The following is a 68,677-nucleotide window of genomic DNA, read 5'->3' on the forward strand; positions in this document are numbered from 1 at the left end:
GAGGGGACTTGGCCAGAGTTCGAGTGTAAGGCTCAGCAGGACGTTCGACCTTACCTCGGCAGGGAGACCAAGCTTCATAAGCCTAGTAGGAGTCAGGCGAGTGGACTTGGCCAGAGTTCGAGTGTAAGGCTCAGCAGGACGTTCGACCTTACCTCGGCAAGGAGACCAAGCTTCCTAAGCCTCGTGGGAGAGTCAGGCAAGGGGACTGGTTTGGAGTTCGAGAGTAAGGCTCAGCAGGACGTTCGACCTTACCTCGGCAGGGAGACCAAGCTTCCAAAGCCCTGTAGGAGTCAAGCAAGGGGACTTGGCTGGAGTTCGAGTGTAAGGCTCAGCAGGACGTTCGACCTTACCTCGGCAGGGAGTCCAACCTTCCTAAGCCTAGTAGGATTCAGGCGATGGGATTTGGCCGAAGTTCAAGTGTAAGGCTCGGTAGGACGTTCGACCTTACCTCGGCAGGGATACCAAGCTTCCTATGCCTAGTAGGAGTCAGGCGAGGGGACTTGGCCTGAGTTCGAGTGTAAGGCACGGCAGGACGTTTGACTATGCTTCGGCCGGGAGACCAAGCTTCCTAAGCCTAGTAGGAGTCTGGCGAGGGTACTTGGCCGGAGTTCGAGTGAAAGGCTTGGCAGGACGTTCGTCCTTTCCTCGGCAGGGAGACCAAGCTTCCTAAGCCTAGTAGGTGTCAGGCGATCAGACTTGGCCGGAGTTTTAGTGGAAGTCTCGGCAGGACGTTCGACTATACCTCGGCAGGGAGACCAAGCTTCCTAAGCCTAGTAGGAGTCAGGCGAGTGGACTTGGACAGAGTTCGAGTGTAAGGCTCCGCAGGACGTTCGACCTTACCTCAGCAGGGAGACCAAGCTTCCTAAGCCTAGTAGGATTCAGGCGATGGGATTTGCCCGAAGTTCGAGTGTAAGTCTCGGCAGGACATTCGACCTTTCCTCGGCAGGGATGCCAAGCTTCCTAAGCCTAGTAGGTCTCGGGCGAGGGGACATGGAAGGAGTTCGAGTGTAAGGCTCAGCAGGACGTTCGACCTTACCTCGGCAGGGAGACCAAGCTTCCAAAGCCTTGTAGGAGTCAAGCAAGGGGACTTGGCTGGAGTTCGAGTGCAAGGCTCAGCAGGACGTTCGACCTTACCTCGTCAGGGACACCAAGCTTTTAAAGCCTAGTAAGAGTCAGGCGAGGGGACTTGGGTGGAATTCGAGTGTAAGGCTCGGCAAGACTTTCGACCTTACCTCGGCAGCGAGACCAAGCTTCCTAAGCCTAGTAGGTCTCGGGCGAGGGGACATGGAAGGAGTTCGAGTGTAAGGCTCTGCAGGACGTTCGACCTTACCTCGGCAGGGAGTCCAACCTTCCTAAGCCTAGTAGGATTCAGGCGATGGGATTTGGCCGAAGTTCAAGTGTAAGGCTCGGTAGGACGTTCGACCTTACCTCGGCAGGGATACCAAGCTTCCTAAGCCTAGTAGGAGTCAGGCGAGGGGACTTGTCCTGAGTTCGAGTGTAAGGCACGGCAGGACGTTTGACTATGCTTCGGCCGGGAGACCAAGCTTCCTAAGCGTAGTAGGAGTCTGGCGAGGGTACTTGGCCGGAGTTCGAGTGAAAGGCTTGGCAGGACGTTCGTCCTTTCCTCGGCAGGGAGACCAAGCTTCCTAAGCCTAGTAGGTGTCAGGCGATCTGACATGGCCGGAGTTTTAGTGGAAGGCTCGGCAGGACATTCGACTATACCTCGGCAGGGAGACCAAGCTTCCTAAGCCTAGTAGGAGTCAGGCGAGTGGACTTGGACAGAGTTCGAGTGTAAGGCTCCGCAGGACATTCGACCTTTCCTCGGCAGGGAGACCAAGCTTCCTAAGCCTAGTAGGTCTCGGGCGAGGGGACATGGAAGGAGTTTGAGTGTAAGGCTCCGCAGGACATTCGACCTTACCTCGGCAGGGAGACCAAGCTTCCTAAGCCTTGTAGGTCTCGGGCGAGGGGACTTGACCCGAGTTCGAATGTAAGGCTCGGCAGGACGTTCGTCCTTACCTCGGCAGGGAGACCAAGCTTCCTATGCCTAGTAGGTGTCAGGCGATCGGACTTGGCCGGAGTTTGAGTGTAAGGCACGGCAGGACGTTTGACTATGCTTCGGCAGGGAGACCAAGCTTCCTAAGCCTAGTAGGAGTCTGGCGAGGGTACTTGGCCGGAGTTCGAGTGAAAGGCTCGGCAGGACGTTCGTCCTTTCCTCAGCAGGGAGACCAAGCTTCCTAAGCCTAGTAGGAGTCAGGCGAGGGGTCTTGGCTAGAGTTCGAGTGTAAGGCTCACCAGGACGTTCGACCTTACCTCGGCAGGGAGACCAAGCTTCCTAAGCCTAGTAGGAGTCAGGCGAGTGGACTTGGACAGAGTTCGAGTGTAAGGCTCGGCAGGACGTTCGACTTTACCTCGGCAGGGAGACCAAGCTTCCTAAGCCTAGTAGGTCTCGGGCGAGGGGAAATGGAAGGAGTTCGAGTGTTGGGCTTAGCAGGACGTTCGACCTTACCTCGACAGGGAGACCAAGCTTCCTAAGCCTAGTAGGAGTCAGGCGAGGGGACTTGGCCGGAGTTCGAGTGAAAGGCTCGGCAGGACGTTCGTCCTTTCCTCAGCAGGGAGACCAAGCTTCCTAAGCCTAGTAGGAGTCAGGCGAGGGGTCTTGGCTAGAGTTCGAGTGTAAGGCTCACCAGGACGTTCGACCTTACCTCGGCAGGGAGACCAAGCTTCCTAAGCCTAGTAGGAGTCAGGCGAGTGGACTTGGACAGAGTTCGAGTGTAAGGCTCGGCAGGACGTTCGACTTTACCTCGGCAGGGAGACCAAGCTTCTTAAGCCTAGTAGGTCTCGGGCGAGGGGACATGGAAGGAGTTCGAGTGTTGGGCTTAGCAGGACGTTCGACCTTACCTCGACAGGGAGACCAAGCTTCCTAAGCCTAGTAGGAGTCAGGCGAGGGGACTTGGCCGAAGTTCGAGTGTAAGGCTCGGCAGGACGTTCGACCTTACCTCGGCAGGGAGTCCAATCTTCCCAAGCCTTATAGGATTCAGGCGAGGGGACTTGGCCGAAGTTCGAGTGTAAGGCTCGGCAGGACGTTCGACCTTACCTTGGCAGGGAGTCCAATCTTCCTACGCCTTATAGGATTCAGGCGATGGGATTTGGCCGAAGTTTGAGTGTAAGGCTCGGCAGGACGTTCGACCTTACCTCGGCAGGGAGACCAAGCTTCCTAAGCCTAGTAGGAGTCAGGCGAGGGGACTTGGCCAGAGTTCGAGTGTAAGGCTCGGTAGGACGTTCGTCCTTACCGCGGCAGGGAGACCAAGCTTCCTAAGCCTAGTAGGTCTCGGGCGAGGGGACATGGAAGGAGTTCGAGTGTTGGGCTTAGCAGGACGTTCGACCTTACCTCGACAGGGAGACCAAGCTTCCTAAGCCTAGTAGGAGTCAGGCGAGGGGACTTGGCCGAAGTTCGAGTGTAAGGCTCGGCAGGACGTTCGACCTTACCTCGGCAGGGAGTCCAATCTTCCCAAGCCTTATAGGATTCAGGCGAGGGGATTTGCCCGAAGTTCGAGTGTAAGTCTCGGCAGGACATTCGACCTTTCCTCGGCAGGGATGCCAAGCTTCCTAAGCCTAGTAGGTCTCGGGCGAGGGGACATGGAAGGAGTTCGAGTGTAAGGCTCAGCAGGACGTTCGACCTTACCTCGGCAGGGAGACCAAGCTTCCAAAGCCTTGTAGGAGTCAAGCAAGGGGACTTGGCTGGAGTTCGAGTGCAAGGCTCAGCAGGACGTTCGACCTTACCTCGTCAGGGACACCAAGCTTTTAAAGCCTAGTAAGAGTCAGGCGAGGGGACTTGGGTGGAATTCGAGTGTAAGGCTCGGCAAGACTTTCGACCTTACCTCGGCAGCGAGACCAAGCTTCCTAAGCCTAGTAGGTCTCGGGCGAGGGGACATGGAAGGAGTTCGAGTGTAAGGCTCTGCAGGACGTTCGACCTTACCTCGGCAGGGAGTCCAACCTTCCTAAGCCTAGTAGGATTCAGGCGATGGGATTTGGCCGAAGTTCAAGTGTAAGGCTCGGTAGGACGTTCAACCTTACCTCGGCAGGGATACCAAGCTTCCTAAGCCTAGTAGGAGTCAGGCGAGGGGACTTGTCCTGAGTTCGAGTGTAAGGCACGGCAGGACGTTTGACTATGCTTCGGCCGGGAGACCAAGCTTCCTAAGCCTAGTAGGAGTCTGGCGAGGGTACTTGGCCGGAGTTCGAGTGAAAGGCTTGGCAGGACGTTCGTCCTTTCCTCGGCAGGGAGACCAAGCTTCCTAAGCCTAGTAGGTGTCAGGCGATCTGACATGGCCGGAGTTTTAGTGGAAGGCTCGGCAGGACGTTCGACCTTACCTCGGCAAGGAGACCAAGCTTCCTAAGCCTCGTGGGAGAGTCAGGCAAGGGGACTGGTTTGGAGTTCGAGAGTAAGGCTCAGCAGGACGTTCGACCTTACCTCGGCAGGGAGACCAAGCTTCCAAAGCCCTGTAGGAGTCAAGCAAGGGGACTTGGCTGGAGTTCGAGTGTAAGGCTCAGCAGGACGTTCGACCTTACCTCGGCAGGGAGTCCAACCTTCCTAAGCCTAGTAGGATTCAGGCGATGGGATTTGGCCGAAGTTCAAGTGTAAGGCTCGGTAGGACGTTCGACCTTACCTCGGCAGGGATACCAAGCTTCCTATGCCTAGTAGGAGTCAGGCGAGGGGACTTGGCCTGAGTTCGAGTGTAAGGCACGGCAGGACGTTTGACTATGCTGCGGCCGGGAGACCAAGCTTCCTAAGCCTAGTAGGAGTCTGGCGAGGGTACTTGGCCGGAGTTCGAGTGAAAGGCTTGGCAGGACGTTCGTCCTTTCCTCGGCAGGGAGACCAAGCTTCCTAAGCCTAGTAGGTGTCAGGCGATCAGACTTGGCCGGAGTTTTAGTGGAAGGCTCGGCAGGACGTTCGACTATACCTCGGCAGGGAGACCAAGCTTCCTAAGCCTAGTAGGAGTCAGGCGAGTGGACTTGGACAGAGTTCGAGTGTAACGCTCGGCAGGACATTCGACCTTTCCTCGGCAGGGATGCCAAGCTTCCTAAGCCTAGTAGGTCTCGGGCGAGGGGACATGGAAGGAGTTCGAGTGTAGGGCTTAGCAGGACGTTCGACCTTACCTCGGCAGGGATACCAAGCTTCCTAAGCCTAGTAGGAGTCAGGCGAGGGGACTTGGCCAGAGTTCGAGTGTAAGGCTCGGTAGGACGTTCGACCTTACCTCGGCAGGGATACCAAGCTTCCTAAGCCTAGTAGGAGTCAGGCGAGGGGACTTGGCCAGAGTTCGAGTGTAAGGCTCAGTAGGACGTTTGACCTTACCTCGGCAGGGATACCAAGCTTCCTAAGCCTAGTAGGAGTCAGGCGAGGGGACTTGGCCAGAGTTCGAGTGTAAGGCTCAGCAGGACGTTCGACCTTACCTCGGCAGGGAGACCAAGGTTCCTAAGCCTAGTAGGAGTCAGGCGAGGGGACTTGGCCAGAGTTCGAGTGTAAGGCTCAGCAGGACGTTCGACCTTACCTCGGCAAGGAGACCAAGCTTCCTAAGCCTCGTGGGAGAGTCAGGCGAGGGGACTGGTTTGGAGTTCGAGAGTAAGGCTCAGCAGGACGTTCGACCTTACCTCGACAGGGAGACCAAGCTTCCAAAGCCCTGTAGGAGTCAAGCAAGGGGACTTGGCTGGAGTTCGAGTGTAAGGCTCAGCAGGACGTTCGACCTTACCTCGTCAGGGACACCAAGCTTTTAAAGCCTAGTAAGAGTCAGGCGAGGGGACTTGTCCTGAGTTCGAGTGTAAGGCACGGCAGGACGTTTGACTATGCTTCGGCCGGGAGACCAAGCTTCCTAAGCCTAGTAGGAGTCTGGCGAGGGTACTTGGCCGGAGTTCGAGTGAAAGGCTCGGCAGGACGTTCGTCCTTTCCTCAGCAGGGAGACCAAGCTTCCTAAGCCTAGTAGGAGATAGGCGAGGGGTCTTGGCTAGAGTTCGAGTGTAAGGCTCACCAGGACGTTCGACCTTACCTCGGCAGGGAGACCAAGCTTCCTAAGCCTAGTAGGAGTCAGGCGAGTGGACTTGGACAGAGTTTGAGTGTAAGGCTCGGCAGGACGTTCGACTTTACCTCGGCAGGGAGACCAAGCTTCCTAAGCCTAGTAGGTCTCGGGCGAGGGGACATGGAAGGAGTTCGAGTGTTGGGCTTAGCAGGACGTTCGACCTTACCTCGACAGGGATACCAAGCTTCCTAAGCCTAGTAGGAGTCAGGCGAGGGGACTTGGCCGAATTTCGAGTGTAAGGCTCGGCAGGACGTTCGACCTTACCTCGGCAGGGAGTCCAATCTTCCCAAGCCTTATAGGATTCAGGCGAGGGGACTTGGCCGAAGTTCGAGTGTAAGGCTCGGCAGGACGTTCGACCTTACCTTGGCAGGGAGTCCAATCTTCCTACGCCTTATAGGATTCAGGCGATGGGATTTGGCCGAAGTTTGAGTGTAAGGCTCGGCAGGACGTTCGACCTTACCTCGGCAGGGAGACCAAGCTTCCTAAGCCTAGTAGGAGTCAGGCAGAGGGACTTGGCCAGAGTTCGAGTGTAAGGCTCGGTAGGACGTTCGTCCTTACCGCGGCAGGGAGACCAAGCTTCCTAAGCCTAGTAGGAGTCAGGCGAGTGGACATGGCCAGAGTTCGAGTGTAAGGCTCAGCAGGACGTTCGACCTTACCTCAGCAGGGAGACCAAGCTTCCTAAGCCTAGTAGGATTCAGGCGATGGGATTTGCCCGAAGTTCGAGTGTAAGTCTCGGCAGGACATTCGACCTTTCCTCGGCAGGGATGCCAAGCTTCCTAAGCCTAGTAGGTCTCGGGCGAGGGGACATGGAAGGAGTTCGAGTGTAGGGCTTAGCAGGACGTTCGACCTTACCTCGGCAGGGATACCAAGCTTCCTAAGCCTAGTAGGAGTCAGGCGAGGGGACTTGGCCAGAGTTCGAGTGTAAGGCTCGGTAGGACGTTCGACCTTACCTCGGCAGGGATACCAAGCTTCCTAAGCCTAGAAGGAGTCAGGCGAGGGGACTTGGCCAGAGTTCGAGTGTAAGGCTCGGTAGGACGTTCGACCTTACCTCGGCAGGGATACCAAACTTCCTAAGCCTAGTAGGAGTCAGGCGAGGGGACTTGGCCAGAGTTCGAGTGTAAGGCTCAGCAGGACGTTCGACCTTACCTCGGCAGGGAGACCAAGCTTCATAAGCCTAGTAGGATTCAGGCGAGTGGACTTGGCCAGAGTTCGAGTGTAAGGCTCAGCAGGACGTTCGACCTTACCTCGGCAAGGAGACCAAGCTTCCTAAGCCTCGTGGGAGAGTCAGGCAAGGGGACTGGTTTGGAGTTCGAGAGTAAGGCTCAGCAGGACGTTCGACCTTACCTCGGCAGGGAGACCAAGCTTCCAAAGCCCTGTAGGAGTCAAGCAAGGGGACTTGGCTGGAGTTCGAGTGTAAGGCTCAGCAGGACGTTTGACTATGCTTCGGCCGGGAGACCAAGCTTCCTAAGCCTAGTAGGAGTCTGGCGAGGGTACTTGGCCGGAGTTCGAGTGAAAGGCTTGGCAGGACGTTCGTCCTTTCCTCGGCAGGGAGACCAAGCTTCCTAAGCCTAGTAGGTGTCAGGCGATCAGACTTGGCCGGAGTTTTAGTGGAAGGCTCGGCAGGACGTTCGACTATACCTCGGCAGGGAGACCAAGCTTCCTAAGCCTAGTAGGAGTCAGGCGAGTGGACTTGGACAGAGTTCGAGTGTAAGGCTCCGCAGGACGTTCGACCTTACCTCAGCAGGGAGACCAAGCTTCCTAAGCCTAGTAGGATTCAGGCGATGGGATTTGCCCGAAGTTCGAGTGTAAGTCTCGGCAGGACATTCGACCTTTCCTCGGCAGGGATGCCAAGCTTCCTAAGCCTAGTAGGTCTCGGGCGAGGGGACATGGAAGGAGTTCGAGTGTAAGGCTCAGCAGGACGTTCGACCTTACCTCGGCAGGGAGACCAAGCTTCCAAAGCCTTCTAGGAGTCAAGCAAGGGGACTTGGCTGGAGTTCGAGTGCAAGGCTCAGCAGGACGTTCGACCTTACCTCGTCAGGGACACCAAGCTTTTAAAGCCTAGTAAGAGTCAGGCGAGGGGACTTGGGTGGAATTCGAGTGTAAGGCTCGGCAAGACTTTCGACCTTACCTCGGCAGCGAGACCAAGCTTCCTAAGCCTAGTAGGTCTCGGGCGAGGGGACATGGAAGGAGTTCGAGTGTAAGGCTCTGCAGGACGTTCGACCTTACCTCGGCAGGGAGTCCAACCTTCCTAAGCCTAGTAGGATTCAGGCGATGGGATTTGGCCGAAGTTCAAGTGTAAGGCTCGGTAGGACGTTCGACCTTACCTCGGCAGGGATACCAAGCTTCCTAAGCCTAGTAGGAGTCAGGCGAGGGGACTTGTCCTGAGTTCGAGTGTAAGGCACGGCAGGACGTTTGACTATGCTTCGGCCGGGAGACCAAGCTTCCTAAGCCTAGTAGGAGTCTGGCGAGGGTACTTGGCCGGAGTTCGAGTGAAAGGCTTGGCAGGACGTTCGTCCTTTCCTCGGCAGGGAGACCAAGCTTCCTAAGCCTAGTAGGTGTCAGGCGATCTGACATGGCCGGAGTTTTAGTGGAAGGCTCGGCAGGACATTCGACTATACCTCGGCAGGGAGACCAAGCTTCCTAAGCCTAGTAGGAGTCAGGCGAGTGGACTTGGACAGAGTTCGAGTGTAAGGCTCCGCAGGACATTCGACCTTTCCTCGGCAGGGAGACCAAGCTTCCTAAGCCTAGTAGGTCTCGGGCGAGGGGACATGGAAGGATTTCGAGTGTAAGGCTCCGCAGGACATTCGACCTTACCTCGGCAGGGAGACCAAGCTTCCTAAGCCTTGTAGGTCTCGGGCGAGGGGACTTGACCCGAGTTCGAATGTAAGGCTCGGCAGGACGTTCGTCCTTACCTCGGCAGGGAGACCAAGCTTCCTATGCCTAGTAGGTGTCAGGCGATCGGACTTGGCCGGAGTTTGAGTGTAAGGCACGGCAGGACGTTTGACTATGCTTCGGCAGGGAGACCAAGCTTCCTAAGCCTAGTAGGAGTCTGGCGAGGGTACTTGGCCGGAGTTCGAGTGAAAGGCTCGGCAGGACGTTCGTCCTTTCCTCAGCAGGGAGACCAAGCTTCCTAAGCCTAGTAGGAGTCAGGCGAGGGGTCTTGGCTAGAGTTCGAGTGTAAGGCTCACCAGGACGTTCGACCTTACCTCGGCAGGGAGACCAAGCTTCCTAAGCCTAGTAGGAGTCAGGCGAGTGGACTTGGACAGAGTTCGAGTGTAAGGCTCGGCAGGACGTTCGACTTTACCTCGGCAGGGAGACCAAGCTTCCTAAGCCTAGTAGGTCTCGGGCGAGGGGACATGGAAGGAGTTCGAGTGTTGGGCTTAGCAGGACGTTCGACCTTACCTCGGCAGGGAGTCCAATCTTCCCAAGCCTTATAGGATTCAGGCGAGGGGACTTGGCCGAAGTTCGAGTGTAAGGCTCGGCAGGACGTTCGACCTTACCTTGGCAGGGAGTCCAATCTTCCTACGCCTTATAGGATTCAGGCGATGGGATTTGGCCGAAGTTTGAGTGTAAGGCTCGGCAGGACGTTCGACCTTACCTCGGCAGGGAGACCAAGCTTCCTAAGCCTAGTAGGAGTCAGGCGAGGGGACTTGGCCAGAGTTCGAGTGTAAGGCTCGGTAGGACGTTCGTCCTTACCGCGGCAGGGAGACCAAGCTTCCTAAGCCTAGTAGGAGTCAGGCGAGTGGACATGGCCAGAGTTCGAGTGTAAGGCTCAGCAGGACGTTCGACCTTACCTCAGCAGGGAGACCAAGCTTCCTAAGCCTAGTAGGATTCAGGCGATGGGATTTGCCCGAAGTTCGAGTGTAAGTCTCGGCAGGACATTCGACCTTTCCTCGGCAGGGATGCCAAGCTTCCTAAGCCTAGTAGGTCTCGGGCGAGGGGACATGGAAGGAGTTCGAGTGTAGGGCTTAGCAGGACGTTCGACCTTACCTCGGCAGGGATACCAAGCTTCCTAAGCCTAGTAGGAGTCAGGCGAGGGGACTTGGCCAGAGTTCGAGTGTAAGGCTCGGTAGGACGTTCGACCTTACCTCGGCAGGGATACCAAGCTTCCTAAGCCTAGAAGGAGTCAGGCGAGGGGACTTGGCCAGAGTTCGAGTGTAAGGCTCGGTAGGACGTTCGACCTTACCTCGGCAGGGATACCAAACTTCCTAAGCCTAGTAGGAGTCAGGCGAGGGGACTTGGCCAGAGTTCGAGTGTAAGGCTCAGCAGGACGTTCGACCTTACCTCGGCAGGGAGACCAAGCTTCATAAGCCTAGTAGGAGTCAGGCGAGTGGACTTGGCCAGAGTTCGAGTGTAAGGCTCAGCAGGACGTTCGACCTTACCTCGGCAAGGAGACCAAGCTTCCTAAGCCTCGTGGGAGAGTCAGGCAAGGGGACTGGTTTGGAGTTCGAGAGTAAGGCTCAGCAGGACGTTCGACCTTACCTCGGCAGGGAGACCAAGCTTCCAAAGCCCTGTAGGAGTCAAGCAAGGGGACTTGGCTGGAGTTCGAGTGTAAGGCTCAGCAGGACGTTCGACCTTACCTCGGCAGGGAGTCCAACCTTCCTAAGCCTAGTAGGATTCAGGCGATGGGATTTGGCCGAAGTTCAAGTGTAAGGCTCGGTAGGACGTTCGACCTTACCTCGGCAGGGATACCAAGCTTCCTATGCCTAGTAGGAGTCAGGCGAGTGGACTTGGCCTGAGTTCGAGTGTAAGGCACGGCAGGACGTTTGACTATGCTTCGGCCGGGAGACCAAGCTTCCTAAGCCTAGTAGGAGTCTGGCGAGGGTACTTGGCCGGAGTTCGTGTGAAAGGCTCGGCAGGACGTTCGTCCTTTCCTCGGCAGGGAGACCAAGCTTCCTAAGCCTAGTAGGTGTCAGGCGATCAGACTTGGCCGGAGTTTTAGTGGAAGGCTCGGCAGGACGTTCGACTATACCTCGGCAGGGAGACCAAGCTTCCTAAGCCTAGTAGGAGTCAGGCGATGGGATTTGCCCGAAGTTCGAGTGTAAGTCTCGGCAGGACATTCGACCTTTCCTCGGCAGGGATGCCAAGCTTCCTAAGCCTAGTAGGTCTCGGGCGAGGGGACATGGAAGGAGTTCGAGTGTAAGGCTCAGCAGGACGTTCGACCTTACCTCGGCAGGGAGACCAAGCTTCCAAAGCCTTCTAGGAGTCAAGCAAGGGGACTTGGCTGGAGTTCGAGTGCAAGGCTCAGCAGGACGTTCGACCTTACCTCGTCAGGGACACCAAGCTTTTAAAGCCTAGTAAGAGTCAGGCGAGGGGACTTGGGTGGAATTCGAGTGTAAGGCTCGGCAAGACTTTCGACCTTACCTCGGCAGCGAGACCAAGCTTCCTAAGCCTAGTAGGTCTCGGGCGAGGGGACATGGAAGGAGTTCGAGTGTAAGGCTCTGCAGGACGTTCGACCTTACCTCGGCAGGGAGTCCAACCTTCCTAAGCCTAGTAGGATTCAGGCGATGGGATTTGGCCGAAGTTCAAGTGTAAGGCTCGGTAGGACGTTCGACCTTACCTCGGCAGGGATACCAAGCTTCCTAAGCCTAGTAGGAGTCAGGCGAGGGGACTTGTCCTGAGTTCGAGTGTAAGGCACGGCAGGACGTTTGACTATGCTTCGGCCGGGAGACCAAGCTTCCTAAGCCTAGTAGGAGTCTGGCGAGGGTACTTGGCCGGAGTTCGAGTGAAAGGCTTGGCAGGACGTTCGTCCTTTCCTCGGCAGGGAGACCAAGCTTCCTAAGCCTAGTAGGTGTCAGGCGATCTGACATGGCCGGAGTTTTAGTGGAAGGCTCGGCAGGACATTCGACTATACCTCGGCAGGGAGACCAAGCTTCCTAAGCCTAGTAGGAGTCAGGCGAGTGGACTTGGACAGAGTTCGAGTGTAAGGCTCCGCAGGACATTCGACCTTTCCTCGGCAGGGAGACCAAGCTTCCTAAGCCTAGTAGGTCTCGGGCGAGGGGACATGGAAGGATTTCGAGTGTAAGGCTCCGCAGGACATTCGACCTTACCTCGGCAGGGAGACCAAGCTTCCTAAGCCTTGTAGGTCTCGGGCGAGGGGACTTGACCCGAGTTCGAATGTAAGGCTCGGCAGGACGTTCGTCCTTACCTCGGCAGGGAGACCAAGCTTCCTATGCCTAGTAGGTGTCAGGCGATCGGACTTGGCCGGAGTTTGAGTGTAAGGCACGGCAGGACGTTTGACTATGCTTCGGCAGGGAGACCAAGCTTCCTAAGCCTAGTAGGAGTCTGGCGAGGGTACTTGGCCGGAGTTCGAGTGAAAGGCTCGGCAGGACGTTCGTCCTTTCCTCAGCAGGGAGACCAAGCTTCCTAAGCCTAGTAGGAGTCAGGCGAGGGGTCTTGGCTAGAGTTCGAGTGTAAGGCTCACCAGGACGTTCGACCTTACCTCGGCAGGGAGACCAAGCTTCCTAAGCCTAGTAGGAGTCAGGCGAGTGGACTTGGACAGAGTTCGAGTGTAAGGCTCGGCAGGACGTTCGACTTTACCTCGGCAGGGAGACCAAGCTTCCTAAGCCTAGTAGGTCTCGGGCGAGGGGACATGGAAGGAGTTCGAGTGTTGGGCTTAGCAGGACGTTCGACCTTACCTCGGCAGGGAGTCCAATCTTCCCAAGCCTTATAGGATTCAGGCGAGGGGACTTGGCCGAAGTTCGAGTGTAAGGCTCGGCAGGACGTTCGACCTTACCTTGGCAGGGAGTCCAATCTTCCTACGCCTTATAGGATTCAGGCGATGGGATTTGGCCGAAGTTTGAGTGTAAGGCTCGGCAGGACGTTCGACCTTACCTCGGCAGGGAGACCAAGCTTCCTAAGCCTAGTAGGAGTCAGGCGAGGGGACTTGGCCAGAGTTCGAGTGTAAGGCTCGGTAGGACGTTCGTCCTTACCGCGGCAGGGAGACCAAGCTTCCTAAGCCTAGTAGGAGTCAGGCGAGTGGACATGGCCAGAGTTCGAGTGTAAGGCTCAGCAGGACGTTCGACCTTACCTCAGCAGGGAGACCAAGCTTCCTAAGCCTAGTAGGATTCAGGCGATGGGATTTGCCCGAAGTTCGAGTGTAAGTCTCGGCAGGACATTCGACCTTTCCTCGGCAGGGATGCCAAGCTTCCTAAGCCTAGTAGGTCTCGGGCGAGGGGACATGGAAGGAGTTCGAGTGTAGGGCTTAGCAGGACGTTCGACCTTACCTCGGCAGGGATACCAAGCTTCCTAAGCCTAGTAGGAGTCAGGCGAGGGGACTTGGCCAGAGTTCGAGTGTAAGGCTCGGTAGGACGTTCGACCTTACCTCGGCAGGGATACCAAGCTTCCTAAGCCTAGAAGGAGTCAGGCGAGGGGACTTGGCCAGAGTTCGAGTGTAAGGCTCGGTAGGACGTTCGACCTTACCTCGGCAGGGATACCAAACTTCCTAAGCCTAGTAGGAGTCAGGCGAGGGGACTTGGCCAGAGTTCGAGTGTAAGGCTCAGCAGGACGTTCGACCTTACCTCGGCAGGGAGTCCAACCTTCCTAAGCCTAGTAGGATTCAGGCGATGGGATTTGGCCGAAGTTCAAGTGTAAGGCTCGGTAGGACGTTCGACCTTACCTCGGCAGGGATACCAAGCTTCCTATGCCTAGTAGGAGTCAGGCGAGTGGACTTGGCCTGAGTTCGAGTGTAAGGCACGGCAGGACGTTTGACTATGCTTCGGCCGGGAGACCAAGCTTCCTAAGCCTAGTAGGAGTCTGGCGAGGGTACTTGGCCGGAGTTCGTGTGAAAGGCTCGGCAGGACGTTCGTCCTTTCCTCGGCAGGGAGACCAAGCTTCCTAAGCCTAGTAGGTGTCAGGCGATCAGACTTGGCCGGAGTTTTAGTGGAAGGCTCGGCAGGACGTTCGACTATACCTCGGCAGGGAGACCAAGCTTCCTAAGCCTAGTAGGAGTCAGGCGATGGGATTTGCCCGAAGTTCGAGTGTAAGTCTCGGCAGGACATTCGACCTTTCCTCGGCAGGGATGCCAAGCTTCCTAAGCCTAGTAGGTCTCGGGCGAGGGGACATGGAAGGAGTTCGAGTGTAAGGCTCAGCAGGACGTTCGACCTTACCTCGGCAGGGAGACCAAGCTTCCAAAGCCTTGTAGGAGTCAAGCAAGGGGACTTGGCTGGAGTTCGAGTGCAAGGCTCAGCAGGACGTTCGACCTTACCTCGTCAGGGTCACCAAGCTTTTAAAGCCTAGTAAGAGTCAGGCGAGGGGACTTGGGTGGAATTCGAGTGTAAGGCTCGGCAAGACTTTCGACCTTACCTCGGCAGCGAGACCAAGCTTCCTAAGCCTAGTAGGTCTCGGGCGAGGGGACATGGAAGGAGTTCGAGTGTAAGGCTCTGCAGGACGTTCGACCTTACCTCGGCAGGGAGTCCAACCTTCCTAAGCCTAGTAGGATTCAGGCGATGGGATTTGGCCGAAGTTCAAGTGTAAGGCTCGGTAGGACGTTCGACCTTACCTCGGCAGGGATACCAAGCTTCCTAAGCCTAGTAGGAGTCAGGCGAGGGGACTTGTCCTGAGTTCGAGTGTAAGGCACGGCAGGACGTTTGACTATGCTTCGGCCGGGAGACCAAGCTTCCTAAGCCTAGTAGGAGTCTGGCGAGGGTACTTGGCCGGAGTTCGAGTGAAAGGCTTGGCAGGACGTTCGTCCTTTCCTCGGCAGGGAGACCAAGCTTCCTAAGCCTAGTAGGTGTCAGGCGATCTGACATGGCCGGAGTTTTAGTGGAAGGCTCGGCAGGACATTCGACTATACCTCGGCAGGGAGACCAAGCTTCCTAAGCCTAGTAGGAGTCAGGCGAGTGGACTTGGACAGAGTTCGAGTGTAAGGCTCCGCAGGACATTCGACCTTTCCTCGGCAGGGAGACCAAGCTTCCTAAGCCTAGTAGGTCTCGGGCGAGGGGACATGGAAGGAGTTTGAGTGTAAGGCTCCGCAGGACATTCGACCTTACCTCGGCAGGGAGACCAAGCTTCCTAAGCCTTGTAGGTCTCGGGCGAGGGGACTTGACCCGAGTTCGAATGTAAGGCTCGGCAGGACGTTCGTCCTTACCTCGGCAGGGAGACCAAGCTTCCTATGCCTAGTAGGTGTCAGGCGATCGGACTTGGCCGGAGTTTGAGTGTAAGGCACGGCAGGACGTTTGACTATGCTTCGGCAGGGAGACCAAGCTTCCTAAGCCTAGTAGGAGTCTGGCGAGGGTACTTGGCCGGAGTTCGAGTGAAAGGCTCGGCAGGACGTTCGTCCTTTCCTCAGCAGGGAGACCAAGCTTCCTAAGCCTAGTAGGAGTCAGGCGAGGGGTCTTGGCTAGAGTTCGAGTGTAAGGCTCACCAGGACGTTCGACCTTACCTCGGCAGGGAGACCAAGCTTCCTAAGCCTAGTAGGAGTCAGGCGAGTGGACTTGGACAGAGTTCGAGTGTAAGGCTCCGCAGGACGTTCGACTTTACCTCGGCAGGGAGACCAAGCTTCCTAAGCCTAGTAGGTCTCGGGCGAGGGGACATGGAAGGAGTTCGAGTGTTGGGCTTAGCAGGACGTTCGACCTTACCTCGACAGGGAGACCAAGCTTCCTAAGCCTAGTAGGAGTCAGGCGAGGGGACTTGGCCGAAGTTCGAGTGTAAGGCTCGGCAGGACGTTCGACCTTACCTCGGCAGGGAGTCCAATCTTCCCAAGCCTTATAGGATTCAGGCGAGGGGACTTGGCCGAAGTTCGAGTGTAAGGCTCGGCAGGACGTTCGACCTTACCTTGGCAGGGAGACCAAGCTTCCTAAGCCTTGTAGGTCTCGGGCGAGGGGACTTGGCCTGAGTTCGATTGTAAGGCTCGGCAGGACGTTCGACCTTACCTCGGCAGGGAGTCCAATCTTCCTACGCCTTATAGGATTCAGGCGATGGGATTTGGCCGAAGTTTGAGTGTAAGGCTCGGCAGGACGTTCGACCTTACCTCGGCAGGGAGACCAAGCTTCCTAAGCCTAGTAGGAGTCAGGCGAGGGGACTTGGCCAGAGTTCGAGTGTAAGGCTCGGTAGGACGTTCGTCCTTACCGCGGCAGGGAGACCAAGCTTCCTAAGCCTAGTAGGAGTCAGGCGAGTGGACATGGCCAGAGTTCGAGTGTAAGGCTCAGCAGGACGTTCGACCTTACCTCAGCAGGGAGACCAAGCTTCCTAAGCCTAGTAGGATTCAGGCGATGGGATTTGCCCGAAGTTCGAGTGTAAGTCTCGGCAGGACATTCGACCTTTCCTCGGCAGGGATGCCAAGCTTCCTAAGCCTAGTAGGTCTCGGGCGAGGGGACATGGAAGGAGTTCGAGTGTAGGGCTTAGCAGGACGTTCGACCTTACCTCGGCAGGGATACCAAGCTTCCTAAGCCTAGTAGGAGTCAGGCGAGGGGACTTGGCCAGAGTTCGAGTGTAAGGCTCGGTAGGACGTTCGACCTTACCTCGGCAGGGATACCAAGCTTCCTAAGCCTAGAAGGAGTCAGGCGAGGGGACTTGGCCAGAGTTCGAGTGTAAGGCTCGGTAGGACGTTCGACCTTACCTCGGCAGGGATACCAAACTTCCTAAGCCTAGTAGGAGTCAGGCGAGGGGACTTGGCCAGAGTTCGAGTGTAAGGCTCAGCAGGACGTTCGACCTTACCTCGGCAGGGAGACCAAGGTTCCTAAGCCTAGTAGGAGTCAGGCGAGGGGACTTGGCCAGAGTTCGAGTGTAAGGCTCAGCAGGACGTTCGACCTTACCTCGGCAAGGAGACCAAGCTTCCTAAGCCTCGTGGGAGAGTCAGGCAAGGGGACTGGTTTGGAGTTCGAGAGTAAGGCTCAGCAGGACGTTCGACCTTACCTCGGCAGGGAGACCAAGCTTCCAAAGCCCTGTAGGAGTCAAGCAAGGGGACTTGGCTGGAGTTCGAGTGTAAGGCTCAGCAGGACGTTCGACCTTACCTCGGCAGGGAGTCCAACCTTCCTAAGCCTAGTAGGATTCAGGCGATGGGATTTGGCCGAAGTTCAAGTGTAAGGCTCGGTAGGACGTTCGACCTTACCTCGGCAGGGATACCAAGCTTCCTATGCCTAGTAGGAGTCAGGCGAGGGGACTTGGCCTGAGTTCGAGTGTAAGGCACGGCAGGACGTTTGACTATGCTGCGGCCGGGAGACCAAGCTTCCTAAGCCTAGTAGGAGTCTGGCGAGGGTACTTGGCCGGAGTTCGAGTGAAAGGCTTGGCAGGACGTTCGTCCTTTCCTCGGCAGGGAGACCAAGCTTCCTAAGCCTAGTAGGTGTCAGGCGATCAGACTTGGCCGGAGTTTTAGTGGAAGGCTCGGCAGGACGTTCGACTATACCTCGGCAGGGAGACCAAGCTTCCTAAGCCTAGTAGGAGTCAGGCGAGTGGACTTGGACAGAGTTCGAGTGTAACGCTCGGCAGGACATTCGACCTTTCCTCGGCAGGGATGCCAAGCTTCCTAAGCCTAGTAGGTCTCGGGCGAGGGGACATGGAAGGAGTTCGAGTGTAGGGCTTAGCAGGACGTTCGACCTTACCTCGGCAGGGATACCAAGCTTCCTAAGCCTAGTAGGAGTCAGGCGAGGGGACTTGGCCAGAGTTCGAGTGTAAGGCTCGGTAGGACGTTCGACCTTACCTCGGCAGGGATACCAAGCTTCCTAAGCCTAGTAGGAGTCAGGCGAGGGGACTTGGCCAGAGTTCGAGTGTAAGGCTCAGTAGGACGTTCGACCTTACCTCGGCAGGGATACCAAGCTTCCTAAGCCTAGTAGGAGTCAGGCGAGGGGACTTGGCCAGAGTTCGAGTGTAAGGCTCAGCAGGACGTTCGTCCTTTCCTCGGCAGGGAGACCAAGCTTCCTAAGCCTAGTAGGTGTCAGGCGATCTGACATGGCCGGAGTTTTAGTGGAAGGCTCGGCAGGACATTCAACTATACCTCGGCAGGGAGACCAAGCTTCCTAAGCCTAGTAGGAGTCAGGCGAGTGGACTTGGACAGAGTTCGAGTGTAAGGCTCCGCAGGACATTCGACCTTTCCTCGGCAGGGAGACCAAGCTTCCTAAGCCTAGTAGGTCTCGGGCGAGGGGACATGGAAGGAGTTTGAGTGTAAGGCTCAGCAGGACGTTCGACCTTACCTCAGCAGGGAGACCAAGCTTCCTAAGCCTAGTAGGATTCAGGCGATGGGATTTGCCCGAAGTTCGAGTGTAAGGCTCGGCAGGACGTTCGTCCTTACCTCAGCAGGGAGACCAAGCTTCCTATGCCTAGTAGGTGTCAGGCGATCGGACTTGGCCGGAGTTTGAGTGTAAGGCACGGCAGGACGTTTGACTATGCTTCGGCAGGGAGACCAAGCTTCCTAAGCCTAGTAGGAGTCTGGCGAGGGTACTTGGCCGGAGTTCGAGTGAAAGGCTCGGCAGGACGTTCGTCCTTTCCTCAGCAGGGAGACCAAGCTTCCTAAGCCTAGTAGGAGATAGGCGAGGGGTCTTGGCTAGAGTTCGAGTGTAAGGCTCACCAGGACGTTCGACCTTACCTCGGCAGGGAGACCAAGCTTCCTAAGCCTAGTAGGAGTCAGGCGAGTGGACTTGGACAGAGTTCGAGTGTAAGGCTCGGCAGGACGTTCGACTTTACCTCGGCAGGGAGACCAAGCTTCCTAAGCCTAGTAGGTCTCGGGCGAGGGGACATGGAAGGAGTTCGAGTGTTGGGCTTAGCAGGACGTTCGACCTTACCTCGACAGGGAGACCAAGCTTCCTAAGCCTAGTAGGAGTCAGGCGAGGGGACTTGGCCGAAGTTCGAGTGTAAGGCTCGGCAGGACGTTCGACCTTACCTCGGCAGGGAGTCCAATCTTCCCAAGCCTTATAGGATTCAGGCGAGGGGACTTGGCCGAAGTTCGAGTGTAAGGCTCGGCAGGACGTTCGACCTTACCTTGGCAGGGAGTCCAATCTTCCTACGCCTTATAGGATTCAGGCGATGGGATTTGGCCGAAGTTTGAGTGTAAGGCTCGGCAGGACGTTCGACCTTACCTCGGCAGGGAGACCAAGCTTCCTAAGCCTAGTAGGAGTCAGGCGAGGGGACTTGGCCAGAGTTCGAGTGTAAGGCTCGGTAGGACGTTCGTCCTTACCGCGGCAGGGAGACCAAGCTTCCTAAGCCTAGTAGGAGTCAGGCGAGTGGACATGGCCAGAGTTCGAGTGTAAGGCTCAGCAGGACGTTCGACCTTACCTCAGCAGGGAGACCAAGCTTCCTAAGCCTAGTAGGATTCAGGCGATGGGATTTGCCCGAAGTTCGAGTGTAAGTCTCGGCAGGACATTCGACCTTTCCTCGGCAGGGATGCCAAGCTTCCTAAGCCTAGTAGGTCTCGGGCGAGGGGACATGGAAGGAGTTCGAGTGTAGGGCTTAGCAGGACGTTCGACCTTACCTCGGCAGGGATACCAAGCTTCCTAAGCCTAGTAGGAGTCAGGCGAGGGGACTTGGCCAGAGTTCGAGTGTAAGGCTCGGTAGGACGTTCGACCTTACCTCGGCAGGGAGTCCAACCTTCCTAAGCCTAGTAGGATTCAGGCGATGGGATTTGGCCAAAGTTCAAGTGTAAGGCTCGGTAGGACGTTCGACCTTACCTCGGCAGGGATACCAAGCTTCCTATGCCTAGTAGGAGTCAGGCGAGGGGACTTGGCCTGAGTTCGAGTGTAAGGCACGGCAGGACGTTTGACTATGCTTCGGCCGGGAGACCAAGCTTCCTAAGCCTAGTAGGAGTCTGGCGAGGGTACTTGGCCGGAGTTCGAGTGAAAGGCTTGGCAGGACGTTCGTCCTTTCCTCGGCAGGGAGACCAAGCTTCCTAAGCCTAGTAGGTGTCAGGCGATCAGACTTGGCCGGAGTTTTAGTGGAAGGCTCGGCAGGACGTTCGACTATACCTCGGCAGGGAGACCAAGCTTCCTAAGCCTAGTAGGAGTCAGGCGAGTGGACTTGGCTGGAGTTCGAGTGTAAGGCTCAGCAGGACGTTCGACCTTACCTCAGCAGGGAGACCAAACTTCCTAAGCCTAGTAGGATTCAGGCGATGGGATTTGCCCGAAGTTCGAGTGTAAGTCTCGGCAGGACATTCGACCTTTCCTCGGCAGGGATGCCAAGCTTCCTAAGCCTAGTAGGTCTCGAGCGAGGGGACATGGAAGGAGTTCGAGTGTAAGGCTCAGCAGGACGTTCGACTTTACCTCGGCAGGGAGACCAAGCTTCCAAAGCCTTGTAGGAGTCAAGCAAGGGGACTTGGCTGGAGTTCGAGTGCAAGGCTCAGCAGGACGTTCGACCTTACCTCGTCAGGGACACCAAGCTTTTAAAGCCTAGTAAGAGTCAGGCGAGGGGACTTGGGTGGAATTCGAGTTTAAGGCTCGGCAAGACTTTCGACCTTACCTCGTCAGCGAGACCAAGCTTCCTAAGCCTAGTAGGTCTCGGGCGAGGGGACATGGAAGGAGTTCGAGTGTAAGGCTCTGCAGGACGTTCGACCTTACCTCGGCAGGGAGTCCAACCTTCCTAAGCCTAGTAGGATTCAGGCGATGGGATTTGGCCGAAGTTCAAGTGTAAGGCTCGGTAGGACGTTCGACCTTACCTCGGCAGGGATACCAAGCTTCCTAAGCCTAGTAGGAGTCAGGCGAGGGGACTTGTCCTGAGTTCGAGTGTAAGGCACGGCAGGACGTTTGACTATGCTTCGGCCGGGAGACCAAGCTTCCTAAGCCTAGTAGGAGTCTGGCGAGGGGACTTGGCCTGAGTTCGAGTGTAAGGCTCGGCAGGACGTTCGACCTTACCTCGGCAGGGAGTCCAATCTTCCTAAGCCTTATAGGATTCAGGCGATGGGATTTGGCCGAAGTTTGAGTGTAAGGCTCGGCAGGACGTTCGACCTTACCTCGGCAGGGAGACCAAGCTTCCTAAGCCTAGTAGGAGTCAGGCGAGGGGACTTGGCCAGAGTTCGAGTGTAAGGCTCGGTAGGACGTTCGACCTTACCTCGGCAGGGAGACCAAGCTTCCTAAGCCTAGTAGGATTCAGGCGATGGGATTTGGCCGAAGTTCAAGTGTAAGGCTCGGTAGGACGTTCGACCTTACCTCGGCAGGGATACCAAGCTTCCTAAGCCTAGTAGGAGTCAGGCGAGGGGACTTGTCCTGAGTTCGAGTGTAAGGCACGGCAGGACGTTTGACTATGCTTCGGCCGGGATACCAAGCTTCCTAAGCCTAGTAGGAGTCTGGCGAGGGTACTTGGCCGGAGTTCGAGTGAAAGGCTTGGCAGGACGTTCGTCCTTTCCTCGGCAGGGAGACCAAGCTTCCTAAGCCTAGTAGGTGTCAGGCGATCTGACATGGCCGGAGTTTTAGTGGAAGGCTCGGCAGGACGTTCGACCTTACCTCGGCAGGGAGTCCAATCTTCCTAAGCCTTATAGGATTCAGGCGATGGGATTTGGCCGAAGTTTGAGTGTAAGGCTCGGCAGGACGTTCGACCTTACCTCGGCAGGGAGACCAAGCTTCCTAAGCCTAGTAGGAGTCAGGCGAGGGGACTTGGCCAGAGTTCGAGTGTAAGGCTCGGTAGGACGTTCGACCTTACCTCGGCAGGGAGACCAAGCTTCCTAAGCCTAGTAGGAGTCAGGCGAGTGGACATGGCCAGAGTTCGAGTGTAAGGCTCAGCAGGACGTTCGACCTTACCTCAGCAGGGAGACCAAGCTTCCTAAGCCTAGTAGGATTCAGGCGATGGGATTTGCCCGAAGTTCGAGTGTAAGTCTCGGCAGGACATTCGACCTTTCCTCGGCAGGGATGCCAAGCTTCCTAAGCCTAGTAGGTCTCGGGCGAGGGGACATGGAAGGAGTTCGAGTGTAGGGCTTAGCAGGACGTTCGACCTTACCTCGGCAGGGATACCAAGCTTCCTAAGCCTAGTAGGAGTCAGGCGAGGGGACTTGGCCAGAGTTCGAGTGTAAGGCTCGGTAGGACGTTCGACCTTACCTCGGCAGGGATACCAAGCTTCCTAAGCCTAGTAGGAGTCAGGCGAGGGGACTTGGCCGGAGTTTGAGTGTAAGGCACGGCAGGACGTTTGACTATGCTTCGGCAGGGAGACCAAGCTTCCTAAGCCTAGTAGGAGTCTGGCGAGGGTACTTGGCCGGAGTTCGAGTGAAAGGCTCGGCAGGACGTTCGTCCTTTCCTCAGCAGGGAGACCAAGGTTCCTAAGCCTAGTAGGAGTCAGGCGAGGGGACTTGGCCAGAGTTCGAGTGTAAGGCTCAGCAGGACGTTCGACCTTACCTCGGCAAGGAGACCAAGCTTCCTAAGCCTCGTGGGAGAGTCAGGCGAGGGGACTGGTTTGGAGTTCGAGTGTAAGGCTCAGCAGGACGTTCGACCTTACCTCGGCAGGGAGACCAAGCTTCCAAAGCCTTGTAGGAGTCAAGCAAGGGGACTTGGCTGGAGTTCGAGTGCAAGGCTCAGCAGGACGTTCGACCTTACCTCGTCAGGGACACCAAGCTTTTAAAGCCTAGTAAGAGTCAGGCGAGGGGACTTGGGTGGAATTCGAGTGTAAGGCTCGGCAAGACTTTCGACCTTACCTCGGCAGCGAGACCAAGCTTCCTAAGCCTAGTAGGTCTCGGGCGAGGGGACATGGAAGGAGTTCGAGTGTAAGGCTCTGCAGGACGTTCGACCTTACCTCGGCAGGGAGTCCAACCTTCCTAAGCCTAGTAGGATTCAGGCGATGGGATTTGGCCGAAGTTCAAGTGTAAGGCTCGGTAGGACGTTCGACCTTACCTCGGCAGGGATACCAAGCTTCCTAAGCCTAGTAGGAGTCAGGCGAGGGGACTTGTCCTGAGTTCGAGTGTAAGGCACGGCAGGACGTTTGACTATGCTTCGGCCGGGAGACCAAGCTTCCTAAGCCTAGTAGGAGTCTGGCGAGGGTACTTGGCCGGAGTTCGAGTGAAAGGCTTGGCAGGACGTTCGTCCTTTCCTCGGCAGGGAGACCAAGCTTCCTAAGCCTAGTAGGTGTCAGGCGATCTGACATGGCCGGAGTTTTAGTGGAAGGCTCGGCAGGACATTCGACTATACCTCGGCAGGGAGACCAAGCTTCCTAAGCCTAGTAGGAGTCAGGCGAGTGGACTAGGACAGAGTTCGAGTGTAAGGCTCCGCAGGACATTCGACCTTTCCTCGGCAGGGAGACCAAGCTTCCTAAGCCTAGTAGGTCTCGGGCGAGGGGACATGGAAGGAGTTTGAGTGTAAGGCTCCGCAGGACATTCGACCTTACCTCGGCAGGGAGACCAAGCTTCCTAAGCCTTGTAGGTCTCGGGCGAGGGGACTTGACCCGAGTTCGAATGTAAGGCTCGGCAGGACGTTCGTCCTTACCTCGGCAGGGAGACCAAGCTTCCTATGCCTAGTAGGTGTCAGGCGATCGGACTTGGCCGGAGTTTGAGTGTAAGGCACGGCAGGACGTTTGACTATGCTTCGGCAGGGAGACCAAGCTTCCTAAGCCTAGTAGGAGTCTGGCGAGGGTACTTGGCCGGAGTTCGAGTGAAAGGCTCGGCAGGACGTTCGTCCTTTCCTCAGCAGGGAGACCAAGCTTCCTAAGCCTAGTAGGAGTCAGGCGAGGGGTCTTGGCTAGAGTTCGAGTGTAAGGCTCACCAGGACGTTCGACCTTACCTCGGCAGGGAGACCAAGCTTCCTAAGCCTAGTAGGTCTCGGGCGAGGGGACATGGAAGGAGTTCGAGTGTTGGGCTTAGCAGGACGTTCGACCTTACCTCGACAGGGAGACCAAGCTTCCTAAGCCTAGTAGGAGTCAGGCGAGGGGACTTGGCCGAAGTTCGAGTGTAAGGCTCGGCAGGACGTTCGACCTTACCTCGGCAGGGAGTCCAATCTTCCCAAGCCTTATAGGATTCAGGCGAGGGGACTTGGCCGAAGTTCGAGTGTAAGGCTCGGCAGGACGTTCGACCTTACCTTGGCAGGGAGACCAAGCTTCCTAAGCCTTGTAGGTCTCGGGCGAGGGGACTTGGCCTGAGTTCGATTGTAAGGCTCGGCAGGACGTTCGACCTTACCTCGGCAGGGAGTCCAATCTTCCTACGCCTTATAGGATTCAGGCGATGGGATTTGGCCGAAGTTTGAGTGTAAGGCTCGGCAGGACGTTCGACCTTACCTCGGCAGGGAGACCAAGCTTCCTAAGCCTAGTAGGAGTCAGGCGAGGGGACTTGGCCAGAGTTCGAGTGTAAGGCTCGGTAGGACGTTCGTCCTTACCGCGGCAGGGAGACCAAGCTTCCTAAGCCTAGTAGGAGTCAGGCGAGTGGACATGGCCAGAGTTCGAGTGTAAGGCTCAGCAGGACGTTCGACCTTACCTCAGCAGGGAGACCAAGCTTCCTAAGCCTAGTAGGATTCAGGCGATGGGATTTGCCCGAAGTTCGAGTGTAAGTCTCGGCAGGACATTCGACCTTTCCTCGGCAGGGATGCCAAGCTTCCTAAGCCTAGTAGGTCTCGGGCGAGGGGACATGGAAGGAGTTCGAGTGTAGGGCTTAGCAGGACGTTCGACCTTACCTCGGCAGGGATACCAAGCTTCCTAAGCCTAGTAGGAGTCAGGCGAGGGGACTTGGCCAGAGTTCGAGTGTAAGGCTCGGTAGGACGTTCGACCTTACCTCGGCAGGGATACCAAGCTTCCTAAGCCTAGAAGGAGTCAGGCGAGGGGACTTGGCCAGAGTTCGAGTGTAAGGCTCGGTAGGACGTTCGACCTTACCTCGGCAGGGATACCAAACTTCCTAAGCCTAGTAGGAGTCAGGCGAGGGGTCTTGGCCAGAGTTCGAGTGTAAGGCTCAGCAGGACGTTCGACCTTACCTCGGCAGGGAGACCAAGATTCCTAAGCCTAGTAGGAGTCAGGCGAGGGGACTTGGCCAGAGTTCGAGTGTAAGGCTCAGCAGGACGTTCGACCTTACCTCGGCAAGGAGACCAAGCTTCCTAAGCCTCGTGGGAGAGTCAGGCAAGGGGACTGGTTTGGAGTTCGAGAGTAAGGCTCAGCAGGACGTTCGACCTTACCTCGGCAGGGAGACCAAGCTTCCAAAGCCCTGTAGGAGTCAAGCAAGGGGACTTGGCTGGAGTTCGAGTGTAAGGCTCAGCAGGACGTTCGACCTTACCTCGGCAGGGAGTCCAACCTTCCTAAGCCTAGTAGGATTCAGGCGATGGGATTTGGCCGAAGTTCAAGTGTAAGGCTCGGTAGGACGTTCGACCTTACCTCGGCAGGGATACCAAGCTTCCTATGCCTAGTAGGAGTCAGGCGAGGGGACTTGGCCTGAGTTCGAGTGTAAGGCACGGCAGGACGTTTGACTAAGCTGCGGCCGGGAGACCAAGCTTCCTAAGCCTAGTAGGAGTCTGGCGAGGGTACTTGGCCGGAGTTCGAGTGAAAGGCTTGGCAGGACGTTTGTCCTTTCCTCGGCAGGGAGACCAAGCTTCCTAAGCCTAGTAGGTGTCAGGCGATCAGACTTGGCCGGAGTTTTAGTGGAAGGCTCGGCAGGACGTTCGACTATACCTCGGCAGGGAGACCAAGCTTCCTAAGCCTAGTAGGAGTCAGGCGAGTGGACTTGGACAGAGTTCGAGTGTAACGCTCGGCAGGACATTCGACCTTTCCTCGGCAGGGATGCCAAGCTTCCTAAGCCTAGTAGGTCTCGGGCGAGGGGACATGGAAGGAGTTCGAGTGTAGGGCTTAGCAGGACGTTCGACCTTACCTCGGCAGGGATACCAAGCTTCCTAAGCCTAGTAGGAGTCAGGCGAGGGGACTTGGCCAGAGTTCGAGTGTAAGGCTCGGTAGGACGTTCGACCTTACCTCGGCAGGGATACCAAGCTTCCTAAGCCTAGTAGGAGTCAGGCGAGGGGACTTGGCCAGAGTTCGAGTGTAAGGCTCAGTAGGACGTTCGACCTTACCTCGGCAGGGATACCAAGCTTCCTAAGCCTAGTAGGAGTCAGGCGAGGGGACTTGGCCAGAGTTCGAGTGTAAGGCTCAGCAGGACGTTCGACCTTACCTCGGCAGGGAGACCAAGGTTCCTAAGCCTAGTAGGAGTCAGGCGAGGGGACTTGGCCAGAGTTCGAGTGTAAGGCTCAGCAGGACGTTCGACCTTACCTCGGCAAGGAGACCAAGCTTCCTAAGCCTCGTGGGAGAGTCAGGCGAGGGGACTGGTTTGGAGTTCGAGAGTAAGGCTCAGCAGGACGTTCGACCTTACCTCAACAGGGAGACCAAGCTTCCAAAGCCCTGTAGGAGTCAAGCAAGGGGACTTGGCTGGAGTTCGAGTGTAAGGCTCAGCAGGACGTTCGACCTTACCTCGGCAGGGAGACCAAGCTTCCTAAGCCTAGTAGGTGTCAGGCGATCTGACATGGCCGGAGTTTTAGTGGAAGGCTCGGCAGGACATTCGACTATACCTCGGCAGGGAGACCAAGCTTCCTAAGCCTAGTAGGAGTCAGGCGAGTGGACTTGGACAGAGTTCGAGTGTAAGGCTCCGCAGGACATTCGACCTTTCCTCGGCAGGGAGACCAAGCTTCCTAAGCCTAGTAGGTCTCGGGCGAGGGGACATGGAAGGAGTTTGAGTGTAAGGCTCCGCAGGACATTCGACCTTACCTCGGCAGGGAGACCAAGCTTCCTAAGCCTTGTAGGTCTCGGGCGAGGGGACTTGACCCGAGTTCGAATGTAAGGCTCGGCAGGACGTTCGTCCTTACCTCGGCAGGGAGACCAAGCTTCCTATGCCTAGTAGGTGTCAGGCGATCGGACTTGGCCGGAGTTTGAGTGTAAGGCACGGCAGGACGTTTGACTATGCTTCGGCAGGGAGACCAAGCTTCCTAAGCCTAGTAGGAGTCAGGCGAGGGGTCTTGGCTAGAGTTCGAGTGTAAGGCTCACCAGGACGTTCGACCTTACCTCGGCAGGGAGACCAAGCTTCCTAAGCCTAGTAGGTCTCGGGCGAGGGGACATGGAAGGAGTTCGAGTGTTGGGCTTAGCAGGACGTTCGACCTTACCTCGACAGGGAGACCAAGCTTCCTAAGCCTAGTAGGAGTCAGGCGAGGGGACTTGGCCGAAGTTCGAGTGTAAGGCTCGGCAGGACGTTCGACCTTACCTCGGCAGGGAGTCCAATCTTCCCAAGCCTTATAGGATTCAGGCGAGGGGACTTGGCCGAAGTTCGAGTGTAAGGCTCGGCAGGACGTTCGACCTTACCTTGGCAGGGAGACCAAGCTTCCTAAGCCTTGTAGGTCTCGGGCGAGGGGACTTGGCCTGAGTTCGATTGTAAGGCTCGGCAGGACGTTCGACCTTACCTCGGCAGGGAGTCCAATCTTCCTACGCCTTATAGGATTCAGGCGATGGGATTTGGCCGAAGTTTGAGTGTAATACTCGGCAGGACGTTCGACCTTACCTCGGCAGGGAGACCAAGCTTCCTAAGCCTAGTAGGAGTCAGGCGAGGGGACTTGGCCAGAGTTCGAGTGTAAGGCTCGGTAGGACGTTCGTCCTTACCGCGGCAGGGAGACCAAGCTTCCTAAGCCTAGTAGGAGTCAGGCGAGTGGACATGGCCAGAGTTCGAGTGTAAGGCTCAGCAGGACGTTCGACCTTACCTCAGCAGGGAGACCAAGCTTCCTAAGCCTAGTAGGATTCAGGCGATGGGATTTGCCCGAAGTTCGAGTGTAAGTCTCGGCAGGACATTCGACCTTTCCTCGGCAGGGATGCCAAGCTTCCTAAGCCTAGTAGGTCTCGGGCGAGGGGACATGGAAGGAGTTCGAGTGTAGGGCTTAGCAGGACGTTCGACCTTACCTCGGCAGGGATACCAAGCTTCCTAAGCCTAGTAGGAGTCAGGCGAGGGGACTTGGCCAGAGTTCGAGTGTAAGGCTCGGTAGGACGTTCGACCTTACCTCGGCAGGGATACCAAGCTTCCTAAGCCTAGAAGGAGTCAGGCGAGGGGACTTGGCCAGAGTTCGAGTGTAAGGCTCGGTAGGACGTTCGACCTTACCTCGGCAGGGATACCAAACTTCCTAAGCCTAGTAGGAGTCAGGCGAGGGGTCTTGGCCAGAGTTCGAGTGTAAGGCTCAGCAGGACGTTCGACCTTACCTCGGCAGGGAGACCAAGATTCCTAAGCCTAGTAGGAGTCAGGCGAGGGGACTTGGCCAGAGTTCGAGTGTAAGGCTCAGCAGGACGTTCGACCTTACCTCGGCAAGGAGACCAAGCTTCCTAAGCCTCGTCGGAGAGTCAGGCAAGGGGACTGGTTTGGAGTTCGAGAGTAAGGCTCAGCAGGACGTTCGACCTTACCTCGGCAGGGATGCCAAGCTTCCTAAGCCTAGTAGGTCTCGGGCGAGGGGACATGGAAGGAGTTCGAGTGTAGGGCTTAGCAGGACGTTCGACCTTACCTCGGCAGGGATACCAAGCTTCCTAAGCCTAGTAGGAGTCAGGCGAGGGGACTTGGCCAGAGTTCGAGTGTAAGGCTCGGTAGGACGTTCGACCTTACCTCGGCAGGGATACCAAGCTTCCTAAGCCTAGTAGGAGTCAGGCGAGGGGACTTGGCCAGAGTTCGAGTGTAAGGCTCAGTAGGACGTTCGACCTTACCTCGGCAGGGATACCAAGCTTCCTAAGCCTAGTAGGAGTCAGGCGAGGGGACTTGGCCAGAGTTCGAGTGTAAGGCTCAGCAGGACGTTCGACCTTACCTCGGCAGGGAGACCAAGGTTCCTAAGCCTAGTAGGAGTCAGGCGAGGGGACTTGGCCAGAGTTCGAGTGTAAGGCTCAGCAGGACGTTCGACCTTACCTCGGCAAGGAGACCAAGCTTCCTAAGCCTCGTGGGAGAGTCAGGCGAGGGGACTGGTTTGGAGTTCGAGAGTAAGGCTCAGCAGGACGTTCGACCTTACCTCAACAGGGAGACCAAGCTTCCAAAGCCCTGTAGGAGTCAAGCAAGGGGACTTGGCTGGAGTTCGAGTGTAAGGCTCAGCAGGACGTTCGACCTTACCTCGGCAGGGAGACCAAGCTTCCTAAGCCTAGTAGGTGTCAGGCGATCTGACATGGCCGGAGTTTTAGTGGAAGGCTCGGCAGGACATTCGACTATACCTCGGCAGGGAGACCAAGCTTCCTAAGCCTAGTAGGAGTCAGGCGAGTGGACTTGGACAGAGTTCGAGTGTAAGGCTCCGCAGGACATTCGACCTTTCCTCGGCAGGGAGACCAAGCTTCCTAAGCCTAGTAGGTCTCGGGCGAGGGGACATGGAAGGAGTTTGAGTGTAAGGCTCCGCAGGACATTCGACCTTACCTCGGCAGGGAGACCAAGCTTCCTAAGCCTTGTAGGTCTCGGGCGAGGGGACTTGACCCGAGTTCGAATGTAAGGCTCGGCAGGACGTTCGTCCTTACCTCGGCAGGGAGACCAAGCTTCCTATGCCTAGTAGGTGTCAGGCGATCGGACTTGGCCGGAGTTTGAGTGTAAGGCACGGCAGGACGTTTGACTATGCTTCGGCAGGGAGACCAAGCTTCCTAAGCCTAGTAGGAGTCTGGCGAGGGTACTTGGCCGGAGTTCGAGTGAAAGGCTCGGCAGGACGTTCGTCCTTTCCTCAGCAGGGAGACCAAGCTTCCTAAGCCTAGTAGGAGTCAGGCGAGGGGTCTTGGCTAGAGTTCGAGTGTAAGGCTCACCAGGACGTTTGACCTTACCTCGGCAGGGAGACCAAGCTTCCTAAGCCTAGTAGGTCTCGGGCGAGGGGACATGGAAGGAGTTCGAGTGTTGGGCTTAGCAGGACGTTCGACCTTACCTCGACAGGGAGACCAAGCTTCCTAAGCCTAGTAGGAGTCAGGCGAGGGGACTTGGCCGAAGTTCGAGTGTAAGGCTCGGCAGGACGTTCGACCTTACCTCGGCAGGGAGTCCAATCTTCCCAAGCCTTATAGGATTCAGGCGAGGGGACTTGGCCGAAGTTCGAGTGTAAGGCTCGGCAGGACGTTCGACCTTACCTTGGCAGGGAGACCAAGCTTCCTAAGCCTTGTAGGTCTCGGGCGAGGGGACTTGGCCTGAGTTCGATTGTAAGGCTCGGCAGGACGTTCGACCTTACCTCGGCAGGGAGTCCAATCTTCCTACGCCTTATAGGATTCAGGCGATGGGATTTGGCCGAAGTTTGAGTGTAAGGCTCGGCAGGACGTTCGACCTTACCTCGGCAGGGAGACCAAGCTTCCTAAGCCTAGTAGGAGTCAGGCGAGGGGACTTGGCCAGAGTTCGAGTGTAAGGCTCGGTAGGACGTTCGTCCTTACCGCGGCAGGGAGACCAAGCTTCCTAAGCCTAGTAGGAGTCAGGCGAGTGGACATGGCCAGAGTTCGAGTGTAAGGCTCAGCAGGACGTTCGACCTTACCTCAGCAGGGAGACCAAGCTTCCTAAGCCTAGTAGGATTCAGGCGATGGGATTTGCCCGAAGTTCGAGTGTAAGTCTCGGCAGGACATTCGACCTTTCCTCGGCAGGGATGCCAAGCTTCCTAAGCCTAGTAGGTCTCGGGCGAGGGGACATGGAAGGAGTTCGAGTGTAGGGCTTAGCAGGACGTTCGACCTTACCTCGGCAGGGATACCAAGCTTCCTAAGCCTAGTAGGAGTCAGGCGAGGGGACTTGGCCAGAGTTCGAGTGTAAGGCTCGGTAGGACGTTCGACCTTACCTCGGCAGGGATACCAAGCTTCCTAAGCCTAGAAGGAGTCAGGCGAGGGGACTTGGCCAGAGTTCGAGTGTAAGGCTCAGCAGGACGTTCGACCTTACCTCGGCAGGGAGACCAAGATTCCTAAGCCTAGTAGGAGTCAGGCGAGGGGACTTGGCCAGAGTTCGAGTGTAAGGCTCAGCAGGACGTTCGACCTTACCTCGGCAAGGAGACCAAGCTTCCTAAGCCTCGTGGGAGAGTCAGGCAAGGGGACTGGTTTGGAGTTCGAGAGTAAGGCTCAGCAGGACGTTCGACCTTACCTCGGCAGGGAGACCAAGCTTCCAAAGCCCTGTAGGAGTCAAGCAAGGGGACTTGGCTGGAGTTCGAGTGTAAGGCTCAGCAGGACGTTCGACCTTACCTCGGCAGGGAGTCCAACCTTCCTAAGCCTAGTAGGATTCAGGCGATGGGATTTGGCCGAAGTTCAAGTGTAAGGCTCGGTAGGACGTTCGACCTTACCTCGGCAGGGATACCAAGCTTCCTATGCCTAGTAGGAGTCAGGCGAGGGGACTTGGCCTGAGTTCGAGTGTAAGGCACGGCAGGACGTTTGACTAAGCTGCGGCCGGGAGACCAAGCTTCCTACGCCTAGTAGGAGTCTGGCGAGGGTACTTGGCCGGAGTTCGAGTGAAAGGCTTGGCAGGACGTTCGTCCTTTCCTCGGCAGGGAGACCAAGCTTCCTAAGCCTAGTAGGTGTCAGGCGATCAGACTTGGCCGGAGTTTTAGTGGAAGGCTCGGCAGGACGTTCGACTATACCTCGGCAGGGAGACCAAGCTTCCTAAGCCTAGTAGGAGTCAGGCGAGTGGACTTGGACAGAGTTCGAGTGTAACGCTCGGCAGGACATTCGACCTTTCCTCGGCAGGGATGCCAAGCTTCCTAAGCCTAGTAGGTCTCGGGCGAGGGGACATGGAAGGAGTTCGAGTGTAGGGCTTAGCAGGACGTTCGACCTTACCTCGGCAGGGATACCAAGCTTCCTAAGCCTAGTAGGAGTCAGGCGAGGGGACTTGGCCAGAGTTCGAGTGTAAGGCTCGGTAGGACGTTCGACCTTACCTCGGCAGGGATACCAAGCTTCCTAAGCCTAGTAGGAGTCAGGCGAGGGGACTTGGCCAGAGTTCGAGTGTAAGGCTCAGTAGGACGTTCGACCTTACCTCGGCAGGGATACCAAGCTTCCTAAGCCTAGTAGGAGTCAGGCGAGGGGACTTGGCCAGAGTTCGAGTGTAAGGCTCAGCAGGACGTTCGACCTTACCTCGGCAGGGAGACCAAGGTTCCTAAGCCTAGTAGGAGTCAGGCGAGGGGACTTGCCCAGAGTTCGAGTGTAAGGCTCAGCAGGACGTTCGACCTTACCTCGGCAAGGAGACCAAGCTTCCTAAGCCTCGTGGGAGAGTCAGGCGAGGGGACTGGTTTGGAGTTCGAGAGTAAGGCTCAGCAGGACGTTCGACCTTACCTCAACAGGGAGACCAAGCTTCCAAAGCCCTGTAGGAGTCAAGCAAGGGGACTTGGCTGGAGTTCGAGTGTAAGGCTCAGCAGGACGTTCGACCTTACCTCGGCAGGGAGACCAAGCTTCCTAAGCCTAGTAGGAGTCAGGCGAGGGGACATGGCCAGAGTTTGAGTGTAAGGCACGGCAGGACGTTTGACTATGCTTCGGCAGGGAGACCAAGCTTCCTAAGCCTAGTAGGAGTCTGGCGAGGGTACTTGGCCGGAGTTCGAGTGAAAGGCTCGGCAGGACGTTGGTCCTTTCCTCGGCAGGGAGACCAAGCTTCCTAAGCCTAGTAGGAGTCAGGCGAGGGGTCTTGGCTAGAGTTCGAGTGTAAGGCTCGGTAGGACGTTCGACCTTACCTCGGCAGGGAGACCAAGCTTCCTAAGCCTAGTAGGAGTCAGGCGAGTGGACTTGGACAGAGTTCGAGTGTAAGGCTCGGCAGGACGTTCGACCTTACCTCGGCAGGGATACCAAGCTTCCTAAGCCTAGTAGGAGTCAGGCGAGGGGACTTGGCCAGAGTTCGAGTGTAAGGCTCAGTAGGACGTTCGACCTTACCTCGTCAGGGACACCAAGCTTTTAAAGCCTAGTAAGAGTCAGGCGAGGGGACTTGTCCTGAGTTCGAGTGTAAGGCACGGCAGGACGTTTGACTATGCTTCGGCCGGGAGACCAAGCTTCCTAAGCCTAGTAGGAGTCTGGCGAGGGTACTTGGCCGGAGTTCGAGTGAAAGGCTTGGCAGGACGTTCGTCCTTTCCTCGGCAGGGAGACCAAGCTTCCTAAGCCTAGAAGGTGTCAGGCGATCTGACATGGCCGGAGTTTTAGTGGAAGGCTCGGCAGGACATTCGACTATACCTCGGCAGGGAGACCAAGCTTCCTAAGCCTAGTAGGAGTCAGGCGAGTGGACTTGGACAGAGTTCGAGTGTAACGCTCGGCAGGACATTCGACCTTTCCTCGGCAGGGATGCCAAGCTTCCTAAGCCTAGTAGGTCTCGGGCGAGGGGACATGGAAGGAGTTCGAGTGTAGGGCTTAGCAGGACGTTCGACCTTACCTCGGCAGGGATACCAAGCTTCCTAAGCCTAGTAGGAGTCAGGCGAGGGGACTTGGCCAGAGTTCGAGTGTAAGGCTCGGTAGGACGTTCGACCTTACCTCGGCAGGGATACCAAGCTTCCTAAGCCTAGTAGGAGTCAGGCGAGGGGACTTGGCCAGAGTTCGAGTGTAAGGCTCAGTAGGACGTTCGACCTTACCTCGGCAGGGATACCAAGCTTCCTAAGCCTAGTAGGAGTCAGGCGAGGGGACTTGGCCAGAGTTCGAGTGTAAGGCTCAGCAGGACGTTCGACCTTACCTCGGCAGGGAGACCAAGGTTCCTAAGCCTAGTAGGAGTCAGGCGAGGGGACTTGGCCAGAGTTCGAGTGTAAGGCTCAGCAGGACGTTCGACCTTACCTCGGCAAGGAGACCAAGCTTCCTAAGCCTCGTGGGAGAGTCAGGCGAGGGGACTGGTTTGGAGTTCGAGAGTAAGGCTCAGCAGGACGTTCGACCTTACCTCAACAGGGAGACCAAGCTTCCAAAGCCCTGTAGGAGTCAAGCAAGGGGACTTGGCTGGAGTTCGAGTGTAAGGCTCAGCAGGACGTTCGACCTTACCTCGGCAGGGAGACCAAGCTTCCTAAGCCTAGTAGGAGTCAGGCGAGGGGACATGGCCAGAGTTTGAGTGTAAGGCACGGCAGGACGTTTGACTATGCTTCGGCAGGGAGACCAAGCTTCCTAAGCCTAGTAGGAGTCTGGCGAGGGTACTTGGCCGGAGTTCGAGTGAAAGGCTCGGCAGGACGTTGGTCCTTTCCTCGGCAGGGAGACCAAGCTTCCTAAGCCTAGTAGGAGTCAGGCGAGGGGTCTTGGCTAGAGTTCGAGTGTAAGGCTCGGTAGGACGTTCGACCTTACCTCGGCAGGGAGACCAAGCTTCCTAAGCCTAGTAGGAGTCAGGCGAGTGGACTTGGACAGAGTTCGAGTGTAAGGCTCGGCAGGACGTTCGACCTTACCTCGGCAGGGATACCAAGCTTCCTAAGCCTAGTAGGAGTCAGGCGAGGGGACATGGAAGGAGTTTGAGTGTAAGGCTCAGCAGGACGTTCGACCTTACCTCAGCAGGGAGACCAAGCTTCCTAAGCCTAGTAGGATTCAGGCGATGGGATTTGCCCGAAGTTCGAGTGTAAGGCTCGGCAGGACGTTCGTCCTTACCTCGGCAGGGAGACCAAGCTTCCTATGCCTAGTAGGTGTCAGGCGATCGGACTTGGCCGGAGTTTGAGTGTAAGGCACGGCAGGACGTTTGACTATGCTTCGGCAGGGAGACCAAGCTTCCTAAGCCTAGTAGGAGTCTGGCGAGGGTACTTGGCCGGAGTTCGAGTGAAAGGCTCGGCAGGACGTTCGTCCTTTCCTCAGCAGGGAGACCAAGCTTCCTAAGCCTAGTAGGAGATAGGCGAGGGGTCTTGGCTAGAGTTCGAGTGTAAGGCTCACCAGGACGTTCGACCTTACCTCGGCAGGGAGACCAAGCTTCCTAAGCCTAGTAGGAGTCAGGCGAGTGGACTTGGACAGAGTTCGAGTGTAAGGCTCGGCAGGACGTTCGACTTTACCTCGGCAGGGAGACCAAGCTTCCTAAGCCTAGTAGGTCTCGGGCGAGGGGACATGGAAGGAGTTCGAGTGTTGGGCTTAGCAGGACGTTCGACCTTACCTCGACAGGGAGACCAAGCTTCCTAAGCCTAGTAGGAGTCAGGCGAGGGGACTTGGCCGAAGTTCGAGTGTAAGGCTCGGCAGGACGTTCGACCTTACCTCGGCAGGGAGTCCAATCTTCCCAAGCCTTATAGGATTCAGGCGAGGGGACTTGGCCGAAGTTCGAGTGTAAGGCTCGGCAGGACGTTCGACCTTACCTTGGCAGGGAGTCCAATCTTCCTACGCCTTATAGGATTCAGGCGATGGGATTTGGCCGAAGTTTGAGTGTAAGGCTCGGCAGGACGTTCGACCTTACCTCGGCAGGGAGACCAAGCTTCCTAAGCCTAGTAGGAGTCAGGCGAGGGGACTTGGCCAGAGTTCGAGTGTAAGGCTCGGTAGGACGTTCGTCCTTACCGCGGCAGGGAGACCAAGCTTCCTAAGCCTAGTAGGAGTCAGGCGAGTGGACATGGCCAGAGTTCGAGTGTAAGGCTCAGCAGGACGTTCGACCTTACCTCAGCAGGGAGACCAAGCTTCCTAAGCCTAGTAGGATTCAGGCGATGGGATTTGCCCGAAGTTCGAGTGTAAGTCTCGGCAGGACATTCGACCTTTCCTCGGCAGGGATGCCAAGCTTCCTAAGCCTAGTAGGTCTCGGGCGAGGGGACATGGAAGGAGTTCGAGTGTAGGGCTTAGCAGGACGTTCGACCTTACCTCGGCAGGGATACCAAGCATCCTAAGCCTAGTAGGAGTCAGGCGAGGGGACTTGGCCAGAGTTCGAGTGTAAGGCTCGGTAGGACGTTCGACCTTACCTCGGCAGGGATACCAAGCTTCCTAAGCCTAGAAGGAGTCAGGCGAGGGGACTTGGCCAGAGTTCGAGTGTAAGGCTCGGTAGGACGTTCGACCTTACCTCGGCAGGGATACCAAACTTCCTAAGCCTAGTAGGAGTCAGGCGAGGGGACTTGGCCAGAGTTCGAGTGTAAGGCTCAGCAGGACGTTCGACCTTACCTCGGCAGGGAGACCAAGCTTCATAAGCCTAGTAGGAGTCAGGCGAGTGGACTTGGCCAGAGTTCGAGTGTAAGGCTCAGCAGGACGTTCGACCTTACCTCGGCAAGGAGACCAAGCTTCCTAAGCCTCGTGGGAGAGTCAGGCAAGGGGACTGGTTTGGAGTTCGAGAGTAAGGCTCAGCAGGACGTTCGACCTTACCTCGGCAGGGAGACCAAGCTTCCAAAGCCCTGTAGGAGTCAAGCAAGGGGACTTGGCTGGAGTTCGAGTGTAAGGCTCAGCAGGACGTTCGACCTTACCTCGGCAGGGAGTCCAACCTTCCTAAGCCTAGTAGGATTCAGGCGATGGGATTTGGCCGAAGTTCAAGTGTAAGGCTCGGTAGGACGTTCGACCTTACCTCGGCAGGGATACCAAGCTTCCTATGCCTAGTAGGAGTCAGGCGAGGGGACTTGGCCTGAGTTCGAGTGTAAGGCACGGCAGGACGTTTGACTATGCTTCGGCCGGGAGACCAAGCTTCCTAAGCCTAGTAGGAGTCTGGCGAGGGTACTTGGCCGGAGTTCGAGTGAAAGGCTTGGCAGGACGTTCGTCCTTTCCTCGGCAGGGAGACCAAGCTTCCTAAGCCTAGTAGGTGTCAGGCGATCAGACTTGGCCGGAGTTTTAGTGGAAGGCTCGGCAGGACGTTCGACTATACCTCGGCAGGGAGACCAAGCTTCCTAAGCCTAGTAGGATTCAGGCGATGGGATTTGCCCGAAGTTCGAGTGTAAGTCTCGGCAGGACATTCGACCTTACCTCGGCAGCGAGACCAAGCTTCCTAAGCCTAGTAGGTCTCGGGCGAGGGGACATGGAAGGATTTCGAGTGTAAGGCTCTGCAGGACGTTCGACCTTACCTCGGCAGGGAGTCCAACCTTCCTAAGCCTAGTAGGATTCAGGCGATGGGATTTGGCCGAAGTTCAAGTGTAAGGCTCGGTAGGACGTTCGACCTTACCTCGGCAGGGATACCAAGCTTCCTAAGCCTAGTAGGAGTCAGGCGAGGGGACTTGTCCTGAGTTCGAGTGTAAGGCACGGCAGGACGTTTGACTATGCTTCGGCCGGGAGACCAAGCTTCCTAAGCCTAGTAGGAGTCTGGCGAGGATACTTGGCCGGAGTTCGAGTGAAAGGCTTGGCAGGACGTTCGTCCTTTCCTCGGCAGGGAGACCAAGCTTCCTAAGCCTAGTAGGTGTCAGGCGATCTGACATGGCCGGAGTTTTAGTGGAAGGCTCGGCAGGACATTCGACTATACCTCGGCAGGGAGACCAAGCTTCCTAAGCCTAGTAGGAGTCAGGCGAGTGGACTTGGACAGAGTTCGAGTGTAAGGCTCCGCAGGACATTCGACCTTTCCTCGGCAGGGAGACCAAGCTTCCTAAGCCTAGTAGGTCTCGGGCGAGGGGACATGGAAGGAGTTTGAGTGTAAGGCTCCGCAGGACATTCGACCTTACCTCGGCAGGGAGACCAAGCTTCCTAAGCCTTGTAGGTCTCGGGCGAGGGGACTTGACCCGAGTTCGAATGTAAGGCTCGGCAGGACGTTCGTCCTTACCTCGGCAGGGAGACCAAGCTTCCTATGCCTAGTAGGTGTCAGGCGATCGGACTTGGCCGGAGTTTGAGTGTAAGGCACGGCAGGACGTTTGACTATGCTTCGGCAGGGAGACCAAGCTTCCTAAGCCTAGTAGGAGTCTGGCGAGGGTACTTGGCCGGAGTTCGAGTGAAAGGCTCGGCAGGACGTTCGTCCTTTCCTCAGCAGGGAGACCAAGCTTCCTAAGCCTAGTAGGAGTCAGGCGAGGGGTCTTGGCTAGAGTTCGAGTGTAAGGCTCACCAGGACGTTCGACCTTACCTCGGCAGGGAGACCAAGCTTCCTAAGCCTAGTAGGAGTCAGGCGAGTGGACTTGGACAGAGTTCGAGTGTAAGGCTCGGCAGGACGTTCGACTTTACCTCGGCAGGGAGACCAAGCTTCCTAAGCCTAGTAGGTCTCGGGCGAGGGGACATGGAAGGAGTTCGAGTGTTGGGCTTAGTAGGACGTTCGACCTTACCTCGACAGGGAGACCAAGCTTCCTAAGCCTAGTAGGAGTCAAGCGAGGGGACTTGGCCGAAGTTCGAGTGTAAGGCTCGGCAGGACGTTCGACCTTACCTCGGCAGGGAGTCCAATCTTCCCAAGCCTTATAGGATTCAGGCGAGGGGACTTGGCCGAAGTTCGAGTGTAAGGCTCGGCAGGACGTTCGACCTTACCTTGGCAGGGAGTCCAATCTTCCTACGCCTTATAGGATTCAGGCGATGGGATTTGGCCGAAGTTTGAGTGTAAGGCTCGGCAGGACGTTCGACCTTACCTCGGCAGGGAGACCAAGCTTCCTAAGCCTAGTAGGAGTCAGGCGAGGGGACTTGGCCAGAGTTCGAGTGTAAGGCTCGGTAGGACGTTCGTCCTTACCGCGGCAGGGAGACCAAGCTTCCTAAGCCTAGTAGGAGTCAGGCGAGTGGACATGGCCAGAGTTCGAGTGTAAGGCTCAGCAGGACGTTCGACCTTACCTCAGCAGGGAGACCAAGCTTCCTAAGCCTAGTAGGATTCAGGCGATGGGATTTGCCCGAAGTTCGAGTGTAAGTCTCGGCAGGACATTCGACCTTTCCTCGGCAGGGATGCCAAGCTTCCTAAGCCTAGTAGGTCTCGGGCGAGGGGACATGGAAGGAGTTCGAGTGTAGGGCTTAGCAGGACGTTCGACCTTACCTCGGCAGGGATACCAAGCTTCCTAAGCCTAGTAGGAGTCAGGCGAGGGGACTTGGCCAGAGTTCGAGTGTAAGGCTCGGTAGGACGTTCGACCTTACCTCGGCAGGGATACCAAGCTTCCTAAGCCTAGAAGGAGTCAGGCGAGGGGACTTGGCCAGAGTTCGAGTGTAAGGCTCGGTAGGACGTTCGACCTTACCTCGGCAGGGATACCAAACTTCCTAAGCCTAGTAGGAGTCAGGCGAGGGGACTTGGCCAGAGTTCGAGTGTAAGGCTCAGCAGGACGTTCGACCTTACCTCGGCAGGGAGACCAAGCTTCATAAGCCTAGTAGGAGTCAGGCGAGTGGACTTGGCCAGAGTTCGAGTGTAAGGCTCAGCAGGACGTTCGACCTTACCTCGGCAAGGAGACCAAGCTTCCTAAGCCTCGTGGGAGAGTCAGGCAAGGGGACTGGTTTGGAGTTCGAGAGTAAGGCTCAGCAGGACGTTCGACCTTACCTCGGCAGGGAGACCAAGCTTCCAAAGCCCTGTAGGAGTCAAGCAAGGGGACTTGGCTGGAGTTCGAGTGTAAGGCTCAGCAGGACGTTCGACCTTACCTCGGCAGGGAGTCCAACCTTCCTAAGCCTAGTAGGATTCAGGCGATGGGATTTGGCCGAAGTTCAAGTGTAAGGCTCGGTAGGACGTTCGACCTTACCTCGGCAGGGATACCAAGCTTCCTATGCCTAGTAGGAGTCAGGCGAGGGGACTTGGCCTGAGTTCGAGTGTAAGGCACGGCAGGACGTTTGACTATGCTTCGGCCGGGAGACCAAGCTTCCTAAGCCTAGTAGGAGTCTGGCGAGGGTACTTGGCCGGAGTTCGAGTGAAAGGCTTGGCAGGACGTTCGTCCTTTCCTCGGCAGGGAGACCAAGCTTCCTAAGCCTAGTAGGTGTCAGGCGATCAGACTTGGCCGGAGTTTTAGTGGAAGGCTCGGCAGGACGTTCGACTATACCTCGGCAGGGAGACCAAGCTTCCTAAGCCTAGTAGGAGTCAGGCGAGTGGACTTGGACAGAGTTCGAGTGTAAGGCTCCGCAGGACGTTCGACCTTACCTCAGCAGGGAGACCAAGCTTCCTAAGCCTAGTAGGATTCAGGCGATGGGATTTGCCCGAAGTTCGAGTGTAAGTCTCGGCAGGACATTCGACCTTTCCTCGGCAGGGATGCCAAGCTTCCTAAGCCTAGTAGGTCTCGGGCGAGGGGACATGGAAGGAGTTCGAGTGTAAGGCTCAGCAGGACGTTCGACCTTACCTCGGCAGGGAGACCAAGCTTCCAAAGCCTTGTAGGAGTCAAGCAAGGGGACTTGGCTGGAGTTCGAGTGCAAGGCTCAGCAGGACGTTCGACCTTACCTCGTCAGGGACACCAAGCTTTTAAAGCCTAGTAAGAGTCAGGCGAGGGGACTTGGGTGGAATTCGAGTGTAAGGCTCGGCAAGACTTTCGACCTTACCTCGGCAGCGAGACCAAGCTTCCTAAGCCTAGTAGGTCTCGGGCGAGGGGACATGGAAGGAGTTCGAGTGTAAGGCTCTGCAGGACGTTCGACCTTACCTCGGCAGGGATACCAAGCTTCCTAAGCCTAGTAGGAGTCAGGCGAGGGGACTTGTCCTGAGTTCGAGTGTAAGGCACGGCAGGACGTTTGACTATGCTTCGGCCGGGAGACCAAGCTTCCTAAGCCTAGTAGGAGTCTGGCGAGGGTACTTGGCCGGAGTTCGAGTGAAAGGCTTGGCAGGACGTTCGTCCTTTCCTCGGCAAGGAGACCAAGCTTCCTAAGCCTAGTAGGTGTCAGGCGATCTGACATGGCCGGAGTTTTAGTGGAAGGCTCGGCAGGACATTCGACTATACCTCGGCAGGGAGACCAAGCTTCCTAAGCCTAGTAGGAGTCAGGCGAGTGGACTTGGACAGAGTTCGAGTGTAAGGCTCCGCAGGACATTCGACCTTTCCTCGGCAGGGAGACCAAGCTTCCTAAGCCTAGTAGGTCTCGGGCGAGGGGACATGGAAGGAGTTTGAGTGTAAGGCTCGGCAAGACTTTCGACCTTACCTCGGCAGGGAGACCAAGCTTCCTAAGCCTTGTAGGTCTCGGGCGAGGGGACTTGACCCGAGTTCGAATGTAAGGCTCGGCAGGACGTTCGTCCTTACCTCGGCAGGGAGACCAAGCTTCCTATGCCTAGTAGGTGTCAGGCGATCGGACTTGGCCGGAGTTTGAGTGTAAGGCACGGCAGGACGTTTGACTATGCTTCGGCAGGGAGACCAAGCTTCCTAAGCCTAGTAGGAGTCTGGCGAGGGTACTTGGCCGGAGTTCGAGTGAAAGGCTCGGCAGGACGTTCGTCCTTTCCTCAGCAGGGAGACCAAGCTTCCTAAGCCTAGTAGGAGTCAGGCGAGGGGTCTTGGCTAGAGTTCGAGTGTAAGGCTCACCAGGACGTTCGACCTTACCTCGGCAGGGAGACCAAGCTTCCTAAGCCTAGTAGGAGTCAGGCGAGTGGACTTGGACAGAGTTCGAGTATAAGGCTCGGCAGGACGTTCGACTTTACCTCGGCAGAGAGACCAAGCTTCCTAAGCCTAGTAGGTCTCGGGCGAGGGGACATGGAAGGAGTTCGAGTGTTGGGCTTAGCAGGATGTTCGACCTTACCTCGACAGGGAGACCAAGCTTCCTAAGCCTAGTAGGAGTCAGGCGAGGGGACTTGACCGAAGTTCGAGTGTAAGGCTCGGCAGGACGTTCGACCTTACCTCGGCAGGGAGTCCAATCTTCCCAAGCCTTATAGGATTCAGGCGAGGGGACTTGGCCGAAGTTCGAGTGTAAGGCTCGGCAGGACGTTCGACCTTACCTTGGCAGGGAGACCAAGCTTCCTAAGCCTTGTAGGTCTCGGGCGAGGGGACTTGGCCTGAGTTCGATTGTAAGGCTCGGCAGGACGTTCGACCTTACCTCGGCAGGGAGTCCAATCTTCCTACGCCTTATAGGATTCAGGCGATGGGATTTGGCCGAAGTTTGAGTGTAAGGCTCGGCAGGACGTTCGACCTTACCTCGGCAGGGAGACCAAGCTTCCTAAGCCTAGTAGGAGTCAGGCGAGGGGACTTGGCCAGAGTTCGAGTGTAAGGCTCGGTAGGACGTTCGTCCTCACCGCGGCAGGGAGACCAAGCTTCCTAAGCCTAGTAGGAGTCAGGCGAGTGGACATGGCCAGAGTTCGAGTGTAAGGCTCAGCAGGACGTTCGACCTTACCTCAGCAGGGAGACCAAGCTTCCTAAGCCTAGTAGGATTCAGGCGATGGGATTTGCCCGAAGTTCGAGTGTAAGTCTCGGCAGGACATTCGACCTTTCCTCGGCAGGGATGCCAAGCTTCCTAAGCCTAGTAGGTCTCGGGCGAGGGGACATGGAAGGAGTTCGAGTGTAGGGCTTAGCAGGACGTTCGACCTTACCTCGGCAGGGATACCAAGCTTCCTAAGCCTAGTAGGAGTCAGGCGAGGGGACTTGGCCAGAGTTCGAGTGTAAGGCTCGGTAGGACGTTCGACCTTACCTCGGCAGGGATACCAAGCTTCCTAAGCCTAGAAGGAGTCAGGCGAGGGGACTTGGCCAGAGTTCGAGTGTAAGGCTCGGTAGGACGTTCGACCTTACCTCGGCAGGGATACCAAACTTCCTAAGCCTAGTAGGAGTCAGGCGAGGGGACTTGGCCAGAGTTCGAGTGTAAGGCTCAGCAGGACGTTCGACCTTACCTCGGCAGGGAGACCAAGGTTCCTAAGCCGAGTAGGAGTCAGGCGAGGGGACTTGGCCAGAGTTCGAGTGTAAGGCTCAGCAGGACGTTCGACCTTACCTCGGCAAGGAGACCAAGCTTCCTAAGCCTCGTGGGAGAGTCAGGCAAGGGGACTGGTTTGGAGTTCGAGAGTAAGGCTCAGCAGGACGTTCGACCTTACCTCGGCAGGGAGACCAAGCTTCCAAAGCCCTGTAGGAGTCAAGCAAGGGGACTTGGCTGGAGTTCGAGTGTAAGGCTCAGCAGGACGTTCGACCTTACCTCGGCAGGGAGTCCAACCTTCCTAAGCCTAGTAGGATTCAGGCGATGGGATTTGGCCGAAGTTCAAGTGTAAGGCTCGGTAGGACGTTCGACCTTACCTCGGCAGGGATACCAAGCTTCCTATGCCTAGTAGGAGTCAGGCGAGGGGACTTGGCCTGAGTTCGAGTGTAAGGCACGGCAGGACGTTTGACTATGCTGCGGCCGGGAGACCAAGCTTCCTAAGCCTAGTAGGAGTCTGGCGAGGGTACTTGGCCGGAGTTCGAGTGAAAGGCTTGGCAGGACGTTCGTCCTTTCCTCGGCAGGGAGACCAAGCTTCCTAAGCCTAGTAGGTGTCAGGCGATCAGACTTGGCCGGAGTTTTAGTGGAAGGCTCGGCAGGACGTTCGACTATACCTCGGCAGGGAGACCAAGCTTCCTAAGCCTAGTAGGAGTCAGGCGAGTGGACTTGGACAGAGTTCGAGTGTAACGCTCGGCAGGACATTCGACCTTTCCTCGGCAGGGATGCCAAGCTTCCTAAGCCTAGTAGGTCTCGGGCGAGGGGACATGGAAGGAGTTCGAGTGTAGGGCTTAGCAGGACGTTCGACCTTACCTCGGCAGGGATACCAAGCTTCCTAAGCCTAGTAGGAGTCAGGCGAGGGGACTTGGCCAGAGTTCGAGTGTAAGGCTCGGTAGGACGTTCGACCTTACCTCGGCAGGGATACCAAGCTTCCTAAGCCTAGTAGGAGTCAGGCGAGGGGACTTGGCCAGAGTTCGAGTGTAAGGCTCAGTAGGACGTTCGACCTTACCTCGGCAGGGATACCAAGCTTCCTAAGCCTAGTAGGAGTCAGGCGAGGGGACTTGGCCAGAGTTCGAGTGTAAGGCTCAGCAGGACGTTCGACCTTACCTCGGCAGGGAGACCAAGGTTCCTAAGCCTAGTAGGAGTCAGGCGAGGGGACTTGGCCAGAGTTCGAGTGTAAGGCTCAGCAGGACGTTCGACCTTACCTCGGCAAGGAGACCAAGCTTCCTAAGCCTCGTGGGATAGTCAGGCGAGGGGACTGGTTTGGAGTTCGAGAGTAAGGCTCAGCAGGACGTTCGACCTTACCTCGACAGGGAGACCAAGCTTCCAAAGCCCTGTAGGAGTCAAGCAAGGGGACTTGGCTGGAGTTCGAGTGTAAGGCTCAGCAGGACGTTCGACCTTACCTCGTCAGGGACACCAAGCTTTTAAAGCCTAGTAAGAGTCAGGCGAGGGGACTTGTCCTGAGTTCGAGTGTAAGGCACGGCAGGACGTTTGACTATGCTTCGGCCGGGAGACCAAGCTTCCTAAGCCTAGTAGGAGTCTGGCGAGGGTACTTGGCCGGAGTTCGAGTGAAAGGCTTGGCAGGACGTTCGTCCTTTCCTCGGCAGGGAGACCAAGCTTCCTAAGCCTAGTAGGTGTCAGGCGATCTGACATGGCCGGAGTTTTAGTGGAAGGCTCGGCAGGACATTCGACTATACCTCGGCAGGGAGACCAAGCTTCCTAAGCCTAGTAGGTGTCAGGCGAGTGGACTTGGACAGAGTTCGAGTGTAAGGCTCCGCAGGACATTCGACCTTTCCTCGGCAGGGAGACCAAGCTTCCTAAGCCTAGTAGGTCTCGGGCGAGGGGACATGGAAGGAGTTTGAGTGTAAGGCTCAGCAGGACGTTCGACCTTACCTCAGCAGGGAGACCAAGCTTCCTAAGCCTAGTAGGATTCAGGCGATGGGATTTGCCCGAAGTTCGAGTGTAAGGCTCGGCAGGACGTTCGTCCTTACCTCGGCAGGGAGACCAAGCTTCCTATGCCTAGTAGGTGTCAGGCGATCGGACTTGGCCGGAGTTTGCGTGTAAGGCACGGCAGGACGTTTGACTATGCTTCGGCAGGGAGACCAAGCTTCCTAAGCCTAGTAGGAGTCTGGCGAGGGTACTTGGCCGGAGTTCGAGTGAAAGGCTCGGCAGGACGTTCGTCCTTTCCTCAGCAGGGAGACCAAGCTTCCTAAGCCTAGTAGGAGATAGGCGAGGGGTCTTGGCTAGAGTTCGAGTGTAAGGCTCACCAGGACGTTCGACCTTACCTCGGCAGGGAGACCAAGCTTCCTAAGCCTAGTAGGAGTCAGGCGAGTGGACTTGGACAGAGTTCGAGTGTAAGGCTCGGCAGGACGTTCGACTTTACCTCGGCAGGGAGACCAAGCTTCCTAAGCCTAGTAGGTCTCGGGCGAGGGGACATGGAAGGAGTTCGAGTGTTGGGCTTAGCAGGACGTTCGACCTTACCTCGACAGGGAGACCAAGCTTCCTAAGCCTAGTAGGAGTCAGGCGAGGGGACTTGGCCGAAGTTCGAGTGTAAGGCTCGGCAGGACGTTCGACCTTACCTCGGCAGGGAGTCCAATCTTCCCAAGCCTTATAGGATTCAGGCGAGGGGACTTGGCCGAAGTTCGAGTGTAAGGCTCGGCAGGACGTTCGACCTTACCTTGGCAGGGAGTCCAATCTTCCTACGCCTTATAGGATTCAGGCGATGGGATTTGGCCGAAGTTTGAGTGTATGGCTCGGCAGGACGTTCGACCTTACCTCGGCAGGGAGACCAAGCTTCCTAAGCGTAGTAGGAGTCAGGCGAGGGGACTTGGCCAGAGTTCGAGTGTAAGGCTCGGTAGGACGTTCGTCCTTACCGCGGCAGGGAGACCAAGCTTCCTAAGCCTAGTAGGAGTCAGGCGAGTGGACATGGCCAGAGTTCGAGTGTAAGGCTCAGCAGGACGTTCGACCTTACCTCAGCAGGGAGACCAAGCTTCCTAAGCCTAGTAGGATTCAGGCGATGGGATTTGCCCGAAGTTCGAGTGTAAGTCTCGGCAGGACATTCGACCTTTCCTCGGCAGGGATGCCAAGCTTCCTAAGCCTAGTAGGTCTCGGGCGAGGGGACATGGAAGGAGTTCGAGTGTAGGGCTTAGCAGGACGTTCGACCTTACCTCGGCAGGGATACCAAGCTTCCTAAGCCTAGTAGGAGTCAGGCGAGGGGACTTGGCCAGAGTTCGAGTGTAAGGCTCGGTAGGACGTTCGACCTTACCTCGGCAGGGATACCAAGCTTCCTAAGCCTAGAAGGAGTCAGGCGAGGGGACTTGGCCAGAGTTCGAGTGTAAGGCTCGGTAGGACGTTCGACCTTACCTCGGCAGGGATACCAAACTTCCTAAGCCTAGTAGGAGTCAGGCGAGGGGACTTGGCCAGAGTTCGAGTGTAAGGCTCAGCAGGACGTTCGACCTTACCTCGGCAGGGAGACCAAGCTTCATAAGCCTAGTAGGAGTCAGGCGAGTGGACTTGGCCAGAGTTCGAGTGTAAGGCTCAGCAGGACGTTCGACCTTACCTCGGCAAGGAGACCAAGCTTCCTAAGCCTCGTGGGAGAGTCAGGCAAGGGGACTGGTTTGGAGTTCGAGAGTAAGGCTCAGCAGGACGTTCGACCTTACCTCGGCAGGGAGACCAAGCTTCCAAAGCCCTGTAGGAGTCAAGCAAGGGGACTTGGCTGGAGTTCGAGTGTAAGGCTCAGCAGGACGTTCGACCTTACCTCGGCAGGGAGTCCAACCTTCCTAAGCCTAGTAGGATTCAGGCGATGGGATTTGGCCGAAGTTCAAGTGTAAGGCTCGGTAGGACGTTCGACCTTACCTCGGCAGGGATACCAAGCTTCCTATGCCTAGTAGGAGTCAGGCGAGGGGACTTGGCCTGAGTTCGAGTGTAAGGCACGGCAGGACGTTTGACTATGCTTCGGCCGGGAGACCAAGCTTCCTAAGCCTAGTAGGAGTCTGGCGAGGGTACTTGGCCGGAGTTCGAGTGAAAGGCTTGGCAGGACGTTCGTCCTTTCCTCGGCAGGGAGACCAAGCTTCCTAAGCCTAGTAGGTGTCAGGCGATCAGACTTGGCCGGAGTTTTAGTGGAAGGCTCGGCAGGACGTTCGACTATACCTCGGCAGGGAGACCAAGCTTCCTAAGCCTAGTAGGAGTCAGGCGAGTGGACTCGGACAGAGTTCGAGTGTAAGGCTCCGCAGGACCTTCGACCTTACCTCAGCAGGGAGACCAAGCTTCCTAAGCCTAGTAGGATTCAGGCGATGGGATTTGCTCGAAGTTCGAGTGTAAGTCTCGGCAGGACATTCGACCTTTCCTCGGCAGGGATGCCAAGCTTCCTAAGCCTAGTAGGTCTCGGGCGAGGGGACATGGAAGGAGTTCGAGTGTAAGGCTCAGCAGGACGTTCGACCTTACCTCGGCAGGGAGACCAAGCTTCCAAAGCCTTGTAGGAGTCAAGCAAGGGGACTTGGCTGGAGTTCGAGTGCAAGGCTCAGCAGGACGTTCGACCTTACCTCGTCAGGGACACCAAGCTTTTAAAGCCTAGTAAGAGTCAGGCGAGGGGACTTGGGTGGAATTCGAGTGTAAGGCTCGGCAAGACTTTCGACCTTACCTCGGCAGCGAGACCAAGCTTCCTAAGCCTAGTAGGTCTCGGGCGAGGGGACATGGAAGGAGTTCGAGTGTAAGGCTCTGCAGGACGTTCAACCTTACCTCGGCAGGGAGTCCAACCTTCCTAAGCCTAGTAGGATTCAGGCGATGGGATTTGGCCGAAGTTCAAGTGTATGGCTCGGTAGGACGTTCGACCTTACCTCGGCAGGGATACCAAGCTTCCTAAGCCTAGTAGGAGTCAGGCGAGGGGACTTGTCCTGAGTTCGAGTGTAAGGCACGGCAGGACGTTTGACTATGCTTCGGCCGGGAGACCAAGCTTCCTAAGCCTAGTAGGAGTCTGGCGAGGGTACTTGGCCGGAGTTCGAGTGAAAGGCTTGGCAGGACGTTCGTCCTTTCCTCGGCAGGGAGACCAAGCTTCCTAAGCCTAGTAGGTGTCAGGCGATCTGACATGGCCGGAGTTTTAGTGGAAGGCTCGGCAGGACATTCGACTATACCTCGGCAGGGAGACCAAGCTTCCTAAGCCTAGTAGGAGTCAGGCGAGTGGACTTGGACAGAGTTCGAGTGTAAGGCTCCGCAGGACATTCGACCTTTCCTCGGCAGGGAGACCAAGCTTCCTAAGCCTAGTAGGTCTCGGGCGAGGGGACATGGAAGGAGTTTGAGTGTAAGGCTCCGCAGGACATTCGACCTTACCTCGGCAGGGAGACCAAGCTTCCTAAGCCTTGTAGGTCTCGGGCGAGGGGACTTGACCCGAGTTCGAATGTAAGGCTCGGCAGGACGTTCGTCCTTACCTCGGCAGGGAGACCAAGCTTCCTATGCCTAGTAGGTGTCAGGCGATCGGACTTGGCCGGAGTTTGAGTGTTAGGCACGGCAGGACGTTTGACTATGCTTCGGCAGGGAGACCAAGCTTCCTAAGCCTAGTAGGAGTCAGGCGAGGGGTCTTGGCTAGAGTTCGAGTGTAAGGCTCACCAGGACGTTCGACCTTACCTCGGCAGGGAGACCAAGCTTCCTAAGCCTAGTAGGAGTCAGGCGAGTGGACTTGGACAGAGTTCGAGTGTAACTCTCGGCAGGACATTCGACCTTTCCTCGGCAGGGAGACCAAGCTTCCTAAGCCTAGTAGGTCTCGGGCGAGGGGACAAGGAAGGAGTTCGAGTGTAGGGCTTAGCAGGACGTTCGACATTACCTCGGCAGGGAGACCAAGCTTCCTAAGCCTAGTAGGAGTCAGGCGAGGGGACTTGGCCTGAGTTCGAGTGTAAGGCTCGGCAGGACGTTCGACCTTACCTCGGCAGGGAGTCCAATCTTCCTAAGCCTTATAGGATTCAGGCGATGGGATTTGGCCGAAGTTTGAGTGTAAGGCTCGGCAGGACGTTCGACCTTACCTCGGCAGGGAGACCAAGCTTCCTAAGCCTAGTAGGAGTCAGGCGAGGGGACTTGGCCAGAGTTCGAGTGTAAGGCTCGGTAGGACGTTCGACCTTACCTCGGCAGGGAGACCAAGCTTCCTAAGCCTAGTAGGAGTCAGGCGAGTGGACATGGCCAGAGTTCGAGTGTAAGGCTCAGCAGGACGTTCGACCTTACCTCAGCAGGGAGACCAAGCTTCCTAAGCCTAGTAGGATTCAGGCGATGGAATTTGCCCGAAGTTCGAGTGTAAGTCTCGGCAGGACATTCGACCTTTCCTCGGCAGGGATGCCAAGCTTCCTAAGCCTAGTAGGTCTCGGGCGAGGGGACATGGAAGGAGTTCGAGTGTAGGGCTTAGCAGGACGTTCGACCTTACCTCGGCAGGGATACCAAGCTTCCTAAGCCTAGTAGGAGTCAGGCGAGGGGACTTGGCCAGAGTTCGAGTGTAAGGCTCGGTAGGACGTTCGACCTTACCTCGGCAGGGATACCAAGCTTCCTAAGCCTAGTAGGAGTCAGGCGAGGGGACTTGGCCAGAGTTCGAGTGTAAGGCTCAGTAGGACGTTCGACCTTACCTCGGCAGGGATACCAAGCTTCCTAAGCCTAGTAGGAGTCAGGCGAGGGGACTTGGCCAGAGTTCGAGTGTAAGGCTCAGCAGGACGTTCGACCTTACCTCGGCAGGGAGACCAAGGTTCCTAAGCCTAGTAGGAGTCAGGCGAGGGGACTTGGCCAGAGTTCGAGTGTAAGGCTCAGCAGGACGTTCGACCTTACCTCGGCAAGGAGACCAAGCTTCCTAAGCCTCGTGGGAGAGTCAGGCGAGGGGACTGGTTTGGAGTTCGAGAGTAAGGCTCAGCAGGACGTTCGACCTTACCTCGACAGGGAGACCAAGCTTCCAAAGCCCTGTAGGAGTCAAGCAAGGGGACTTGGCTGGAGTTCGAGTGTAAGGCTCAGCAGGACGTTCGACCTTACCTCGTCAGGGACACCAAGCTTTTAAAGCCTAGTAAGAGTCAGGCGAGGGGACTTGTCCTGAGTTCGAGTGTAAGGCACGGCAGGACGTTTGACTATGCTTCGGCCGGGAGACCAAGCTTCCTAAGCCTAGTAGGAGTCTGGCGAGGGTACTTGGCCGGAGTTCGAGTGAAAGGCTTGGCAGGACGTTCGTCCTTTCCTCGGCAGGGAGACCAAGCTTCCTAAGCCTAGTAGGTGTCAGGCGATCTGACATGGCCGGAGTTTTAGTGGAAGGCTCGGCAGGACATTCGACTATACCTCGGCAGGGAGACCAAGCTTCCTAAGCCTAGTAGGAGTCAGGCGAGTGGACTTGGACAGAGTTCGAGTGTAAGGCTCCGCAGGACATTCGACCTTTCCTCGGCAGGGAGACCAAGCTTCCTAAGCCTAGTAGGTCTCGGGCGAGGGGACATGGAAGGAGTTTGAGTGTAAGGCTCAGCAGGACGTTCGACCTTACCTCAGCAGGGAGACCAAGCTTCCTAAGCCTAGTAGGATTCAGGCGATGGGATTTGCCCGAAGTTCGAGTGTAAGGCTCGGCAGGACGTTCGTCCTTACCTCGGCAGGGAGACCAAGCTTCCTATGCCTAGTAGGTGTCAGGCGATCGGACTTGGCCGGAGTTTGAGTGTAAGGCACGGCAGGACGTTTGATTATGCTTCGGCAGGGAGACCAAGCTTCCTAAGCCTAGTAGGAGTCTGGCGAGGGTACTTGGCCGGAGTTCGAGTGAAAGGCTCGGCAGGACGTTCGTCCTTTCCTCAGCAGGGAGACCAAGCTTCCTAAGCCTAGTAGGAGATAGGCGAGGGGTCTTGGCTAGAGTTCGAGTGTAAGGCTCACCAGGACGTTCGACCTTACCTCGGCAGGGAGACCAAGCTTCCTAAGCCTAGTAGGAGTCAGGCGAGTGGACTTGGACAGAGTTCGAGTGTAAGGCTCGGCAGGACGTTCGACTTTACCTCGGCAGGGAGACCAAGCTTCCTAAGCCTAGTAGGTCTCGGGCGAGGGGACATGGAAGGAGTTCGAGTGTTGGGCTTAGCAGGACGTTCGACCTTACCTCGACAGGGAGACCAAGCTTCCTAAGCCTAGTAGGAGTCAGGCGAGGGGACTTGGCCGAAGTTCGAGTGTAAGGCTCGGCAGGACGTTCGACCTTACCTCGGCAGGGAGTCCAATCTTCCCAAGCCTTATAGGATTCAGGCGAGGGGACTTGGCCGAAGTTCGAGTGTAAGGCTCGGCAGGACGTTCGACCTTACCTTGGCAGGGAGTCCAATCTTCCTACGCCTTATAGGATTCAGGCGATGGGATTTGGCCGAAGTTTGAGTGTAAGGCTCGGCAGGACGTTCGACCTTACCTCGGCAGGGAGACCAAGCTTCCTAAGCCTAGTAGGAGTCAGGCGAGGGGACTTGGCCAGAGTTCGAGTGTAAGGCTCGGTAGGACGTTCGTCCTTACCGCGGCAGGGAGACCAAGCTTCCTAAGCCTAGTAGGAGTCAGGCGAGTGGACATGGCCAGAGTTCGAGTGTAAGGCTCAGCAGGACGTTCGACCTTACCTCAGCAGGGAGACCAAGCTTCCTAAGCCTAGTAGGATTCAGGCGATGGGATTTGCCCGAAGTTCGAGTGTAAGTCTCGGCAGGACATTCGACCTTTCCTCGGCAGGGATGCCAAGCTTCCTAAGCCTAGTAGGTCTCGGGCGAGGGGACATGGAAGGAGTTCGAGTGTAGGGCTTAGCAGGACGTTCGACCTTACCTCGGCAGGGATACCAAGCTTCCTAAGCCTAGTAGGAGTCAGGCGAGGGGACTTGGCCAGAGTTCGAGTGTAAGGCTCGGTAGGACGTTCGACCTTACCTCGGCAGGGATACCAAGCTTCCTAAGCCTAGAAGGAGTCAGGCGAGGGGACTTGGCCAGAGTTCGAGTGTAAGGCTCGGTAGGACGTTCGACCTTACCTCGGCAGGGATACCAAACTTCCTAAGCCTAGTAGGAGTCAGGCGAGGGGACTTGGCCAGAGTTCGAGTGTAAGGCTCAGCAGGACGTTCGACCTTACCTCGGGAGGGAGACCAAGCTTCATAAGCCTAGTAGGAGTCAGGCGAGTGGACTTGGCCAGAGTTCGAGTGTAAGGCTCAGCAGGACGTTCGACCTTACCTCGGCAAGGAGACCAAGCTTCCTAAGCCTCGTGGGAGAGTCAGGCAAGGGGACTTGGCTGGAGTTCGAGTGTAAGGCTCAGCAGGACGTTCGACCTTACCTCGGCAGGGAGTCCAACCTTCCTAAGCCTAGTAGGATTCAGGCGATGGGATTTGGCCGAAGTTCAAGTGTAAGGCTCGGTAGGACGTTCGACCTTACCTCGGCAGGGATACCAAGCTTCCTATGCCTAGTAGGAGTCAGGCGAGGGGACTTGGCCTGAGTTCGAGTGTAAGGCACGGCAGGACGTTTGACTATGCTTCGGCCGGGAGACCAAGCTTCCTAAGCCTAGTAGGAGTCTGGCGAGGGTACTTGGCCGGAGTTCGAGTGAAAGGCTTGGCAGGACGTTCGTCCTTTCCTCGGCAGGGAGACCAAGCTTCCTAAGCCTAGTAGGTGTCAGGCGATCAGACTTGGCCGGAGTTTTAGTGGAAGGCTCGGCAGGACGTTCGACTATACCTCGGCAGGGAGACCAAGCTTCCTAAGCCTAGTAGGAGTCAGGCGAGTGGACTTGGACAGAGTTCGAGTGTAAGTCTCGGCAGGACATTCGACCTTTCCTCGGCAGGGATGCCAAGCTTCCTAAGCCTAGTAGGTCTCGGGCGAGGGGACATGGAAGGAGTTCGAGTGTAAGGCTCAGCAGGACGTTCGACCTTACCTCGGCAGGGAGACCAAGCTTCCAAAGCCTTGTAGGAGTCAAGCAAGGGGACTTGGCTGGAGTTCGAGTGCAAGGCTCAGCAGGACGTTCGACCTTACCTCGTCAGGGACACCAAGCTTTTAAAGCCTAGTAAGAGTCAGGCGAGGGGACTTGGGTGGAATTCGAGTGTAAGGCTCGGCAAGACTTTCGACCTTACCTCGGCAGCGAGACCAAGCTTCCTAAGCCTAGTAGGTCTCGGGCGAGGGGACATGGAAGGAGTTCGAGTGTAAGGCTCTGCAGGACGTTCGACCTTACCTCGGCAGGGAGTCCAACCTTCCTAAGCCTAGTAGGATTCAGGCGATGGGATTTGGCCGAAGTTCAAGTGTAAGGCTCGGTAGGACGTTCGACCTTACCTCGGCAGGGATACCAAGCTTCCTAAGCCTAGTAGGAGTCAGGCGAGGGGACTTGTCCTGAGTTCGAGTGTAAGGCACGGCAGGACGTTTGACTATGCTTCGGCCGGGAGACCAAGCTTCCTAAGCCTAGTAGGAGTCTGGCGAGGGTACTTGGCCGGAGTTCGAGTGAAAGGCTTGGCAGGACGTTCGTCCTTTCCTCAGCAGGGAGACCAAGCTTCCTAAGCCTAGTAGGTGTCAGGCGATCTGACATGGCCGGAGTTTTAGTGGAAGGCTCGGCAGGACATTCGACTATACCTCGGCAGGGAGACCAAGCTTCCTAAGCCTAGTAGGAGTCAGGCGAGTGGACTTGGACAGAGTTCGAGTGTAAGGCTCCGCAGGACATTCGACATTTCCTCGGCAGGGAGACCAAGCTTCCTAAGCCTAGTAGGTCTCGGGCGAGGGGACATGGAAGGAGTTTGAGTGTAAGGCTCCGCAGGACATTCGACCTTACCTCGGCAGGGAGACCAAGCTTCCTAAGCCTTGTAGGTCTCGGGCGAGGGGACTTGACCCGAGTTCGAATGTAAGGCTCGGCAGGACGTTCGTCCTTACCTCGGCAGGGAGACCAAGCTTCCTATGCCTAGTAGGTGTCAGGCGATCGGACTTGGCCGGAGTTTGAGTGTAAGGCACGGCAGGACGTTTGACTATGCTTCGGCAGGGAGACCAAGCTTCCTAAGCCTAGTAGGAGTCAGGCGAGTGGACTTGGACAGAGTTCGAGTGTAAGGCTCCGCAGGACATTCGACCTTTCCTCGGCAGGGAGACCAAGCTTCCTAAGCCTAGTAGGTCTCGGGCGAGGGGACATGGAAGGAGTTTGAGTGTAAGGCTCAGCAGGACGTTCGACCTTACCTCAGCAGGGAGACCAAGCTTCCTAAGCCTAGTAGGATTCAGGCGATGGGATTTGCCCGAAGTTCGAGTGTAAGGCTCGGCAGGACGTTCGTCCTTACCTCGGCAGGGAGACCAAGCTTCCTATGCCTAGTAGGTGTCAGGCGATCGGACTTGGCCGGAGTTTGAGTGTAAGGCACGGCAGGACGTTTGACTATGCTTCGGCAGGGAGACCAAGCTTCCTAAGCCTAGTAGGAGTCTGGCGAGGGTACTTGGCCGGAGTTCGAGTGAAAGGCTCGGCAGGACGTTCGTCCTTTCCTCAGCAGGGAGACCAAGCTTCCTAAGCCTAGTAGGAGATAGGCGAGGGGTCTTGGCTAGAGTTCGAGTGTAAGGCTCACCAGGACGTTCGACCTTACCTCGGCAGGGAGACCAAGCTTCCTAAGCCTAGTAGGAGTCAGGCGAGTGGACTTGGACAGAGTTCGAGTGTAAGGCTCGGCAGGACGTTCGACTTTACCTCGGCAGGGAGACCAAGCTTCCTAAGCCTAGTAGGTCTCGGGCGAGGGGACATGGAAGGAGTTCGAGTGTTGGGCTTAGCAGGACGTTCGACCTTACCTCGACAGGGAGACCAAGCTTCCTAAGCCTAGTAGGAGTCAGGCGAGGGGACTTGGCCGAAGTTCGAGTGTAAGGCTCGGCAGGACGTTCGACCTTACCTCGGCAGGGAGTCCAATCTTCCCAAGCCTTATAGGATTCAGGCGAGGGGACTTGGCCGAAGTTCGAGTGTAAGGCTCGGCAGGACGTTCGACCTTACCTTGGCAGGGAGTCCAATCTTCCTACGCCTTATAGGATTCAGGCGATGGGATTTGGCCGAAGTTTGAGTGTAAGGCTCGGCAGGACGTTCGACCTTACCTCGGCAGGGAGACCAAGCTTCCTAAGCCTAGTAGGAGTCAGGCGAGGGGACTTGGCCAGAGTTCGAGTGTAAGGCTCGGTAGGACGTTCGTCCTTACCGCGGCAGGGAGACCAAGCTTCCTAAGCCTAGTAGGAGTCAGGCGAGTGGACATGGCCAGAGTTCGAGTGTAAGGCTCAGCAGGACGTTCGACCTTACCTCAGCAGGGAGACCAAGCTTCCTAAGCCTAGTAGGATTCAGGCGATGGGATTTGCCCGAAGTTCGAGTGTAAGTCTCGGCAGGACATTCGACCTTTCCTCGGCAGGGATGCCAAGCTTCCTAAGCCTAGTAGGTCTCGGGCGAGGGGACATGGAAGGAGTTCGAGTGTAGGGCTTAGCAGGACGTTCGACCTTACCTCGGCAGGGATACCAAGCTTCCTAAGCCTAGTAGGAGTCAGGCGAGGGGACTTGGCCAGAGTTCGAGTGTAAGGCTCGGTAGGACGTTCGACCTTACCTCGGCAGGGATACCAAGCTTCCTAAGCCTAGAAGGAGTCAGGCGAGGGGACTTGGCCAGAGTTCGAGTGTAAGGCTCGGTAGGACGTTCGACCTTACCTCGGCAGGGATACCAAACTTCCTAAGCCTAGTAGGAGTCAGGCGAGGGGACTTGGCCAGAGTTCGAGTGTAAGGCTCAGCAGGACGTTCGACCTTACTTCGGCAGGGAGACCAAGCTTCCAAAGCCTTGTAGGAGTCAAGCAAGGGGACTTGGCTGGAGTTCGAGTGCAAGGCTCAGCAGGACGTTCGACCTTACCTCGTCAGGGACACCAAGCTTTTAAAGCCTAGTAAGAGTCAGGCGAGGGGACTTGGGTGGAATTCGAGTGTAAGGCTCGGCAAGACTTTTGACCTTACCTCGGCAGCGAGACCAAGCTTCCTAAGCCTAGTAGGTCTCGGGCGAGGGGACATGGAAGGAGTTCGAGTGTAAGGCTCTGCAGGACGTTCGACCTTACCTCGGCAGGGAGTCCAACCTTCCTAAGCCTAGTAGGATTCAGGCGATGGGATTTGGCCGAAGTTCAAGTGTAAGGCTCGGTAGGACGTTCGACCTTACCTCGGCAGGGATACCAAGCTTCCTAAGCCTAGTAGGAGTCAGGCGAGGGGACTTGTCCTGAGTTCGAGTGTAAGGCACGGCAGGACGTTTGACTATGCTTCGGCCGGGAGACCAAGCTTCCTAAGCCTAGTAGGAGTCTGGCGAGGGTACTTGGCCGGAGTTCGAGTGAAAGGCTTGGCAGGACGTTCGTCCTTTCCTCGGCAGGGAGACCAAGCTTCCTAAGCCTAGTAGGTGTCAGGCGATCTGACATGGCCGGAGTTTTAGTGGAAGGCTCGGCAGGACATTCGACTATACCTCGGCAGGGAGACCAAGCTTCCTAAGCCTAGTAGGAGTCAGGCGAGTGGACTTGGACAGAGTTCGAGTGTAAGGCTCCGCAGGACATTCGACCTTTCCTCGGCAGGGAGACCAAGCTTCCTAAGCCTAGTAGGTCTCGGGCGAGGGGACATGGAAGGAGTTTGAGTGTAAGGCTCCGCAGGACATTCGACCTTACCTCGGCAGGGAGACCAAGCTTCCTAAGCCTTGTAGGTCTCGGGCGAGGGGACTTGACCCGAGTTCGAATGTAAGGCTCGGCAGGACGTTCGTCCTTACCTCGGCAGGGAGACCAAGCTTCCTATGCCTAGTAGGTGTCAGGCGATCGGACTTGGCCGGAGTTTGAGTGTAAGGCACGGCAGGACGTTTGACTATGCTTCGGCAGGGAGACCAAGCTTCCTAAGCCTAGTAGGAGTCAGGCGAGGGGTCTTGGCTAGAGTTCGAGTGTAAGGCTCACCAGGACGTTCGACCTTACCTCGGCAGGGAGACCAAGCTTCCTAAGCCTAGTAGGAGTCAGGCGAGTGGACTTGGACAGAGTTCGAGTGTAAGGCTCGGCAGGACGTTCGACCTTTCCTCGGCAGGGAGACCAAGCTTCCTAAGCCTAGTAGGTCTCGGGCGAGGGGACAAGGAAGGAGTTCGAGTGTAGGGCTTAGCAGGACGTTCGACATTACCTCGGCAGGGAGACCAAGCTTCCTAAGCGTAGTAGGAGTCAGGCGAGGGGACTTGGCCTGAGTTCGAGTGTAAGGCTCGGCAGGACGTTCGACCTTACCTCGGCAGGGAGTCCAATCTTCCTAAGCCTTATAGGATTCAGGCGATGGGATTTGGCCGAAGTTTGAGTGTAAGGCTCGGCAGGACGTTCGACCTTACCTCGGCAGGGAGACCAAGCTTCCTAAGCCTAGTAGGAGTCAGGCGAGGGGACTTGGCCAGAGTTCGAGTGTAAGGCTCGGTAGGACGTTCGACCTTACCTCGGCAGGGAGACCAAGCTTCCTAAGCCTAGTAGGAGTCAGGCGAGTGGACATGGCCAGAGTTCGAGTGTAAGGCTCAGCAGGACGTTCGACCTTACCTCAGCAGGGAGACCAAGCTTCCTAAGCCTAGTAGGATTCAGGCGATGGGATTTGCCCGAAGTTCGAGTGTAAGTCTCGGCAGGACATTCGACCTTTCCTCGGCAGGGATGCCAAGCTTCCTAAGCCTAGTAGGTCTCGGGCGAGGGGACATGGAAGGAGTTCGAGTGTAGGGCTTAGCAGGACGTTCGACCTTACCTCGGCAGGGATACCAAGCTTCCTAAGCCTAGTAGGAGTCAGGCGAGGGGACTTGGCCAGAGTTCGAGTGTAAGGCTCGGTAGGACGTTCGACCTTACCTCGGCAGGGATACCAAGCTTCCTAAGCCTAGTAGGAGTCAGGCGAGGGGACTTGGCCAGAGTTCGAGTGTAAGGCTCAGTAGGACGTTCGACCTTACCTCGGCAGGGATACCAAGCTTCCTAAGCCTAGTAGGAGTCAGGGGAGGGGACTTGGCCAGAGTTCGAGTGTAAGGCTCAGCAGGACGTTCGACCTTACCTCGGCAGGGAGACCAAGGTTCCTAAGCCTAGTAGGAGTCAGGCGAGGGGACTTGGCCAGAGTTCGAGTGTAAGTCTCAGCAGGACGTTCGACCTTACCTCGGCAAGGAGACCAAGCTTCCTAAGCCTCGTGGGAGAGTCAGGCGAGGGGACTGGTTTGGAGTTCGAGAGTAAGGCTCAGCAGGACGTTCGACCTTACCTCGACAGGGAGACCAAGCTTCCAAAGCCCTGTAGGAGTCAAGCAAGGGGACTTGGCTGGAGTTCGAGTGTAAGGCTCAGCAGGACGTTCGACCTTACCTCGGCAGGGAGTCCAACCTTCCTAAGCCTAGTAGGATTCAGGCGATGGGATTTGGCCGAAGTTCAAGTGTAAGGCTCGGTAGGACGTTCGACCTTACCTCGGCAGGGATACCAAGCTTCCTATGCCTAGTAGGAGTCAGGCGAGGGGACTTGGCCTGAGTTCGAGTGTAAGGCACGGCAGGACGTTTGACTATGCTTCGGCCGGGAGACCAAGCTTCCTAAGCCTAGTAGGAGTCTGGCGAGGGTACTTGGCCGGAGTTCGAGTGAAAGGCTTGGCAGGACGTTCGTCCTTTCCTCGGCAGGGAGACCAAGCTTCCAAAGCCCTGTAGGTGTCAGGCGATCAGACTTGGCCGGAGTTTTAGTGGAAGGCTCGGCAGGACGTTCGACTATACCTCGGCAGGGAGACCAAGCTTCCTAAGCCTAGTAGGAGTCAGGCGAGTGGACTTGGACAGAGTTCGAGTGTAAGGCTCCGCAGGACATTCGACCTTTCCTCAGCAGGGAGACCAAGCTTCCTAAGCCTAGTAGGATTCAGGCGATGGGATTTGCCCGAAGTTCGAGTGTAAGTCTCGGCAGGACATTCGACCTTTCCTCGGCAGGGATGCCAAGCTTCCTAAGCCTAGTAGGTCTCGGGCGAGGGGACATGGAAGGAGTTCGAGTGTAAGGCTCAGCAGGACGTTCGACCTTACCTCGGCAGGGAGACCAAGCTTCCAAAGCCTTGTAAAAGTCAAGCAAGGGGACTTGGCTGGAGTTCAAGTGTAAGGCTCAGCAGGACGTTCGACCTTACCTCGTCAGGGACACCAAGCTTTTAAAGCCTAGTAAGAGTCAGGCGAGGCGACTTGGGTGGAATTCGAGTGTAAGGCTCGGCAAGACTTTCGACCTTACCTCGGCAGCGAGACCAAGCTTCCTAAGCCTAGTAGGTCTCGGGCGAGGGGACATGGAAGGAGTTCGAGTGTAAGGCTCAGCAGGACGTTCGACCTTACCTCGGCAGGGAGACCAAGCTTCCAAAGCCTTGTAGGAGTCAAGCAAGGGGACTTGGCTGGAGTTCGAGTGTAAGGCTCAGCAGGACGTTCGACCTAACCTCGTCAGGGACACCAAGCTTTTAAAGCCTAGTAAGAGTCAGGCGAGGGGACTTGGGTGGAATTCGAGTGTAAGGCTCGGCAAGACTTTCGACCTTACCTCGGCAGCGAGACCAAGCTTCCTAAGCCTAGTAGGTCTCGGGCGAGGGGACATGGAAGGAGTTCGAGTGTAAGGCTCCGCAGGACGTTCGACCTTACCTCGGCAGGGAGTCCAACCTTCCTAAGCCTAGTAGGATTCAGGCGATGGGATTTGGCCGAAGTTCAAGTGTAAGGCTCGGTAGGACGTTCGACCTTACCTCAGCAGGGATACCAAGCTTCCTAAGCCTAGTAGGAGTCAGGCGAGGGGACTTGGCCTGAGTTCGAGTGTAAGGCACGGCAGGACGTTTGACTATGCTTCGGCCGGGAGACCAAGCTTCCTAAGCCTAGTAGGAGTCTGGCGAGGGTACTTGGCCGGAGTTCGAGTGAAAGGCTTGGCAGGACGTTCGTCCTTTCCTCGGCAGGGAGACCAAGCTTCCTAAGCCTAGTAGGTGTCAGGCGATCAGACTTGGCCGGAGTTTTAGTGGAAGGCTCGGAAGGACGTTCGACTATACCTCGGCAGGGAGACCAAGCTTCCTAAGCCTAGTAGGAGTCAGGCGAGTGGACTTGGACAGAGTTCGAGTGTAACTCTCGGCAGGACATTCGACCTTTCCTCGGCAGGGAGACCAAGCTTCCTAAGCCTAGTAGGTCTCGGGCGAGGGGACATGGAAGGAGTTCGAGTGTAGGGCTTAGCAGGACGTTCGACATTACCTCGGCAGGGAGACCAAGCTTCCTAAGCCTAGTAGGAGTCAGGCGAGGGGACTTGGCCTGAGTTCGAGTGTAAGGCTCGGCAGGACGTTCGACCTTACCTCGGCAGGGAGTCCAATCTTCCTAAGCCTTATAGGATTCAGGCGATGGGATTTGGCCGAAGTTTGAGTGTAAGGCTCGGCAGGACGTTCGACCTTACCTCGGCAGGGAGACCAAGCTTCCTAAGCCTAGTAGGAGTCAGGCGAGGGGACTTGGCCAGAGTTCGAGTGTAAGGCTCAGTAGGACGTTCGACCTTACCTCGGCAGGGAGACCAAGCTTCCTAAGCCTAGTAGGAGTCAGGCGAGTGGACATGGCCAGAGTTCGAGTGTAAGGCTCAGCAGGACGTTCGACCTTACCTCAGCAGGGAGACCAAGCTTCCTAAGCCTAGTAGGATTCAGGCGATGGGATTTGCCCGAAGTTCGAGTGTAAGTCTCGGCAGGACATTCGACCTTTCCTCGGCAGGGATGCCAAGCTTCCTAAGCCTAGTAGGTCTCGGGCGAGGGGACATGGAAGGAGTTCGAGTGTAGGGCTTAGCAGGACGTTCGACCTTACCTCGGCAGGGATACCAAGCTTCCTAAGCCTAGTAGGAGTCAGGCGAGGGGACTTGGCCAGAGTTCGAGTGTAAGGCTCGGTAGGACGTTCGACCTTACCTCGGCAGGGATACCAAGCTTCCTAAGCCTAGAAGGAGTCAGGCGAGGGGACTTGGCCAGAGTTCGAGTGTAAGGCTCGGTAGGACGTTCGACCTTACCTCGGCAGGGATACCAAACTTCCTAAGCCTAGTAGGAGTCAGGCGAGGGGACTTGGCCAGAGTTCGAGTGTAAGGCTCAGCAGGACGTTCGACCTTACCTCGGCAGGGAGACCAAGCTTCCAAAGCCTTGTAGGAGTCAAGCAAGGGGACTTGGCTGGAGTTCGAGTGCAAGGCTCAGCAGGACGTTCGACCTTACCTCGTCAGGGACACCAAGCTTTTAAAGCCTAGTAAGAGTCAGGCGAGGGGACTTGGGTGGAATTCGAGTGTAAGGCTCGGCAAGACTTTCGACCTTACCTCGGCAGCGAGACCAAGCTTCCTAAGCCTAGTAGGTCTCGGGCGAGGGGACATGGAAGGAGTTCGAGTGTAAGGCTCTGCAGGACGTTCGACCTTACCTCGGCAGGGAGTCCAACCTTCCTAAGCCTAGTAGGATTCAGGCGATGGGATTTGGCCGAAGTTCAAGTGTAAGGCTCGGTAGGACGTTCGACCTTACCTCGGCAGGGATACCAAGCTTCCTAAGCCTAGTAGGAGTCAGGCGAGGGGACTTGTCCTGAGTTCGAGTGTAAGGCACGGCAGGACGTTTGACTATGCTTCGGCCGGGAGACCAAGCTTCCTAAGCCTAGTAGGAGTCTGGCGAGGGTACTTGGCCGGAGTTCGAGTGAAAGGCTTGGCAGGACGTTCGTCCTTTCCTCGGCAGGGAGACCAAGCTTCCTAAGCCTAGTAGGTGTCAGGCGATCTGACATGGCCGGAGTTTTAGTGGAAGGCTCGGCAGGACATTCGACTATACCTCGGCAGGGAGACCAAGCTTCCTAAGCCTAGTAGGAGTCAGGCGACTGGACTTGGACAGAGTTCGAGTGTAAGGCTCCGCAGGACATTCGACCTTTCCTCGGCAGGGAGACCAAGCTTCCTAAGCCTAGTAGGTCTCGGGCGAGGGGACATGGAAGGAGTTTGAGTGTAAGGCTCCGCAGGACATTCGACCTTACCTCGGCAGGGAGACCAAGCTTCCTAAGCCTTGTAGGTCTCGGGCGAGGGGACTTGACCCGAGTTCGAATGTAAGGCTCGGCAGGACGTTCGTCCTTACCTCGGCAGGGAGACCAAGCTTCCTATGCCTAGTAGGTGTCAGGCGATCGGACTTGGCCGGAGTTTGAGTGTAAGGCACGGCAGGACGTTTGACTATGCTTCGGCAGGGAGACCAAGCTTCCTAAGCCTAGTAGGAGTCAGGCGAGGGGTCTTGGCTAGAGTTCGAGTGTAAGGCTCACCAGGACGTTCGACCTTACCTCGGCAGGGAGACCAAGCTTCCTAAGCCTAGTAGGAGTCAGGCGAGTGGACTTGGACAGAGTTCGAGTGTAAGGCTCGGCAGGACGTTCGACCTTTCCTCGGCAGGGAGACCAAGCTTCCTAAGCCTAGTAGGTCTCGGGCGAGGGGACAAGGAAGGAGTTCGAGTGTAGGGCTTAGCAGGACGTTCGACATTACCTCGGCAGGGAGACCAAGCTTCCTAAGCGTAGTAGGAGTCAGGCGAGGGGACTTGGCCTGAGTTCGAGTGTAAGGCTCGGCAGGACGTTCGACCTTACCTCGGCAGGGAGTCCAATCTTCCTAAGCCTTATAGGATTCAGGCGATGGGATTTGGCCGAAGTTTGAGTGTAAGGCTCGGCAGGACGTTCGACCTTACCTCGGCAGGGAGACCAAGCTTCCTAAGCCTAGTAGGAGTCAGGCGAGGGGACTTGGCCAGAGTTCGAGTGTAAGGCTCGGTAGGACGTTCGACCTTACCTCGGCAGGGAGACCAAGCTTCCTAAGCCTAGTAGGAGTCAGGCGAGTGGACATGGCCAGAGTTCGAGTGTAAGGCTCAGCAGGACGTTCGACCTTACCTCAGCAGGGAGACCAAGCTTCCTAAGCCTAGTAGGATTCAGGCGATGGGATTTGCCCGAAGTTCGAGTGTAAGTCTCGGCAGGACATTCGACCTTTCCTCGGCAGGGATGCCAAGCTTCCTAAGCCTAGTAGGTCTCGGGCGAGGGGACATGGAAGGAGTTCGAGTGTAGGGCTTAGCAGGACGTTCGACCTTACCTCGGCAGGGATACCAAGCTTCCTAAGCCTAGTAGGAGTCAGGCGAGGGGACTTGGCCAGAGTTCGAGTGTAAGGCTCGGTAGGACGTTCGACCTTACCTCGGCAGGGATACCAAGCTTCCTAAGCCTAGTAGGAGTCAGGCGAGGGGACTTGGCCAGAGTTCGAGTGTAAGGCTCAGTAGGACGTTCGACCTTACCTCGGCAGGGATACCAAGCTTCCTAAGCCTAGTAGGAGTCAGGCGAGGGGACTTGGCCAGAGTTCGAGTGTAAGGCTCAGCAGGACGTTCGACCTTACCTCGGCAGGGAGACCAAGGTTCCTAAGCCTAGTAGGAGTCAGGCGAGGGGACTTGGCCAGAGTTCGAGTGTAAGGCTCAGCAGGACGTTCGACCTTACCTCGGCAAGGAGACCAAGCTTCCTAAGCCTCGTGGGAGAGTCAGGCGAGGGGACTGGTTTGGAGTTCGAGAGTAAGGCTCAGCAGGACGTTCGACCTTACCTCGACAGGGAGACCAAGCTTCCAAAGCCCTGTAGGAGTCAAGCAAGGGGACTTGGCTGGAGTTCGAGTGTAAGGCTCAGCAGGACGTTCGACCTTACCTCGGCAGGGAGTCCAACCTTCCTAAGCCTAGTAGGATTCAGGCGATGGGATTTGGCCGAAGTTCAAGTGTAAGGCTCGGTAGGACGTTCGACCTTACCTCGGCAGGGATACCAAGCTTCCTATGCCTAGTAGGAGTCAGGCGAGGGGACTTGGCCTGAGTTCGAGTGTAAGGCACGGCAGGACGTTTGACTATGCTTCGGCCGGGAGACCAAGCTTCCTAAGCCTAGTAGGAGTCTGGCGAGGGTACCTGGCCGGAGTTCGAGTGAAAGGCTTGGCAGGACGTTCGTCCTTTCCTCGGCAGGGAGACCAAGCTTCCTAAGCCTAGTAGGTGTCAGGCGATCAGACTTGGCCGGAGTTTTAGTGGAAGGCTCGGCAGGACGTTCGACTATACCTCGGCAGGGAGACCAAGCTTCCTAAGCCTAGTAGGAGTCAGGCGAGTGGACTTGGACAGAGTTCGAGTGTAAGGCTCCGCAAGACATTCGACCTTTCCTCAGCAGGGAGACCAAGCTTCCTAAGCCTAGTAGGATTCAGGCGATGGGATTTGCCCGAAGTTCGAGTGTAAGTCTCGGCAGGACATTCGACCTTTCCTCGGCAGGGATGCCAAGCTTCCTAAGCCTAGTAGGTCTCGGGCGAGGGGACATGGAAGGAGTTCGACTGTAAGGCTCAGCAGGACGTTCGACCTTACCTCGGCAGGGAGACCAAGCTTCCAAAGCCTTGTAAAAGTCAAGCAAGGGGACTTGGCTGGAGTTCAAGTGTAAGGCTCAGCAGGACGTTCGACCTTACCTCGTCAGGGACACCAAGCTTTTAAAGCCTAGTAAGAGTCAGGCGAGGCGACTTGGGTGGAATTCGAGTGTAAGGCTCGGCAAGACTTTCGACCTTACCTCGGCAGCGAGACCAAGCTTCCTAAGCCTAGTAGGTCTCGGGCGAGGGGACATGGAAGGAGTTCGAGTGTAAGGCTCAGCAGGACGTTCGACCTTACCTCGGCAGGGAGACCAAGCTTCCAAAGCCTTGTAGGAGTCAAGCAAGGGGACTTGGCTGGAGTTCGAGTGTAAGGCTCAGCAGGACGTTCGACCTAACCTCGTCAGGGACACCAAGCTTTTAAAGCCTAGTAAGAGTCAGGCGAGGGGACTTGGGTGGAATTCGAGTGTAAGGCTCGGCAAGACTTTCGACCTTACCTCGGCAGCGAGACCAAGCTTCCTAAGCCTAGTAGGTCTCGGGCGAGGGGACATGGAAGGAGTTCGAGTGTAAGGCTCCGCAGGACGTTCGACCTTACCTCGGCAGGGAGTCCAACCTTCCTAAGCCTAGTAGGATTCAGGCGATGGGATTTGGCCGAAGTTCAAGTGTAAGGCTCGGTAGGACGTTCGACCTTACCTCAGCAGGGATACCAAGCTTCCTAAGCCTAGTAGGAGTCAGGCGAGGGGACTTGGCCTGAGTTCGAGTGTAAGGCACGGCAGGACGTTTGACTATGCTTCGGCCGGGAGACCAAGCTTCCTAAGCCTAGTAGGAGTCTGGCGAGGGTACTTGGCCGGAGTTCGAGTGAAAGGCTTGGCAGGACGTTCGTCCTTTCCTCGGCAGGGAGACCAAGCTTCCTAAGCCTAGTAGGTGTCAGGCGATCAGACTTGGCCGGAGTTTTAGTGGAAGGCTCGGCAGGACGTTCGACTATACCTCGGCAGGGAGACCAAGCTTCCTAAGCCTAGTAGGAGTCAGGCGAGTGGACTTGGACAGAGTTCGAGTGTAACTCTCGGCAGGACATTCGACCTTTCCTCGGCAGGGAGACCAAGCTTCCTAAGCCTAGTAGGTCTCGGGCGAGGGGACATGGAAGGAGTTCGAGTGTAGGGCTTAGCAGGACGTTCGACATTACCTCGGCAGGGAGACCAAGCTTCCTAAGCCTAGTAGGAGTCAGGCGAGGGGACTTGGCCTGAGTTCGAGTGTAAGGCTCGGCAGGACGTTCGACCTTACCTCGGCAGGGAGTCCAATCTTCCTAAGCCTTATAGGATTCAGGCGATGGGATTTGGCCGAAGTTTGAGTGTAAGGCTCGGCAGGACGTTCGACCTTACCTCGGCAGGGAGACCAAGCTTCCTAAGCCTAGTAGGAGTCAGGCGAGGGGACTTGGCCAGAGTTCGAGTGTAAGGCTCGGTAGGACGTTCGACCTTACCTCGGCAGGGAGACCAAGCTTCCTAAGCCTAGTAGGAGTCAGGCGAGTGGACATGGCCAGAGTTCGAGTGTAAGGCTCAGCAGGACGTTCGACCTTACCTCAGCAGGGAGACCAAGCTTCCTAAGCCTAGTAGGATTCAGGCGATGGGATTTGCCCGAAGTTCGAGTGTAAGTCTCGGCAGGACATTCGACCTTTCCTCGGCAGGGATGCCAAGCTTCCTAAGCCTAGTAGGTCTCGGGCGAGGGGACATGGAAGGAGTTCGAGTGTAGGGCTTAGCAGGACGTTCGACCTTACCTCGGCAGGGATACCAAGCTTCCTAAGCCTAGTAGGAGTCAGGCGAGGGGACTTGGCCAGAGTTCGAGTGTAAGGCTCGGTAGGACGTTCGACCTTACCTCGGCAGGGATACCAAGCTTCCTAAGCCTAGTAGGAGTCAGGCGAGGGGACTTGGCCAGAGTTCGAGTGTAAGGCTCAGTAGGACGTTCGACCTTACCTCGGCAGGGATACCAAGCTTCCTAAGCCTAGTAGGAGTCAGGCGAGGGGACTTGGCCAGAGTTCGAGTGTAAGGCTCAGCAGGACGTTCGACCTTACCTCGGCAGGGAGACCAAGGTTCCTAAGCCTAGTAGGAGTCAGGCGAGGGGACTTGGCCAGAGTTCGAGTGTAAGGCTCAGCAGGACGTTCGACCTTACCTCGGCAAGGAGACCAAGCTTCCTAAGCCTCGTGGGAGAGTCAGGCGAGGGGACTGGTTTGGAGTTCGAGAGTAAGGCTCAGCAGGACGTTCGACCTTACCTCGACAGGGAGACCAAGCTTCCAAAGCCCTGTAGGAGTCAAGCAAGGGGACTTGGCTGGAGTTCGAGTGTAAGGCTCAGCAGGACGTTCGACCTTACCTCGGCAGGGAGTCCAACCTTCCTAAGCCTAGTAGGATTCAGGCGATGGGATTTGGCCGAAGTTCAAGTGTAAGGCTCGGTAGGACGTTCGACCTTACCTCGGCAGGGATACCAAGCTTCCTATGCCTAGTAGGAGTCAGGCGAGGGGACTTGGCCTGAGTTCGAGTGTAAGGCACGGCAGGACGTTTGACTATGCTTCGGCCGGGAGACCAAGCTTCCTAAGCCTAGTAGGCGTCTGGCGAGGGTACTTGGCCGGAGTTCGAGTGAAAGGCTTGGCAGGACGTTCGTCCTTTCCTCGGCAGGGAGACCAAGCTTCCTAAGCCTAGTAGGTGTCAGGCGATCAGACTTGGCCGGAGTTTTAGTGGAAGGCTCGGCAGGACGTTCGACTATACCTCGGCAGGGAGACCAAGCTTCCTAAGCCTAGTAGGAGTCAGGCGAGTGGACTTGGACAGAGTTCGAGTGTAAGGCTCCGCAGGACATTCGACCTTTCCTCAGCAGGGAGACCAAGCTTCCTAAGCCTAGTAGGATTCAGGCGATGGGATTTGCCCGAAGTTCGAGTGTAAGTCTCGGCAGGACATTCGACCTTTCCTCGGCAGGGATGCCAAGCTTCCTAAGCCTAGTAGGTCCCGGGCGAGGGGACATGGAAGGAGTTCGAGTGTAAGGCTCAGCAGGACGTTCGACCTTACCTCGGCAGGGAGACCAAGCTTCCAAAGCCTTGTAAAAGTCAAGCAAGGGGACTTGGCTGGAGTTCAAGTGTAAGGCTCAGCAGGACGTTCGACCTTACCTCGTCAGGGACACCAAGCTTTTAAAGCCTAGTAAGAGTCAGGCGAGGGGACTTGGGTGGAATTCGAGTGTAAGGCTCGGCAAGACTTTCGACCTTACCTCGGCAGCGAGACCAAGCTTCCTAAGCCTAGTAGGTCTCGGGCGAGGGGACATGGAAGGAGTTCGAGTGTAAGGCTCAGCAGGACGTTCGACCTTACCTCGGCAGGGAGACCAAGCTTCCAAAGCCTTGTAGGAGTCAAGCAAGGGGACTTGGCTGGAGTTTGAGTGTAAGGCTCAGCAGGACGTTCGACCTAACCTCGTCAGGGACACCAAGCTTTTAAAGCCTAGTAAGAGTCAGGCGAGGGGACTTGGGTGGAATTCGAGTGTAAGGCTCGGCAAGACTTTCGACCTTACCTCGGCAGCGAGACCAAGCTTCCTAAGCCTAGTAGGTCTCGGGCGAGGGGACATGGAAGGAGTTCGAGTGTAAGGCTCCGCAGGACGTTCGACCTTACCTCGGCAGGGAGTCCAACCTTCCTAAGCCTAGTAGGATTCAGGTGATGGGATTTGGCCGAAGTTCAAGTGTAAGGCTCGGTAGGACGTTCGACCTTACCTCAGCAGGGATACCAAGCTTCCTAAGCCTAGTAGGAGTCAGGCGAGGGGACTTGGCCTGAGTTCGAGTGTAAGGCACGGCAGGACGTTTGACTATGCTTCGGCCGGGAGACCAAGCTTCCTAAGCCTAGTAGGTGTCAGGCGATCAGACTTGGCCGGAGTTTTAGTGGAAGGCTCGGCAGGACGTTCGACTATACCTCGGCAGGGAGACCAAGCTTCCTAAGCCTAGTAGGAGTCAGGCGAGTGGACTTGGACAGAGTTCGAGTGTAACTCTCGGCAGGACATTCGACCTTTCCTCGGCAGGGAGACCAAGCTTCCTAAGCCTAGTAGGTCGCGGGCGAGGGGACATGGAAGGAGTTCGAGTGTAGGGCTTAGCAGGACGTTCGACATTACCTCGGCAGGGAGACCAAGCTTCCTAAGCCTAGTAGGAGTCAGGCGAGGGGACTTGGCCTGAGTTCGAGTGTAAGGCTCGGCAGGACGTTCGACCTTACCTCGGCAGGGAGTCCAATCTTCCTAAGCCTTATAGGATTCAGGCGATGGGATTTGGCCGAAGTTTGAGTGTAAGGCTCGGCAGGACGTTCGACCTTACCTCGGCAGGGAGACCAAGCTTCCTAAGCCTAGTAGGAGTCAGGCGAGGGGACTTGGCCAGAGTTCGAGTGTAAGGCTCGGTAGGACGTTCGACCTTACCTCGGCAGGGATACCAAGCTTCCTAAGCCTAGTAGGAGTCAGGCGAGGGGACTTGGCCAGAGTTCGAGTGTAAGGCTCAGCAGGACGTTCGACCTTACCTCGGCAGGGAGACCAAGGTTCCTAAGCCTAGTAGGAGTCAGGCGAGGGGACTTGGCCAGAGTTCGAGTGTAAGGCTCAGCAGGACGTTCGACCTTACCTCGGCAAGGAGACCAAGCTTCCTAAGCCTCGTGGGAGAGTCAGGCGAGGGGACTGGTTTGGAGTTCGAGAGTAAGGCTCAGCAGGCCGTTCGACCTTACCTCGACAGGGAGACCAAGCTTCCAAAGCCCTGTAGGAGTCAAGCAAGGGGACTTGGCTGGAGTTCGAGTGTAAGGCTCAGCAGGACGTTCGACCTTACCTCGGCAGGGAGTCCAACCTTCCTAAGCCTAGTAGGATTCAGGCGATGGGATTTGGCCGAAGTTCAAGTGTAAGGCTCGGTAGGACGTTCGACCTTACCTCGGCAGGGATACCAAGCTTCCTATGCCTAGTAGGAGTCAGGCGAGGGGACTTGGCCTGAGTTCGAGTGTAAGGCACGGCAGGACGTTTGACTATGCTTCGGCCGGGAGACCAAGCTTCCTAAGCCTAGTAGGAGTCTGGCGAGGGTACTTGGCCGGAGTTCGAGTGA

The sequence above is a fragment of the Lonchura striata genome, chromosome W, assembly GCF_050655825.1.
Source record: "Lonchura striata isolate lonStrDom1 chromosome W, ASM5065582v1, whole genome shotgun sequence".
NCBI lineage: Eukaryota > Metazoa > Chordata > Aves > Passeriformes > Estrildidae > Lonchura > Lonchura striata.